Here is a 60,948-nt window from a genome sequence, read left to right as displayed (position 1 = left end):
CGGGCTGTGTGAGCCACACACACAGAGACGTGCCACCCATCTGGCGCCCCGCGTGAGCCCCCGGCGCGTGAGAGGTGAACGCTGCAGTGCCTCCCGGTCTGGGTTCGCAGTGGCGGGGGCCTGGGGGGGGGCGCGCTCCGTGCGAGTGCTTGGAGCCAGTGGGGGTCCCGGTCGGAGTCTCCGAGCCGAGTCGTAAGCACGACTCCCTTCGTTCGCTCTCTGCTCTTGCTACGTGATTGTGTTTTACTCTGCGTCTCCCTCTCACGCAGCCGCCATTCCCGCACGCGTTCTCCACCTCGCCCCGTCGAGTCGCACGCACGCGGTGGTCTTCCCTCCTGCGGGGTTCGCTGACAATTGGGCTCCCAGCGTGTCCGCTCACTGCGATGTCACCCCCCAGTCGGGGTGGTACCCCCACCCCCCAGTCGGGGTAGGGGTGGTACCCCCACCCCCCTGCGCGCCGAGGAGTGGCCCCTCCCCTGGCCCTGCTGCTGGGATCAGTGCGCGCTCGCTCCTCGCGTTCATCAGCTGAGTGATTCATGCGCTCCCTCCCTCCCTCCTCCATCCCTCCCGGCCGACGTCAGCGGTGCTGCAGCAACAGAGTCCCCGCCTGCTCTCCACATCCCCTCCACCGTTCATTGACCATTTCTGGATCAGAATTCTCACAGCGCCCACCACCATCGCTCACCTGGCGTCCATTCCCCCTGCAGCCGCCGCCGCCTCATCCGATGTCGCCCAGTGCCCTGTGCTCGTGAGGAAGGAGGAAGGCTGCTCTGAATTCATTCAAGGTTGGTGGCACGGGGATTGCGGTGGCGTGTGGTGGTGGTGGCGGTGGAGCGTTTGCAATGTGGAGTCGCGGTTTTTGTGAGAGAGCGCGCTGACGATGGGAAGGGTGCAACACCCGGCAGAATTCGTCCATCACAGCGAGGCCGCACACCTACACCGCTCTGGGTGGTGGTGGAGGCGGCGTGGGGCGAGCATCTGAGCGCCGTGCCTCATTGTTATTCTAATGACGCCGCCGTGGTCTGGATGCCAGCACACGTGAGAGAGAGACTCGGGGGGGGGGGGGGCGTTTTGTGGCGTCCACGACGGTAAATAGCAAACACTACCAAAAAAAAACCGAGTGTGCGAGAATCCCAAGACGTCGGATCCGGCAGCAGAAGCAGCGATGGTCGAGTGAGCGACACGTCGAGAGAGGGGAGAGATGCGCGGAGTCGGTCTGGATGCGGCGGCGCGTCACGGCGTGCAGACCGCGTGGGAATGGCCTCGGGCGATCTGACTGTGCCATAGACACACACACAGACACACACATACAGACACACACACACACATGCACACACACAGACACACACATACAGACACACACACACACACAGACACACACAAACAGACACACACACATACAGACACACACACACGTACACACACACGTACGCAGATAAAGACAAAGATCCCCCGTATAGCCTTAACAGACTGTAGGGGCAAGTGCTGTAAGCGAGGCCGGCACGGCACACGAGGTGGGTGGCCAACACCACGCCCGGCCGCCTTTGTGTCCCCAGTGGCGATGTTTAAACATCGCACCGGATACTCATTTGAGACTGAGTCGACCTAGGGGAGGCCCAGGACCGGTTCAGATATTCGTCGCCGGTGTTGGCCGTGAGCGGGAATTGAACCCGGGTCGTAGCGCAGCGCGCTAACCACTGCACCACCGCTCCCCACTGCTGAATGGATGAAGCCCCCCCCCCCCCAGCTCCGAGGCGTGCCGAAGGCACGGGCTTGTTTGAGGGTGTCCTCCCCTCTTGTTTGAGGGGGTCCTCTCCTCTTGTTTGAGGGTGTCCTCTACTCTCCTCTTGTTTGAGGGTGTGCTCTACTCTCCTCTTGTTTGAGGGTGTCCTCTACTCTCTTCTTGTTTGAGGGTGTACTCTACTCTCCTCTTGTTAGAGGGTGAACTCTCCTCTTGTTTGAGGGTGAACTCTCCTCTTGTTTGAGGGTGAACTCTCCTCTTATTTGAGGGTGTCCTCTACTCTCCTCTTGTTTGAGGGTGTCCTCTACTCTCCTCTTGTTTGAGGGTGAACTCTCCTCTTGTTTGAGGGCGTGCTCTACTCTTGATTGGAAGCTTTCGTGACTGCAGGAATCCATACTCTTTGGTTATTTCGGTAAAGTCACGTAGGTAGAAAAAATAATAGATCTCAACGTTTCGTTCGCAACACAAGCGACCATCTTCAGGTGAAAGAGAAAGCTACTAAAACAAGGTCTGATGTAGGCTTGAGATGAGTGCAGCCTCAGGGTAAGAGGGCGAGGATAGAGATGGCAATGGGGAGACAACCTTCCGAGGATCCAACCAAAACCATCACTTTACCATACATAGCAGGGGTTACCAAAAATATTTCCAAAATCTTAAACAAACACAGATCCAGGTTCGTTTTAACAAAGTACACAAAATCCGTGATTTGATCCCACCTGTAAAGGATGTGATTCTTGACATGCAATACCCTGGTGTCTACAAACTTAGTTGTGGTTGCGGCAGCAGTTACATTCGGGAAACCAAACGACATGTCTCGGACCGCATTCGTGTGCACAAGGCAGATCTGAAACACGGTAGGACCAATACCTCTGTCGTTGCTGATCATTGTTTTAACGCTGTGGGCTCACAAGAAATCGATTTTTCCAAGACGGAGGTACTCTGCAAACCTACCGGCTTCCTTCAGAGATATGTTCATGAAGCCATCCAGATATATAAACAGAGACACAACTTCAACCGTGAAGATGGGTACAAACTGAGCAATCATTGGAGGGACGTAATAACCAGGTAAAGTCTTAAATGACTGTGATGTTGCCATCCTACCTGCCTGTGTCAGCTGTTATTTCCGACTCTTTGTGTGTGTCTCTCTCGGTGCCTCTTGGATTGCACTCTCATGCTCACATTTCCTTTGGATTGCACTCATGCTCACATGCCCTTTGAATTGCACTCTCATACTAGGGAAGTTACCGATGCGGTGGCATACTAATCCTAATAAAACACAAGATCCAGGTCCGATTCAACACAGTACATAAAATCCGTGATCTGGTCCCGTCTGTAAAAGATGTGGTTCCAGACATACAGTACCCTGGCGTCTACAAACTAAGTTGCCTTTGTGGTAGCAGTTACATTGGAGAAACCAAACGACATGTCTCGGACCGCATCCGTGAACATAAAGCAGACTTGAAACACGGTAGGACAAACACCTCAGCCGTGGTAGATCACTGTTACAATTCAGTGGGCTCACATGATATTGACTTCTCCAAGACAGAGGTTCTCTGCAAGCCATCTGGCTACCATGAGAGATTCGTTCATGAGGCGATCCACATGTACAAACACAGAGACAATTTCAACCGAGAAGATGGATTCTGGCTCAGCAATCATTGGAAGGACGTAATAAACCATTTCGGATCTTAACTGATTGTGTTCACGTTTACGGTGACTTTCAGACCGCGTTCCACTCACTGGCATTGACTATATATCTTGTATTCTCCGCAGGGAATGGATTCTTTGCTCCGCTGCAAGTCTCCACTACTCTCCCATTGACATATTTCATTGCTTCCTCTTAGTATCTTTCACGCGACGGTTAATGGTACAATGTATAGCGGATTGTATAATAATAAATAGTATAAAATTGTAATGTTTAACACAATGTACAAAGTAATATATAGTATCGTAATTGTATAGTGAATATACAGCAGTGTGATATACATTAGGGTGAGTAGAATAATACATAGTGTAATAATACAATGTATAAGGTATAGGGTGGTGTATAGTAATACAGTATATAATTTAATGTTGGGTTTGTCTATGGCAGTACGATGTAGACTCGTGTGATGTAAGAGAAGTTTAGCTGGAAGCATATAATATTTTTTGCGACATAGAATTGTAATGTATTACTTACTGTTAGTAGCTGAGCTTATTGGAGAGTATATTTAGTATACTGATGATACTATGTAGTTTATACTTTATATAAACTACATAGTAGAAAGCTTTAAATCGAAAAATATGTAGTTTATGCTTTAGTTGTTTACGTGGTGGTTAAGTTACTGCAGCTACATTCTATTAACATTCCTTCCCTTTATTAATGTTACCCCTATCCCCTCCCTTTGTTGCTGCTAATCCTACATAATGCACGGGCATAATGACATTAAACCCCCCGCCAAACCTCTTACGCATTTCACAAGTAGTACTAATCCCATATCTGCATTTCCCATAAATATGCTAAATTCCTCTTGATATGCAAATTATTTTGTCAAGGCACCCTTCCCCCCTCCATCCCAGCTTAAATAGTTGCTCCAAGCCTGGAGTGTGTCATTCAGACTCTGTCTACTCGACAGACCTGCTCTCCACCTGATGACGGCTGCTTGCGTTGTGGCCGAAACGTCGTGAGAATTATTTTATTATGTTTTATTTTTATTATTTTATTATTTCCCTTCTACGTGACTTTACCGAAAGAACCAAGAAGATGAATCCCTGCAGTCACAAAAGCTTTAAATCGAAACATTGGAGGGATGTTATTAACCAGGTAAAGTCTTAACTGACTGTGATGTTTCCATCCTACCTGCCTATATCAGCTGTTATTTCCGACTCTTTGTGTGTGTCTCTCTCTCTGTGCCTCTTGGATTGCACTCTCATGCTCACATGTCCTTTGGATTGCACTCTCATACTAGGCAAGTCACCGATGCGGTGGCATACTAAGCTCGTGCATTTACATGCTAATCTCTCACAATACAATAGCCACTTCTAGCCCTCGGCAAGGTAAGGTAAAAGTTAAACGGTAAAAAAAACCAGACTACCTTTACCCTACCTTTTACCTTACCACAATACAATCGCTCTACCCTACATTTTACCCTTTAGCAGGTAAGGTAAAAGGTAACAAGTATAACCCGTAAAAACAAAGTTTTTTCACTATAAATCCTTTATATGCGTGGCGGCTAGAGTCCTCTCGTCCTCTGGCTTGAGATGGCTGCCACCTATGGGTCAGATGATTGCATGGCAGCATTAAGCAATTGGTAATTAAATATAATATTTTTGTCCTAAAAAGTGTAAAATTTTGGCTTTTTTTTCACGAACATTAATTGTCACGCACAACGAAGTCTGTGTGGAAAATGTCAGCTCGATTGGATCACGGGAAGTGGGTTAAAAAACGACCGAAAGATTTGCACGGTCCTAAGCAAGCAAGCAAGTGAACTTAATAATAAGGATTTAAATAGTAAATAGCAACGAGCCTACCTTTACCCTACCTTTTACCCTTACCCCATACACAATTACCCGAATACAGGGTAATTACTAGGGAACTACACATGAAAAAGGTTTATAACGGTAAATGCTAGGTAGAGCGCTTTATTCATATAGAATACTCTCTAATCGGGCATTGAGGCTGTTGACAACACTGCCCTCCATAACCGCCCTCCATAACCGCCTCGTCCCAGTCGTCTTGGTCGATGGCGATCTCATCAACAACCTGATCAAGTTTGTCATCGTCCTCGGATGAACGACAGGCAATAAGATCCTTCGCCGCTCCAGCCCAGTTAGACGGAACCTTCAGGCAGCTGACGCCGATGTCCCGACCTCGCTGCCTGGGGCGAGCACGTTGTGCTTCTTGAGGTGCGCTTTCCACCCCGACGCGTTCGTGTGGGTGGAAAACCACTTGCGGCAGTGCACGCACTGCTGCTTCCCTTGCTGTACATGGGGATCACCCTCCATCCAATGGTGCGTGTGCTCCCACGGGAACGCATGCCGCTGCCTCTTTCGATTGCTGTTCGCAGCAACTCCAAAAATGTCGTTGCTGGCATCCTCGACCTCGTCCTCTATTACCTCTACCTCAAGAACGTGGTCCGTCTCCATCTGGTCCGACATCAATGATCACAATTTAAAATGGAGGCCACGGACTGCACCACGGAGCTTTTAGCGGTAAACAAGGTACTGTATTTACCGGGTAATTATTCGCGCTAACTTTACCCTACCGGGTAATTCTTCTGAGCTACCTTTACCCTACCCTTTACCTTACCCCTTGGCATGTTGAAACCTTTACCCTTTTATCCGGTAAAAAAGGTAATTTACCTTACCTTGCCGAGGCCTAGCGCCCACTTCCACAGCCTCAGGCAGACCATCTCTAGCCCTGCCCTCTTACCGTGAGGCTGCACTAGGCCTCGGCAAGGTAAGGTAATTTACCCTTATTACCTGGTAAAAGGGTAAAGGTAAAGGGTAAAGGTGTCGACATGCCAAGGGGTAAGGTGAAGGGTAGAGTAAAGGTAGCTCGGAATAATTACCCGGTAGGGTAAAGGAAGCGTGAAGTATTACCCGGTAAATACAGTACCTAGTTTACCACTAAAAGCTCTGTGGCGCAGTCCGTGGCCTCCATTTAATAAGTAATATTAAAAAAAACTTTTTTTTAAACATGCTTTTATTAAATGTACTATTAATGGCAGAACTCCACGACTCCAGGAAGTGGCCCCGAAGCTTGCCATAACGTAAGGGACCGTGGTGATTTACAGACGTCAGTTGAGCGTGGACAATAAGACTCAAGCCGAAACATAACATATAAACAATAATGTTTTTTTTATGATAGAATAAAGTATTGTCATCAATTTGACATAAGTATACCAAATTTGCAGTCGATACCACATTAGAAAGTGGGTAAAAATTGAGTTACAAGATTTGAGGATACAACAACGACGACAACAACGACAACAACAAGAATGACAACATCGACAACAACAATCGTGTAAAATTGGAATCATCGAGAGTATTCTATATGAATAAAGCGCTTTACCTAGCATTTACCGTTATAAACCTTGTTCATGTGTAGTTCCCTTGTAATTACCCTGTAATCGGGTAAATTGTATGAGGCAAGGTAAAAGGTAGGGTAAAGGTAGGCTCGTTGCTTTTTACCTTTTACATTACCTGCTGAAGGGTTGAAGGTAGGGTAGAGCGATTGTATTGTGGTAAGGTAAAAGGTAGGGTAAAGGTAGGCGCGTTGTTTTTACCTTTTAACTTTTACCTTACCTTGCCGAGGCCTAGGCTGCACCCATCGCAAGCCGACATCAGACCTTGTTTCAGTCGCTTTCTCTCTCTCACCTGAAGACGGTCGCTTGTGTTGCGATCGAAACGTCGTGATCTGTTATTGTTTCTACGTATGTGACTTTACCGAAAGAACCAAAGAGTATACTCTACTCTTGTTTGAGGGTGTACTCTACTCTTCGGTACGGGTCTGTGGCGCCCGCTCCACAACCGGCTCAGATCTCTCTCACTCACTCTTTCCCTCCAACTGATGTTAGCCGTGGCCTAGAATCGAACTCGGCTCAGCCCAGGTTCGCGTAGAGCGGTGCGCTGACCACTTTGCGACACCGCTCCATACGCGAGCGTTTGGAGCGATGACACCACACGTCACCCTCTGGATGCCCAACTCTGTCGTGAAAGTCACATTCGGATTTGCACAAAGAATCGTTCCTTCACAAAACAGAGAAAGTGGAATTAATTTCGCAGTCACAACCTCCTTCCTTCCTCCCTCATTCCCCTCCTCCATCTCCCGTGGCTCTGCTCATTTTGCAAAAAAAAACAACGGCCCTTCCTCTGAGTGTGAGTGCCGTTCTGGAAGCGCGTCTTTATACTGGAGGAATCCGATGAGCTACAAAGCGTTTTATTCACACAGTTGACTCTGCTGTAAATTCATCATCGGGGGGGTTGGAGGAGTAGGCTGCGTGTGATGCACATTCCCCCGCATCGGCGCGGCTCCATTTATCACTGCACATCTTCCCAGGGTCGCTCGCAGACGACACAGAGAGAGCGAGATAGAGAGAGGGGTGAGCAGGCGGAACGTGGCTTCGAGCCACTGCCATCGCGAGATGCGTGGGTGGGAGGCTTGGGGGTATACTGGACGTGGGGTGCCGGGTCCCGAGTTACGGTGTCTGCAGCGTCACCAACGGGCTGGGTTGAAGTTAAGCCCTGGGCGTAACGTGGAGCAAGGAGATTGGTATAGCAGCATCGTCGTCGTTGTCCCGAACAGATGCAGGATTCGTGTTCCGATGGTACGTTTTGTGCATTGCCCCTGATATTTAATAGGTGGGTTACCCAATGTAAATTGGTTAATCGATCAACTCTAAAGATTATAGGTTCCGTTACTCGAATAATGAGAGATTCTCACCTGTTTCCATGTGTGCCGCTGGACGGGAGGTGGCGGGCGGGGCTTGGTGATGCCATCGTCGTCATCAGGCGCGTCACACTGGGCGTGGCCTGTAAGGGAGGGGGTCCCGCCTTCGGGAGGCAGCATATCGTTGTGCCCGCTGTTGTTAAAGAGGCCGCGAGTAACCCACCATGAACAATTCGTCGATGATAACGTCCGGTCGATTCGTTAATGAAGTGGTGGTGCTGCGGGCTCGCTGAACTTGCATCTGCAAAAGTTATTCTCTCCGCAGTAGAACCGGGTCACTGTACACCACAGTTGATTGACAGGTTGCATGTGGCGGGGAGGGGGGTACTCACGCCTCTTTCCAATACGTCTGGTCAGCTTGGAAGAGTAGGCCAAGTACCCTCCAGGAAGGGGGCTCTCTCCAATGGCCTGCGCTCCAGTGGGAGGCCCTTCCCCCAGCAGTGGCGTTGAGCACGCAAATTGCAGGGCTGCGCCTCTATCTTTGTAACCCATTGACGGTCGCCGTCCTAGCCCCCCGGGGTTCCGGACGGAGGAATCCGCACCCTCGACAACCCCATCACCACCATCATCACCACCACCACCCCCATCATCACCACCACCACCCCCATCATCACCACCACCACCCCTATCATCACCACCCCTATCACCACCACCATCATCACCACCACCATCACCACCATCATCACCATCACCACCACCATCATCACCATCACCACCACCATCATCATCACCACCATCATCACCACCACCATCATCACCACCATCATTATCATCATCACCACCACCACCATCATCATCACCACCACCATCATCATCACCACCATCATCATCATCACCACCATCATCATCATCATCACCACCACCATCATCATCATCATCACCACCATCATCATCATCACCACCACCACCATCATCATCACCACCATCACCACCACCACCACCACCCCCATCATCACCACCATCATCATCACCACCATCATCATCACCACCATCATCATCACCACCATCATCATCACCACCATCATCATCACCACCGCCATCATCATCACCACCACCACCACCATCATCATCACCACCGCCATCATCATCACCACCACCATCATCATCACCACCGCCATCATCATCACCACCACCACCACCATCATCATCACCTCCATCATCATCATCACCACCCCCATCATCACCTCCATCATCATCATCATCACCACCCCCATCATCACCACCACCCCCATCATCACCACCACCACCCCCATCATCACCATCACCACCACCACCATCATCATCACCACCACCACCATCATCATCATCATCACCACCATCATCATCATCACCACCACCACCATCATCATCATCACCACCACCACCATCACCAACACCACCCCCATTATCACCACCATCATCATCACCACCACCACCCCCATTATCACCACCATCATCATCACCACCACCACCCCCATCATCACCACCACCATCATCATCACCAACACCACCCCCATTATCACCACCATCATCATCACCACCACCACCCCCATCATCACCACCACCATCATCATCACCATCACCACCACCATCACCACCACCACCATCATCATCATCACCATCATCATCACCACCACCATCATCATCATCATCACCACCACCACCATCATCATCATCACCACCACCATCATCATCACCATCATCACCACCACCATCATCATCACCATCATCACCACCACCATCACCATCATTACCATCATCACCACCACCATCACCATCATCACCATCATCACCACCACCATCACCATCATCACCATCATCACCACCACCATCACCATCATCACCACCACCATCATCACCACCACCATCATCACCAACAACAACAACCGCCATTTGCCACTAAGTGGCGGTGACGTCACCACGACGCTTGTGCCATGCCATATGCACCTTGAGGCCACGTGAAGTGTCGAACGCCTGCTGGCAGGAGGTCACGGGGCAGACCCAGGTGCCACGGGTCGACTGACTGAGATGACCGAGATGACTGGCTGATGCACCACCTGTGCCCCCTACTGTGCCAACTTGCTGTGCTTTAGCCACCCGGCGCTCCGCTGTTGTTGTGAGCGTCGCTCCTCCGCCCTCCGTTGTTGCTGGAGGGCGACTGCCTCCAACTGCCCAGTAGCGTCCTTCACGAGCCTCCTCCACAGAGGCCGATCTTGACACCGCTGGTACCAGTCATCGGCAAGTCCACTCAGCTCCACGTCCTCCTGTACCACATCACTCCATCTCTTCTCTAGCCCGTGCCGCGCCCGTTTAGCCCCCTCGATCCGGCCGAACAAAAGCTGTTTAAGCATGCAGTGGCTGGGCATGTGGGCTACATGACCCAGCCAACGCAGCCTTGCCTGCCGGAGGAGCTCACCGATGGGACTTTGCCCAGATCTTTCAAGGATTTGTGAGCTCCTCACACAATCCAGCCTGGTTAAACCCAGGATGGATCGTAGGCAGGCCAGCCTAAATGTTTCCAAACGGCGAAGATGCTCCATTAGGGGGGTCCACCTTTCGCAAGCGTAGAGAAGGGAGGGAATGACTGTGGCCAAGAAGACCTGAAGCTTCGTGCGGAGCGACAGACCAGGTAGCTTCCACACAGCGTTACGCAACCGATGAAAAGATATTGTCGCTCGACTGATTCGGAGTGAGACCTCTGCTGTTAAACTGGAGCCGGTCATAAGCACACTGCCCAGGTATGGAAAACTCTCCACTCTCTCCACTACTGCCCCATCACCGATTGAGAGTTGTGGGGGTGGAGTGCCCGATGGTACAAAATACCCAGGCAGGTGCTTAGTTTTGGTGGGGCTGATGGTAAGGCCCCACCTCTTAGTGGCACGCTCCAGTCTCAGCAGCAGCGTCTCCAACTCTTCCTCTGAATGCGCAGCTATTACCAAATCATCGGCATACATAACGTGGTTGACCAATAGGGAGCCATCCCTTGATCGCACCCGGGCATCGATCATCACCACCACCACCATCACCACCATCATCACCACCACCACCATCATCACCACCACCACCATCATCACCATCACCACCACCACCATCACCACCACCACCATCATCACCACCACCACCATCATCACCACCCCGTGCTGTGCTGGCTGCTGCGGGGGGGTCCTCTCTGGCTTGAGCAGCCACGGGCAGCCACGGGCAGCCACGACTATTCCAACCCTCCAGCCCGGTCTGCGTCTCAAGGATGGATGTTGATGGGTCGTTGTCTTCACGTGCCGTGTATCATTATGACAGCAACAACGATGATACAGAAATGTGTTCCGCCTCTGACATTGTTCACCTCAAATGCATCCGGTCTCATCGGATCTCGTGGAAGCTAAGCGGGGCTGAAGCCTGGCTAGTGCTTGAATGGGCGACCACCACCACCACGGTGCGGCCGTCGGCAGAGGGCGGCGGTGCAATCCGACCCGTGGTTGTGCTGTACTCCTGTGTGCTCCCAACGTTTCTGCTTCCCCCTCTCCATCTTTACCCACTCACGCTGACCAAAGTGGTGAAGTATGGTCACATAACCCACGTGACGGCTAGTGAAGGGGGGGGTGGTGAGACTCACCGCAGTGGATTGACAAAGACGGTGCACAAGTACACAAGCGTACAACATCAACGGTACAATATACAGAGTGCTTCAAATTTTTTTTAACACTTACATGGAAAAAGAACGGAAAATACGCCGTAACGTGATAACAAATGTATGTTAACAGCTTCAAAAAGTCAGAGTCTCCACTTGTTCGCCATCGTTGTCAACGCGTGCCTGTAATCTTCTCCAGGTGGTCTCCAGAGCCCGGAGGCAGCACATCTCTTGTGGTATTGTTGCGAATTCTCACAAGTGTTTAAAAAACAATTCAAGCACCCTGTATTACAATGAATCCGAGTCGAAGTACAATTGACGAGGGCGCCGTCTATTGCGCAACACCCGGGACTCGCCATGGGACGCGATCGGCTCGAGGGCTGATGGAACACAGCCGAAAATTACCAGTGCGGCCCGCACGGATCCCCACGATATTATCCTGATGAAGATGAATGCATTGACGACGATGATGATGATGACAATGAAGTTCCTTGTCACGTTAACACCGTCCGCTGTTTTTGTTGTTTAACAAGGCCGTCGGTGTGACATTTGTAAATTCATTACAGCATGGCAAGGTTCCACGTACATTTCGTCTGCATGCGTTGTGTTTGTGCGACGGTGCACATCCGAGCACCGCTTCACAAAACAACATCACGGCAGGGGCGGTTCTGTGGTTAGGGCGGCCGCGGTGGTGAGGAGATGTTAACTACCTCGCCTGGTATGCAGGAGGGTCGTGGGTTCAATCCCAACCCTGACGCCTGCTGTATTTAGAGTTGTATATCTCCCTGTGGTCGCGTGGATTTTTCTTTGGATCCTCCGGGTTTTCTCTCCACATTTAGAATCAACATCACGCGTTTAGAGTTATTTGACTGCTATAAATTCCCGCGTGATGATAAGCCACTTCATTGAGATATCATTTGTGGGCCAGCCAGATTGCTTCTGAAAAAGAGCTGCTTATATATATAGCTCAGTGGGCCCTTATCTATTAAAATAAAAAAAAATTGATGGGAAATTTTAATTCCACCTTGAGACGCATGTGAATGGAGGCGGTGACAACGACGGCACAAGCTCCACGCGAATTTGGGCGGTGAAGGCGACAGCGCCCATCGTGAGCGTAGCACCCGAGGGTCGGCCAACGACATCGATCTCAGAGACAATTTTGTGTGGAATTCCGAACACTCGAACTGCCGCGTAAGCACGTGGCGTCCTCAGTATGGACGCACTGTATACGTGGGTGGGCATGGGTAGGGAACACGCCGCTCTCAATAGCTGTTCTGTGTGATGCGTTGACACAAGTGCATTTGTAACGGATTCAATGCCTGTATGACATTTAGACAGACATCTTTAACCCCTTCATATTTATATAGCCTTAATTACCACATGTGATGGTAGGTGTATAGTATCATATTTTTTGTGCGTTTCCACTCGGCCTACAGCAATGTGGAAGAGAGTTCGAAATTTTCCACATATCGCCCGAGTCATTGACCTCGGGTAACAATGATAATTGTTTGGCGTTTGATACGGTACCATATTCGCTGGGCATCTCAAACATTTCAAAAGGGCACCCCCAGCGGCAGCTGACCCTGCGGGCACAGGGCGACTCGTCTCCTGCTCAGCAAGCGGGACAAAAGCGCCAGTAAAGGGGGACGATGATTGCTTCTCCTTCTCTCTCGCTGTGTAATCCCACTGAAGACGTTTTTATACAACACTTAACAAAGGCAACACTTTTTTGTTCTCACTAAGAGAACGCCTGAAAGCTTGACGCATGGAAAAGAGAACAAAAAATTGAATTGATTGAATGCCAGATTTTTAAAAAACCCGACTGTGTGTCGTCTAGGAAAGGGAGCACCCCTCCTACTAACACGTTACCCTTGGGAACGCATGCACGGAGCTCGTGCTGACACGGCTTGTTGTCGAGGGTTGCGGTTCGGTCCCGCCAGGCAGCCCCGGTAAACGCTGCGGGGTGAGTTCGTCTCTAACGCACTCCCGCGCCACCTGCTTCACAGTGTCCGTTAAATATTTGTATTATTCTTTGTTTACCTCCAGCTAAGGCCCCACTGAGCTATGTAGCTCGTTTTTTTCAGAAGCGACCTGGCCATCACAAATGACAGCCCAACAAAAGTGTGTTGTTATCATGTGCACATTTACAGCAGCAGCCAAATGCTCTGAACGCGTGATGTTGATTCTAAATGTGGAGGGAAAATCCAGAGTACCCGGAGAAAATCCACGCGACCACGGGGAAAGAGCCAATGCAATGACCTCTTGACGCATTCAAAATGAGTCGTCAGCCATTATACGCGTCAGCGTCACCGTCAACATTTGCCAAATTACAACAAAAAAACCGACTCCCTTAGGATCGTGGACGACTATTTTAGGATTATGCACAAGCATCTGTTTTTTCCCTAATTTATCAAATTTTGACCGTGGCGTATGGAGGACGTGCAAATCGCTCAACTGGGATTACTACACTGAGAGGGACAATCATTGCCTTCGTACAGAGCAGACCAGACCAGGTGCTGAGTCACCTCGTGCAGCACAGGGACAGCTGCCACTAGTGGGGGGGGGGTGCCCTTCAGATTTTTGAGAAGCGATGTTTAGGGATTGATGCAACACCTTGCCATAAAAAAGCGGCAATAAAAAAGAGATCAAGTGAAAGCCGGATGTTTCCCCCGAGGGATCCCCCTCCTAGACTAGGTCAGTGTCTGGAGCATGCTTACACCACTTCTTGCATATGGCGTTGTATATAGATAGCGTCGTGGCCGAGTAGCAACCCTTATTTATGCTTAGGTAAGAGTTTTGGGAATGGTTCCTAGGGGACCGTTATTTAACCCAGCACAAAGGGGTATTGGAAGAGCCATGGCTGTTGGGCTGAGGCTGTGGGGATGTGGGTAGGGGAGGGTAGCACAAATTATCAGCTCGCTCCTCCATCTGGCCGGATATGAATAGCAAAGTTACACGTCTACGCGCGGATTAGTTTGCCAGGAAAATTACTTCGGTTTGGTGTGCGGCGATTGCTTCAATGCCTGCATTGCACTTTTGGAGTTCACAGTGCTGCTGGCCGAGTGACTTAAAGACTCGCATAGACTCACGGAGAGACTCGTAGACTGGTACTGAGTCTGCAGTGGCCGATGGTCCGGGTCGGTGTTTCGCACGCCGGGCTTGTCGAGGTGCCAGTGGGCTACTCTGCCACGAGGCGTGCGGAATTTGATTTCACGAGGACCGTTATTTTCAAGGTTGAGATTCAATCCCAGAGGTTATTTCGTGGGATCCGGCGATCAGGTTTTGTTTCGGCCAAATCTGTCGCTATTTTCCCCGAGGCTCCGAAGCCCGAATTCACAAAGAGGCTCTCTCTGGCCTGGCTGGGCTGACCTGGCTGGGCTGGCCTGGCTGGCCTCACCTGGCTGTGCGCGATGCTGATCACATCAACGCCGTCTCTCGTGGATGCCGGGAAATGAAGCAGGACTGGCCGGCAGGTGGCACCAGTGCGGGAGAGGGAGGAGGAGGGAGGGGAGTGGGTATATTGAAGAGATGTCTTCTGGTATTGACTGTGGTGGTGGAAGGAGGCTGCAGATCAGCCACAGGGCAGGGGAAGAGCCGTGTGGTCGGAGAGAGAGAGCGAGCATTGATTATCACGCACGTGAAATGCGTGATAATCAGTGGTGCCACGCCGAGCAATGCATTCTCCGTCCGCGTTCATTCTAAACAAAAAAAAACCAGCGAGGTGCAAAAATATACGCCGCAGTTCTTTTTGTGGGATACACGCTTTTCTCATTCTATTATATATTTATAGAGCGCCTTGGCTCACGGCACTTTACATATTTTTAAAAGCGTTGCAACAAAAAAAATTAGAGCGATTTTAAATGGGAAGGGACATTTGTTCGGGCAAGATGGGGGTCCATGGAGGGATGTCTGAGATCAGGGTCTCGACTGCCTCTCCTCTGCCCGGAGAGGATCCCAGCCGCTTATTCTTCACTGCCACGTGGCTGCGGTTCGTCAATGACATGGTGTGATCACGGGTCGTTGTGCCTGGGCAGCTGTCCGTGTGAAGAGCTCGCGACGCGAATGATGGCAGTGGACGTTTGCAGGGCTCTCATTTGGCGGCACCACTGATGATTCCCAAGTAGAGTGAGGCTAGCATTAACCACCAGCAGTGGTTGTTCACTACGTCTGTATCAACTACAGTACTCCCAGTGATGAAAAATAAAAATAGGTTTTACCCTTTGTGGCAATAAAACAGGTAATAAAATAATAAAAATGAAACATAATCTATATATATAAAATCGCAAATCTGTCTGTCTGTCTGTCTGTGTGTGTGTCTGTCTGTCTGTGTGTCGCCGGACCATACGCAGTTTCATTGGACGAAATGTGAGGGATTTGCGAGACACGATTGGTCCGTTTGGTTTTCCACGGCGGTTGCCCCTGGCAACGGGTAGCGACACATTCGCTGCGGGGTGGACGCCATTTTTAATTCCCGTTAAAAATATGCGCACGCATTAACACGCGACTCTGAGGTAAATTCATCAAAGTTTCACGTCCTCTTCACTCCCCCCCCCCACCCCAATGTGTGCAATTACTATTATAAGGTCGGTAGATAATAAAATAATAGCGATTAGACAGTATTATTGTAGCGCGGGGGGGGGGGGGGGGTAACGGCCCCAGTACCCAGCCTCAGCCGGGCAATCTAGGCGAGGCCGGAGGCTCTGCACGGTACTAGGCCTCGACACCCCACCACACTATAGGCCGTACATATTACTGCACAGCGGCCGAGGAGATCGTGGCTGGGGGGGGGGGGGGGGGCAGGGGTAGCAGCCCATCTGTGTATATATGTAAGGTTATTAAAAAATATATTTTTCACCCGGGCAACGCCGGGTACTTCTGCTAGTAAAATAATAAAATTCCGCACGCCTCGTGGCAAAATAAAAAAAAAAACATAATAAAATAATTCTCACGACGTTTCGGCCACAATGCAAGCAGCCGTCCTCAGGTGAAAACCAGGTCTGTCGCCTCAGGTGAAAACCAGGTCTGTCGCCTCGACAGACCTGGTTTTCACCTGAGGACGGCTGCTTGCGTTGTGGTCTGTCGCCTCGACAGACCTGGTTTTCACCTGAGGACGGCTGCTTGCGTTGTGGCCGAAACGTCGTGAGAATTATTTTATTATGTTTTATTTTTATTATTTTATTACTTCCCTTCTACGTGACTTTACCGAAAGAACCAAGAAGATGAATCCCTGCAGTCACGAAAGCTTTAAATCGAAAAATAAAACAGGTGTTAGGATGTTCAAACACCAAATGTATACCTTTTGTGTGGCATCAAGTCTGCATTAACCACACGCAGTACTGGTGATAAAGCATGCAAACAAACACGCTCTGATAATAAATGGCATTGTCTTTTAAACTGATTGGCCTACACCAGAGACAGCCTTCTTTATGACCTTGTCTCACAACCAGTGTGAGTAACCAATGAGGGGGCGAGCAGAAGGGGTGCGAGCGGGTTGACAGTCAAGGATGACGTAACGTCACGGGTTACGCAAGGGGATTTGGAGAGCAACTTCGGGAACATGGGCGGAGCCGAGCTGGGGGGAGGAGCCGCCCAAAGGGTTCTTAAGGGGGGCCCGTGACGGAGGCGTGGTCGTCGTAGGGAGCCAGGGTAAGGATCGGCGGGAAGAGGGTTTCTCTCTTTGTCGCGGAGCGGTGTTGGCTGAACCCCCGCTCCGGGCAGACAAGTGGGAGAGCCAAGGGGATAGCCGAGGGCAGGGTCCGTAGGTATTGCAGTCCCTCCAGAAAAACGCGGAGTTTTTTGGTGATTGTTGCGGGCAAAAATCGTTGATTATGCGGCACGTTTTCTTAAAAAATGCGATGGAATATGCGGGATATTTATGCAATTTTATGCGATTAAATTGCGGGAACTTGCAAAAATTGCGGGAACTTGCAAAAATTGCGGGAACTTGCAAAAACTGCGGTTTGATGAAAAACAGAAAAAAAAGTGATTCCCCCAACACCCTATTCACTAGGCTACTACTTTAATGTAAAGAGTCATTTCTTATTACTTCCTATGATAAGCAAGCATACTACATCACAGAAAGTGCTGGGAATATTTAAGTTCTCATCTTGTTTTATTTCAGACCTTAACAAACAGATGGCTCAAACTTACAAAACATTGAGTCGAACAAGTTCTGTAGCTTTACAAAATGAATATGCTACAACTTCTGTAAAAATGAATAAATAAAATATAAAAAAATAAAATGTGTGCTTCCTGTTTTACAGAGGTAGCTATGCAAAATAATTTGCCCCCACTGTCATGTAACACACTGGGGTACTGCTTTGCGCGGTCTTTTGCACTTATGTTTGTTGGCAAATGAGAAAGATTTGCGGGCTTCATCATGGTTTCATTGGCATCGCGGGGTTTGCAGCTTTTCAATGATGTCGCGTAATGAGTGACGTCACTTCATAACGTTCCCATGGCAACAGGGGAAATGGCTGCGCTTGTGTGAAGTAAACGCAACATTTTTCAACTTTCTGCTAAGATATGTGACTTTTTGCAACGAAAATGCGGGGATTATGAAATCATGCAAGCCCGCATATTTTGCGCGCGGAAATCTGCAATTTATGCGGCGAAAGTGCGGCGTATTTGAAAAAACGCGCCCCCCGCATAAATATGCGGACTTTGGCTGATTTTGCGTGAAATCTTGCGATCGCATAATCGCGTTTTTCTGGAGGGACTGGTATTGAGTAAAGAGTCGGCTGGAAGAGGGTCTCCCTCTCCTCATCGCGGAGCAGTGTTGGCCGAATCCCCGCTCTGGGCAGATGAGTGAGAGAGCCCACCGGGTAGCCGAGGGTAGGACCCAAATAGTATTCAGTGCACTGGTGTGAGCGTAAGATGTCGAGTGTAACAGTGTTTTATTAAACGGCAACAGTCCTTGTAGAATTCCTCATCTCTGCGTGGTTATACTGCACTCCACAAGTATCAGAGCACTTATAGCTAGGGTCGAGCAGTTATATCTTTGGGACCTCTTTGCCAGTATCATGACACTGTACTGGCAAAAAAGGTCCAATAGATAACGACTCCCAGTGTGTATGGGTTCCAGTAGATCCGCACGCATTCCCCTTATTCAGAGAATGTCAACAGTTCATCGACACGTTTCGAGAAAATAAACAAATACGTTAGGGAGAATCATCCATATGCATGGGTGGTGTTCGTATAACGCCCTCCGAGGCGCGACTGGTGGTATCGGGTGTCGGCATGAATGGGCCCTGGTGCTAGGGATACAAATGAAGCCTCCCGTCCAATCCCGGGCCTCTTCGAAGCCCGACGGCCATGGGCCCCGGTTGCGATTGCACCGCCTGCACACTTGATGGCCGCGCCACCTCGGTGCAAGAAGAGGACGATGATGGCACTCGGGCTTGCGCGATGTTGCTGAGACATGGTGGCTTCGTTGCCCTCATTTCCTCCGCGTATGTCTGCAGTAGAGAGAGATTCATCGCTGAGAGACTGCGCACCATGCAGTGGGATTAGAGAACCACACGTACGTGTGGTGAACTTCATTCGTTGAACTTTCTGGCGAGCCGCAGACAAACACAATGAGTTCCACAGACTATGGAAATGACAACATCTTTAGCCAAGCAAGAGACCAAACAGTACGATGTAAGCATGACTCTTCTTGGTTCTTTCGGTAAAGTCACGTAGAAGGGAAATAATAAAAATAAAACATAATAAAATTAAATTCTCACGACGTTTCGGCCACAACGCAAGCAGCCGTCCTCAGATCTGTCGGAAAGACAGCGTCCGAATGAACGCTGTCCGAAGCGTCGTGAGAATTTTATTTTATTATGTTTTATTTTATTATTTTATTATTTCCCTTCTACGTAACTTTACCGAAAGAACCAAGAAGATGAATCCCTGCAGTCACGAAAGCTTTAAATCGAAATGTAAGCATGACTGTTCAACTTCTTTCGTGCCGCACGGGGGCGGGGGGGGGACAACAAACTAAACACAACAACAAGAAGCAATTATATAAAGAAACTAGTGATGTTAGCGTGCCGAGGAGGAGGTGCTGCTGAAACATGACGCGCACGGACGGACAAACACACCACCGGGGTGGTGACCGCGTGCGTGCTCTCTTGTGACGTCGACTGAATATAGAGGAGGAGCAGGTGGTGGGGGCTCACCTTGGTGGTGGCGTGGATATCGGGGGGAGGTGGAGGGATGTAATAACATTCGGGGCAGGCTGTTGCCGCTTGCAATCGCTCGCGTTACAGGGCAGTGACAAATGCTCGATTTGTGGAGTACAGATTTGGCGCAGCCGATTTCTAAATTATAATTTATATGACCGCAAATCTCACTTCCAGCGAACGCGGTGTACGGTGTCCAGTGGGGCTAGTGACGACGTTATTATCAGATTGAGGGGTGCGGCATTGGTCGGGTGGGGCCCCAATATTTAATTTGTGGAAGCCAAACCTTCCCGCTCTGGTTAAATTAAAATTAAACGTGGAACGTTAAATGAAAGCATTTTCATAAAACAAAATTTAAACCACGTTTTAAATAATTTTTTTTTTTTTACACTGTTGTTGAAAACATCACCATGGTGGTTGTCAAGGGGGACCCCGCTCATTACTCTGCTACTGACGGTGCCCCTCTGTGTCTTGCTCTTCGCCCTCCGCGTGTATTTGCCACTGAACAACAACGTGCGCCTCATGCCAAATATTCCACGTGGAAGTGTGCGCTCACCGCGCTCACTGCGCGCACCATGCTCACCACAACCATCGACCCGCCGCTTTCTCTGCCCTGGGGTTGACGACGACGTGCAACGGCACGCGGCAGCCGCGGTGTCACTGGCAAGACACCGCTGGGCAGGCCAGCGAGTGGCAGGCCAGCGAGCAGCAAGCCAGCTAGGGGGAAGCCAGCTAGGGGGAAGCCAGCTAGGGGGAAGCCAGCCCGTTCATTCCTTGCCACGGCTCGGTAGTCCTCGTGCGGTGCTGTGAGTCGAAGTTTAAATCCACTGCTAATTTCTTCAGATTCATCACGATACAGTTACTACTGTGCCTTCGATCAGCAGCTACATACGGTGTGAAAGAAGTTAAACATACTACTAGGTACATTTTATTACTGTAAATAAATACTGTTGGTGTGAAAAAATTATATTTTACCCTTTTTGCCAATAAAACAGGTGTTAAGATGCTCTTTGGTTCTTTCAGTAAAGTCACGTAGATAGAAAACGAATAGATCACGACATTTCGATCGCAACACAAGCAACCGTCATCAGGTGAGACAAACACAGCAGGAGAACTGCTGAACAAGTCATTGAAAATGTATAAAATTCCGTTCCCAATGTTTTGTTGGTATTTGTTTAAAACATTTCTGCATTCTGCAAGTTGCTTTCGGAAAATTCGAATTGTTAGGGAATTTTAAATCGTTCCACATTGCCATACGTGTCCCCATCCCTGGATTGAACACAGGCACGGCGTACATAGTAGCGCCATCTCATCAGCCGCCTCAACACCCACGACAGTAACCCCGTGGACGGGCGTTAAAGCTACCTGCATTACACAATTCCAAAACAGCTACACTCCCAGTAGAACCTTTGAAAAGGAAACGGTGGTGAACGCAGTGCTGCCGCGATGTAATTCCCATGTGCATGAATACAGACGGATGGGGGGAAGAGAGGAATTTTAAGCTGTGTCGCCACCGTTATCGGCACTGCAGTTCACTACTGCAATGAAGTTCAACTCAGCATGGCACATACCAATTCCTGCCACGTGAACACAGACGCCTGTTTTCTGCACCATCTAGGTCAAACCCTGGCAGGTGGCAACTCTAATTACATGGCATGTGTCCGATTATGGGTGTTTCTTGTGGAGGCTCGTGAAGGACGCTACTGATCAGTTGGAGGCAGTCGCCCTCCAACAACAACAGAGGGCAGAGGAGCGCTAGGCGGCTGAAATTCAGCAAGTTGGCACAGTAGGAGGCACAGCTGGTTCATCTGCCAGTCATTTCAGTCAACCCATGGCACCTGGGTCTGTCCGATGACCTCCTGTCAGCGAGACACTTCACGTAGCCTCAAATGTGCACCTGGCCCGGTACAGGCGCCGTGGTGACATCACCGTCGCTTAGCAGCGCATGTCGAATATTGGTATTAGGTGTTTCTTGTGGCCCGATAAGAAATACTTTTCTTTCGATGAGTATCGAGAGTATGAATGACTTGAGTGTGGCACGTTGAATAATTATCAATGGAAAATGTTCCTCAATGGAGGGGATTTTGTTCACCAAAGGGTAAACTTGTTTGTTTCCTTTCACAGCACAAGCTCTGTGTTTGTGGGGAGTGGCAGTGAAGCAATTAGCGCACTGCGCTATGACACCAGCGACCCGAGTTTGATTCCGACTCGTAGCCAACATCGGTGACAAATATCTGAACCGGTCGTGGCTCTCCCTGAGCTTGATTCAGCCTCGAATGAGTACCTGACGTGGTGTGTAAACATCGCCACTGGGGAGAAAAAGGCGGCCGGGCGTAGTGTTGGCCACCCACCCCCTCGTGCGCCGTGCCGACCTTCATAGGTTCTCACTAACGGCACTTGCTCCTACAGTCTGTTAAGGCCATACCGGGGATCTCTGTCTTCTCTTTGTGTGTTTGTGCATCGCATAGGCTGCTGGGCATGGAAACAACCCTCCGTCCTGCAATAGAAGTGATTTCGTCTTGACATGCATCAGCTGTGGGCATTATACAGCTGTCACAAGAGGACCTGCCATACTGTCTGATTAGGTATGCACCGTCATGTGTTTTGAAACCATATGAATGTGGAAAACTATGCTTGTGAATGTGACGCAGCGGAGTATAGGAATTTTCCTTACGGAAAGTGGAATAGGATTTGCGAATGCCTTTGGTGGGCAGCATAGAGGCACACCTCGGAGTTACACAATCAAAAGCCAAAAACACCGAGCTTTCACTTTTGCGATATTGCTAGGCTGAAAGTTTCCCATCCGTGTACCCGATTAGTGTGGCTGAGGTGCAATAACAACAATAATCTATATTTTATAAAATGCCTTTCATATTAAAACTATTTAAAACTAAACTATAAACTATTTTTATTTTACCAGGTAAGGCCCACTGAGCTATACAGCGACCTGGCCACAAATGATAGCTCAACAAAGTGGCTTATCACGTGGAAATATAGAGCAGCCATATACTATAAACGCATGTTGTTGATTCTAAATGTGGAGAGAAACACCGGGGAACCCAGAGAAAAATCCACACGACCACGGCAGGCGTTAGGGTCGAGATCGAACCCACGACCTCCTGTATACCAAACGAGGTAGTTAATATCTCACCACTGTCAATGCTTCGAGAAATTGAAGTCTCAGCACTGACAGATAAATGCCACTGATAGATACATGTTGTTTATGCCGTTTGGAAGTGGTAGGCCTCGTGTGGCACGAGGTGAACCAATCAGATACAGAATATTTATGCTGGAGATATCCGATGAGCTATAAAGCTATTTTTTACAGATGTCCAGTAGGTGTGGGTCAGAACGTTATGAGAACAAACAATACAAACATACGATAGGAGTGCAAAGTATAGGGAAGGTAACCAAATCTCAATAATTGTATTTTACCAGGTAAAGCCCACTGAGCTATGAGCCTCTTTTTGAGAAGCGACCTGGCCACACGCCACGGCAATGGCAGACCGCACGAGTCTGGACTGGGCACGCAGATCAGCCTTCCGTATTTGTCGAGCTAGGCTGTGACGGGTAAACAACCATGACGATGTTCAGCAAAAGCATGCCCACGTTTTTATTTTTCTATGAATCTACAGGAACAAGACAGAGAAGAGGCACTTCCTTCCTTAAGTAACAATGAAATCCAAAGTGAACAGGTAAGAACAATTCACACTTCCCAATCGTCAAACATTGCTCTGCGACAATAGAACTCTGAATTTAGCAACCTTGAGATCACAATCTATCCGCTCTGCGGCATTTTGCTGCGAGGGAGGCGCACGGAGCGGGCAGCCCGAGCCGCTGTTGCTGCCGCTGCTACCGACACCGCTCGCCACGACGGAGGCGGTCGGTGCCCTCAGCGCCCGGGGGTGTCTCGCTCGTCCTGCACGGATTCTCAAGCGGCTCTGTGCCCTACCCTTGCACAGTCTCGTTCCCCTGTTTCTCCCGTGACATGGACAGTAGTTGTCCTGAAGAACGCTGCATTAGGGAAAAAATCGTGTTGTAATAAATAATGCATAATGATAATATAGGGTAAAGCACAGTCCGCGATAACATGCGAGATGCATACGCAGGCTGAACAAGGACTGAGGCGCATCTAGAAGCATCCAGCAGCATCCCACTGCCTTGTGTGATGCTACGCCGAGGCAGCCGTACGACCGCTTAATCCCACTCGTGCAACATCGTTCCATTCGCTCGATCGCATTATATCCAATTCGCTTTCGCGTTATACAAATAAAATGTGTTCCCCAATACATTAATCGCGTTATATAGGAGAACAGGCAGTGCTTGGTTCAGGGTTGCCGGCCAGCTAATTGACGCAGTGGCGTCCTGCTCCAGCTGTAGCCGTGCTGTGTCCTCTCACGGTTGCTCCGCCTGCCATGAGGGTTCCCAGTAGGAGCGCTTCCCCCTGAGGTCGGCCGCCTCATAATCAGAGCCCGAACCGCTGATTGGTTACGCTTTGGGAAGCCGCTTTAAGCTGCTATGCTACTATTACTATGTTTATTTTACTAGCTAAGACACACTGAGCTATGAAGCTCTTTTTCAGAAGTGACCTGGCCACAAATGATAGCTCAACGAAGTGGCTTGTCACCGTGTGGAAATGTATAGCAGCAGACAAATGCTCCCTAACGCATGTTTAATAAATGTGGGGGGGGAAACCGGAGAACCCAGAGAAAAATCCACACGACCACGTGGAGAACATGCAAACTCAAAATATACAGCGGACGTCAGGGTCAGGATCAAACCGTCGACCTCCTGTATACCAGGCGAGGTAGTTAACATCTGCTGGTCACAACACTCTTTTTGCATCTTCCCTGGCAACTGCCTCCAATCGTCTCCTTTTCCCAAAGCTCTTCTAACCTTGTTCCATTCAAGAAGCGCGTTGCACTCTCTATCCACCACAACTATGGGAGTGCTCTTTGTTGTAGGATTTTTGTCGTTTTTGGGCTTTTGGGGATCTGGGCTCAGCAATTGTTTCGTGCAGTTTTCGGTTAATATAGCAGTAGATCTACCCCGCAATCACTGAGCCCCTCGGTCGGTGCCCACGCTGGTTGACCTCCAATCTGCATGCATGCCCCACCCGTCCGCAAGCCTCCTCATTTCGACTTCATCCGCAAATCAAGAAGCCCATCCTACGGATGAGCCGATGACACGTCGCCAGCCACGGATCACTCCACAGCTGGTTGAAGGCTTCGTTGGCCCCCGCAATGCGACTGTCCGCCTGGCACGCGAGACGTCGAGTCGATCGGGTAGCTCCATCTCCGCGGGGGGCATCCCTTTGAGCACGCCCCCTCCTGGGGCTGCCACTCGGTTCTCTGTCTCATCCCCCACCGTCCATCGTCTCTTCTCGCGAGGATTCCTACGCAAAGGGACTCCAATTGATGCAATTTTTTTCTCATTATTTATGTACTTGGCCTTTGCCCTTTCTAGGACGGAAGCTGTAATATTTACGAACAAATTGAGCAGAGTATAATTGTATCTTTTGTAAATTTAATGGAAGTGAATCTTGCACAAATGTATGTCATCAAACACTTCACTGTGTTTCACTGTAGCACTGTATTAATGGCAGTGAATTTGCCACAAAACGAAGTCATAAAACACCTCACTTCATGTCACTAGCACTGTATATAACTGTCCTTCAATTTGTTCAAATTGACTGCTCTGATACTTTATTCTCTTCTGCTTTCGGTCTCTGAGGTTTAAATTAATTGGAAATCGATAGAATATCTGGAAATCACCGAGAAATGTCTATTTAACCATAGTATAGAAGCATAAATTAGACTTACCTTTTATCTCAAGTGCTGAAGAAATAAATAAAGACACGAAATCCACTTTGTTGCTGCGTAAAATTATTTATTAGATTCACTTTCAATATAGAAACATGAAACTTAAAGCGAATTTGCGAAAATTAGTTTTGTCTTTCCGCGGCATGTGGAGTGACGTCACACGCGTTACACACAAACAGACATTCTTGGCTCATTATAGTAGTAATTCATCTTTTAGTTCTTTTAGTTTTTGATTTGCTAAGTGAGGGTTTTGTTTTTGTATCATCTGCCTAAAGAACCGGCTAATTGATGTGCAGCGCTATAGGATGCAATTGCTGTATAAAATTGTATTATTATTTAAACTGCGTGCATTTCACCCTCATGTGAACTCCGGTCATTCTCGCAGCGGCTTTTGGCTAACCATCGAACAGCCACCCCATTGCTTGCTTTCGTATGCACTTTTGCAGCCGTCTGGAACGCTCTTCCTTCTGCTATGAGGAAGCCACTGGAGCTATGCTCCAGCTATGCTGCAGTGGCTTCTTTCCCCCGCACCTCAGATTAGCATGGTTGGCTAGGTATAGTGTGTGTCACATGCTTACTGTTTGGTCTCCTGAGTTTTTGCCTGGCTAAAGATGTTATAATTTCCGTGGTCTGTGGGGCTCATTGTGTGTTTGTCCACGGCTCGCCAGAAAGTTCAATGAATCAAATTCACCACATATACGCGTGTTCTCTGATCCGTGTGCTCCTGTTTTTGTCTGTCAATGCAGTTCCAAGTGTGCACCTCTCCATGCTCCTCTCACTTTTATTTAATTTCTCTGTCGGTGTCCGTGTCACTGATGTCGCACAGCAGGCGAGGCACACCAATTACACCCCACCCCTGGCTCGCCCCCCGCCTCACCCAATGCTCCCCGAGTGACCCCCCCCCCCGCAATCCCACACCATCTGGGTGCCGTTGAACCATTTCTTTGTGACGCGTACAAAAAGATACGAAAAAAATGTTTACGGAGTCGACGGGACGGCCATGCATGCACGTCCCCGAGGCGCAGCGCGCCCCATTGCTCGCCGCGTGACCGCTCGTCCCCGTGTGGCCACGTCGCAGGTAGTACGTCATGAGCCTGCACCAGCGGGGGGAGCACCGCGCACGCCCTGGGATGTGACGCAGCGGCAGAGGCCGCCCCCCTGACGGTGCCCGGCGCTCGTCCGCTGCGGCGTCGCCCCTGGGAGCGGGCGACCGCGCAGCCTCTCGGTCGGCATGAAGAGCCTGGCCAACACGCGCGGCATCATGCAGCTGGGCCCGGCTGCGGCCACCAACACCTTCCTGCACCACGACTGCCGCGTGCACCACGACCATGTGCACCAGCAGCCTTCGCACTGCTGCCAGGAGGGCATGCATGGGCCCTGCCTCGTGGGCCCCTTGGACCTGTGCCAAGGAGGAGACCCGCACCGCTCCGGCTACGCCCCCAGGAACTCCATCCACTCAGAATGCCAGCTCGTGCCGACGACATCCCTCCCCGAGCCCCTTTCCAGCAGCACGTTCCCTCGCATGCACTGCCCGCCCTCCTACTACGAGGGCCCCGAGGAGTGCGTGCCCTTCGGGCCCCCGCCCGGGCGTGTGAACCGCATCCCTCCGGGGCTCATCGATCAGTTTGAGCGGCAGCTTCCCCTGCACCGCGACGGCTTCCTCACGCTGCAGTACCAGCGCACCATGACGGAGCATCGCAGCGACAGCCCCGGCAAAATCCGTCACCTGGTCCATTCCGTCCAGAAGCTCTTCACCAAGTCGCACTCCTTGGAGGGAGCCGCCGCCAAGAGCAAGCTGCACGGCGCCGGCTCCATAGTGAAGCACCACCACCACCAGAACGACCAGGCACACCACGGCAGGCACCATGGCAAACGGAGCAAGAGCCGCGACCGCGGTAAGCCGCGCACCCCGCAGGCCGGCTGGTGGAGCTCCGACGACAACCTGGACAGCGAGAGCCTGTGCCACGGCCCCGTCGTGCCCGCGCGCTACGCTGAGTTCCCACCACCGCCGCCGCGCTACCAGCTCGAGTCGTCGCACTCGCTGCCCGAGCAGGCCCTCAAGGCCTCCAAGAGCAACGAGGACATCGTAAAGTGCCCGACCTGTGTGAGCCTGCAAGCCGTTCCCGAGGGCCGCTTCGTGAAGCACAGCTCCTGGTCCTCGCTCACCGTGAGCCAAGCGCGAGAAGTCTACAGCAAGGCGGCGATCAACGTGGATAAAATGAGGGAACGGCCCCCCACGTTTAAGCCCGAGGTGCCCCGCAAACCTCCAGAACTGGCGTGGCGAGTGTCGGAGCCCCCTCCTCGGCGGCTGCCCCCTCCGGAGCTCCCCTGGAAGCCGCATCCTGAGATGAGCAGGAAGGTCACCATCGACAAGTCACCCCACTACCTCCAGGTGAGCAACGCCAGCTAGCCGGTTGCCCGGGACGCCACCGCTAAGCGGGTCACGGGAGAGGTCGAGTGGGGTAAAATAAAGCGGTGTGCATGGCGTTCGCCCTATCTAGCGCCACTTGGGTTAAAACAAACACGGACGCGTCCCTCAGTGAGCCGAGGTCTGTTATCAAAACTGTGTCGTGTCCTTTAATAAAGCTAAACATAACAGCACCAGATATCGCTACGAATTAATCCCTGCCACCAGAACATCCCAACACGAACTTCACGTGGGGTGAGGAGGCTGAGGTTAAATATAAGCTCAATTAAGCCTGCCGAGAACGGAGACCGGTAGGACGGAATGGAACCAAAGCAGAGACGGAGGTCAAGGTGAGGCCATGGCAGGGCGTGTCAGTGGTGGGCTGAGTGGAGCCCCAGGCGGAGGGAGCAACGAAGCCATGCGGGGTCGGGGGAGCGGAAGCAACCTCATGCGAGCGATCGTTTGTGTGCTCACGTGAGTACAGCCCCGTGCAGAGAGATCACAGGGAGAGCACCAGGCCATGACGAGAGATCACAGGGAGAGCACCAGGCCATGACGAGAGATCACAGGGAGAGCAACAGGCCGTGAGGAGAGATCTGAGGCTGCTACACGGGGCACCGGCTGCGGGGTCGCAGCAGGCGAGCGGCCGTGCACGACGCAGGCGCTGTTCACTCCAGCACCTGATCCCAGCTGCCTGCTCGCTCACTCGCTCGCTTGGCTCACTCCAATTGGCTGAGTGGACCGCGGTCTGACGAGCCGTGTGGGATGCGACCCGATCTCGATCGGCTTGGTGTTCCAATCTATGCACAGATCTGTCTCGGTATCTATTCCTGTAACAATCTGACCTATGCACCTCTAATGTCGGCATATTTACTTAGGTTTTATCGCTTAATGAGTTTTAATATTTTGGTGGTGTTAACGGCTTTAGCCATGGTGATATATAGATCTTGCTCTTTAATATGTATTATTCCAGCTCTTGGCACGGGATGCCAGCTGATTTCTTTTCTCTCAGTTGATTGGTATTTACCCTTTGGAGAATTTAAATTTTCCTCCTCCCGAGATAATCATCCACTTGTATTTTCACATCATCCTGAACCTTTAATGATTTATACAAGAACACTTAATGGATATACAAGCAATGTCATGCCCTGTTTGGCTCGTGTCTCCCTCGTCTGTGTCTCCTCCCGTTTTTCCCTATTTCTTGTTCGGGTATCGCTTGGGTCATCTTGCTGTGCCTGCCAATGTCTCAGATGTCCGTGTCTCAGATGCCCGTGTCTCAGATGCCCATCTTTTAGATGTCCGCGTCTCAGATGCCCGTGTCTCAGATGCCCGTGTCTCAGATGTCCGTCTCTCAGATGCCCGTGTCTCAGATGTCCGTGTCTCAGATGCCCGTGTCTCAGATGTCCGTGTCTCAGATGCCCGTGTCTCAGATACCCGCGTCTCAGATGCCCATCTCTCAGATGTCCATGTCTCAGATGCCGATGTCTCAGATGTCCGTGTCTCAGATAACCGTGTCTCAGATGTCCGTGTCTCAGATGCCCTTGTCTCAGATGTCCGTCTCTCAGATGTCCGTCTCTCAGATGCCCATCTCTCCGATGCCCGTGTCTCAGATGCCCATCTCTCCGATGCCCGTGTCTCAGATGCCCATCTCTCAGATGCCCGTGTCTCAGATGTCCGTGTCTCAGATGCCCGTGTCTCAGATGTCTGTCTCTCAGATACCCGTGTCTCAGATGTCCGTGTCTCAGATGTCCGTGTCTCAGATGTCCGTGTCTCAGATGTCCGTGTCTCAGATGCCCGTGTCTCAGATGTCCGTGTCTCAGATGCCTGTGTCTCAGATGCCCATCTCTCCGATGCCCGTGTCTCAGATGCCCGTGTCTCAGATGCCCGTGTCTCAGATGCCCGTGTCTCAGATGCCCGTGTCTCAGATGTCCGTCTCTCAGATACCCGTGTCTCAGATGTCCGTGTCTCAGATACCCGTGTCTCAGATGTCCGTGTCTCAGATGCCTGTGTCTCAGATGCCCATCTCTCCAATGCCCGTGTCTCAGATGCCCGTGTCTCAGATGCCCGTGTCTCAGATGCCCGTGTCTCAGATGTCCGTGTCTTAGATGCCCGTGTCTCAGATGCCCGTGTCTCAGATGTCCGTGTCTCAGATGTCCGTGTCTCAGATGCCCGTGTCTCAGATGCCCGTGTCTCAGATGTCCGTGTCTCAGATGTCCGTGTCTCAGATGCCCGTGTCTCAGATGTCCGTGTCTCAGATGTCCGTGTCTCAGATACCCGTGTCTCAGATGTCCGTGTCTCAGATGCCCGTGTCTCAGATGTCCGTGTCTCAGATGTCCGTGTCTCAGATGTCCGTGTCTCAGATGCCCGTGTCTCAGATGTCCGTGTCTCAGATGTCCGTGTCTCAGATGCCCGTGTCTCAGATGTCCGTGTCTCAGATGCCCGTGTCTCAGATACCCGCGTCTCAGATGCCCATGTCTCAGATGCCGATGTCTCAGATGTCCGTGTCTCAGATAACCGTGTCTCAGATGTCCGTGTCTCAGATGCCCTTGTCTCAGATGTCCGTCTCTCAGATGTCCGTCTCTCAGATGCCCATCTCTCCGATGCCCGTGTCTCAGATGCCCGTGTCTCAGATGTCCGTGTCTCAGATGCCCGTGTCTCAGATGTCCGTGTCTCAGATGCCCGTGTCTCAGATGTCCGTCTCTCAGATGCCCATCTCTCCGATGCCCGTGTCTGAGATGTCCGTGTCTCAGATGCCCGTCTCTCAGATGCCCGTGTCTCAGATGTCCGTGTCTCAGATGTCCGTGTCTCAGATGCCCGTCTCTCAGATGCCCGTGTCTCAGATGTCCGTGTCTCAGATGCCCGTGTCTCAGATGTCTGTCTCTCAGATACCCGTGTCTCAGATGTCCGTGTCTCAGATGTCCGTGTCTCAGATGTCCGTGTCTCAGATGCCCGTGTCTCAGATGTCCGTGTCTCAGATGCCTGTGTCTCAGATGCCCATCTCTCCGATGCCCGTGTCTCAGATGCCCGTGTCTCAGATGCCCGTGTCTCAGATGCCCGTGTCTCAGATGTCCGTCTCTCAGATACCCGTGTCTCAGATGTCCGTGTCTCAGATACCCGTGTCTCAGATGTCCGTGTCTCAGATGCCTGTGTCTCAGATGCCCATCTCTCCAATGCCCGTGTCTCAGATGCCCGTGTCTCAGATGCCCGTGTCTCAGATGCCCGTGTCTCAGATGCCCGTGTCTCAGATGTCCGTGTCTCAGATGCCCGTGTCTCAGATGTCCGTGTCTCAGATGCCCGTGTCTCAGATGTCCGTGTCTCAGATGTCCGTGTCTCAGATACCCGTGTCTCAGATGTCCGTGTCTCAGATGTCCGTGTCTCAGATGTCCGTGTCTCCGATGTCCGTGTCTCCGATGTCCGTGTCTCCGATGCCCGTGTCTCAGATGCCCGTGTCTCAGATGTCCGTGTCTCAGATGTCCGTGTCTCAGATGCCCGTGTCTCAGATGTCCGTGTCTCAGATGTCCGTGTCTCCGATGCCCGTGTCTCAGATGTCCGTGTCTCAAATATCCGTCTCTCAGATGCCCGTGTCTCAGATGTCCGTGTCTCAGATGCCCGTGTCTCAGATGTCCATGTCTCAAATATCCGTCTCTCAGATGCCCATCTCTCCGATGCCCATGTCTCAGATGTCCGTGTCTCAGATGTCCGTCTCTCAGATACCCGTGTCTCAGATGTCCGTGTCTCAGATGCCCGTGTCTCAGATGTCCATGTCTCAGATGTCCGTGTCTCAGATGTCCGTGTCTCCGATGCCCGTGTCTCAGATGCCCATGTCTCAGATGTCCGTGTCTCAGATATCCGTGTCTCGGATGTCCGTGTCTCGGATGCCCGTGTCTCAGATGCCCGTGTCTCAGATGTCCGTGTCTCAGATGCCCGTGTCTCAGATGTCCGTGTCTCAGATGCCCGTGTCTCAGATGTCCGTGTCTCAGATGTCCGTGTCTCAGATACCCGTGTCTCAGATGTCCGTGTCTCAGATGTCCGTGTCTCCGATGTCCGTGTCTCCGATGTCCGTGTCTCCGATGCCCGTGTCTCCGATGCCCGTGTCTCAGATGTCCGTGTCTCAGATGTCCGTGTCTCAGATGCCCGTGTCTCAGATGTCCGTGTCTCAGATGTCCGTGTCTCCGATGCCCGTGTCTCAGATGTCCGTGTCTCAAATATCCGTCTCTCAGATGCCCGTGTCTCAGATGTCCGTGTCTCAGATGCCCGTGTCTCAGATGTCCATGTCTCAAATATCCGTCTCTCAGATGCCCATCTCTCCGATGCCCGTGTCTCAGATGTCCGTGTCTCAGATGTCCGTCTCTCAGATACCCGTGTCTCAGATGTCCGTGTCTCAGATGCCCGTGTCTCAGATGTCCATGTCTCAGATGTCCGTGTCTCAGATGTCCGTGTCTCCGATGCCCGTGTCTCAGATGCCCGTGTCTCAGATGTCCGTGTCTCAGATATCCATGTCTCAGATGTCCGTGTCTCGGATGCCCAGGTCTCAGATGCTTGTCAGTCTGGATCATCCCACCCATCCCACGTCTCACTCCCCTACCTCATTCATCCGGCTGATCGCACTCGCCCTACTTTTCCCTCGCCCTCTGTCTCGCTCATCTCACTCACCCCATATCTTGCACCTGCCATATTGGAAAAGGGCCTCATGTCACGCATGATAAACATGCTTGGCCGAGTGGGTCTCGTATGATTAGCTGGGGTTGCCCCCACACAATTTATAACAGTATGACACTTTTGCTAAAGACCACAATCTGCATGCGTCTGCAGTTGTTATCATGTCATGTGTCTGGGAGATTGAGGCTCCAGAATTCGACAGGGCTCTGCACAGTGCATACTTCATGTTTTCTGTCAGACCTGCAGCAGCTGTTTCTGTAATGACTTTGTACGAGGAGCCATTTGATCCGTTCCTAATGCCGTCTACTGAAGGGAAATATGAGGCGATCAATATTGCAGGTTAATACTGCATATTTGTAATTCACGGGTAAATACTTTGTAAAGGTTTTGGTGTGTTTATTTTGAATGTTGTTTTGGTTAATACATAAATATCCTGTGACGAGGGAAGGATTTCAGAGAATATTTTTAAAATACAAACGATAGAAGCCGCAAATATATGAGCTGAAATCAAGTGAATTTTTTTTTTAAAGAAAGCAAAACGTGGTCTATGGTTTTGCTGTAGAGTTTCATTTCTGATTGACTGTTCAACAGCCTGCTGGTAACTGCAGTAGGTGGCACACAACTCGCAGGCTATGGCCATCGCAGGAGGTATTCTGGACGTTTTTATGGTTGGTGGTGGTTGTGCTGGATGGGGAAATATTCTCCCGGGCCCTTGACTGAGATGGAGGTGGTCAAAACCCCGTGGTGTGTGCAGCGTCGCTCGGCTCACCATGGAGTCGGCTTCAGGCGTTGGGGGGTAGGGAGTTGGGGGGGGGGCTCTCGGGGGAGAGAGGGGCCCTCTGCCGCGCGGGTCCGTGTGAGCTCTCCGTGTGGCACTGCCGCGTGCCCAACCTGTGCCCACATCGCTCGCCACCGCGTCTGTATGTACAGGCAGGCATCGACTTACAGACACCCATACTTACGAACACCCACACTTATGAACACCTATACTTATGGATACCCGTACTAATGAACATCCTCACTTACGGATACCCATACTTACAGACACCCTCACTTATGAACACCGATACTTATAAACACCCATACTTACGAACACCCATACTTACGAAAACCCACACTTACGAACACCCATACTTACGAACACCCATACTTACGAACACCCATACATATGAACACCCATACTTATGAACACCCAAACTTACGAACACCCAAACTTACGAACACCCATACTTACGAAAACCTCCACTTATGAATACCCATACTTACGAACACCCATATTTATGAGCACCCACACTTACGAACACCCATACTAACGAACCAGCTTCCACGGAATATAACAAAAATGAACATGGACTTAAAACGTGAACTCTCACTTGCAAATTGAATCGTGGATGGAACTATTTTGTTCAGAGAAGCGATCCTCTGCAATATGTAGTGAGTCGGCCTCACGCTGGGGGTGAGTGTTTGTGTGTGCATGCACACGTGTGTGTGAAAGTGAGTGTGTGAAAGTGAGTATGCGTGTGTGTGAAAGTGAGTGTGTATGCCCGAGGGGAGCGGTAGTGTAGCGGTTAGTGCGCTGCGCTACGAACCTGGCGACCCGAGTTCGATTCCCGCTCACGGCCAACACCCAGTGACGATTATCTGAACCGGTCCTGGGCCTCCCCCAGGTCGACTCAGCCTCAAATGAGTACCTGGTGGAGTGTGTAAACATCGCCACTGGGGAGACAAAGGCGGTCGGGCGTGGTGCTGGCCACCCACCCCCTCGTGTACCGTACCAGCCTTCATAGGTGCTCGCTAACAGCACTTGCCCCAACAGTGTGCTCAGTCCATACGGGGGATCTTTGTTGCATGTGTAATTGTGGTGACTCATTTCCCCGCTTCCGACAAGCAAGCCAGCATCAGGACTCAAGGTAAGTGAAAATGCAACAATTTTTTTCCTTATATTTGTAGTGACTTGTAGCCTCACTACACAAACACACACGCGCGTGACGTCACTACGCGAGGAACCGTTACTACCACGCGGGTACACACGCATACACATGACGTCATCACGGCTGGACGCGGGAATGACATCACGGCCGGTTCGGGAGATCTGGAGGCCGTGCGTCAGGGCCGCAGGGGGTATTGTGAGGCCGTGGCACTCTTGAGTGAACCCGGCTGAACACGTGACCGGATCAAGGTGGGGGCCGGGGGCCCCTGGGGCACCTTGTGAGTCACGTGGACAGGAGTGGAGCCTTCTCGAGTGTTCTCGAAGGTGGGCGTGGCCGGGATGTGGCCCGGACACGCCGAGGCGCATATAAGCGGCCTCCGCACCGGGTTCGAGGCTGCTCGTGTCAAGAAAGAAGATGCGTCAAGAAGACGCCTCGTGAAGAAGAGTCAAGCCTCAAGTCAGCGTGACCAGCCAGTAGCCCTCCCGGCTTGGACACGCGAGTTGTATCCGAGAGTCGGTGCTAGTGAGTGATGTGTGTGTAATAGGTCGGTGGTCACCAACCTATGTTAAGTGTTGTGTTGTATTAACAATAAATAGTGTTGCCTTCCAAGAAGTTGTGAGTGCGCCTAATTCGAGCCCATTACATATTTATGTTAATTATTTAATGCTTTGTTTACTATATAGTATTTCTTTATAGTGCTACATGCAAATGTACAATATGTATTCTTAATTATGAGTGTAACAATGCTTCCCTTGTTGAACCATAACACATTTAAAAATAAGAATTCAAATTTATAATGCGCATTCCACCCTAGGATCCCAATGCGTATATAAATACCCAACACTGACCGTATGGGCATTTAAATACAGTACATTATTGTGTTCCGACTTACGAACGGCTCTCAGGAACGAATTGTGTTGGTGAGCCGAGGATTGCCTGTCTGCTGAATTTCTTTCGAACTCAACTATAACAAGCAGCAGTGTCCCCGTGTTTCGTGTTAGGAGCTGGGAACACCGATGACCGTGCGGCAGAACTAAACTTTTTTTACTTTACCAGGTAGGACCCACTGAGCTTTCTCTGAAGCGACCTGGCCACAAATGATAACTCAACGAAGTGGCTTATCATCACGTGGAAATGTATCGCAGACAAATACTCTATAGTGCATGTTTTAAATGTAGAGGGAAAAACCGGAGGACCCGGAGAAAAATCCACGTGACCACGAGGAAAGAGAGACGCAAACCCCAAATATACAGCAGCAGGCGTCAAGGTCGGGATCGAACCCATGACCTCCTGCATACCAGGCGAGGGAATTAATATCTCGAGATCGTGGTGCCCTCGCATAACCGAGTCAAAGTTCCTGACTTCAGCCAGCAGGCCTCAAGGGTCACTCAATCTCCTGCCTGGAATCACCCATGCCCAGAGCTGAAAGTGGCGCTTTTATGCATATGCATTGTAAACTTTTAATACACGGTGTAATGATATTCTACTGCATTTTATACACACACACACTATCGTGATTTAGTTTTTGACGAAGCGCGCTATGCACCGAGCATCTGAGAGAACTTTATACTCCGTCTCATCATAAACACGAGATGCCACCCCCAGTGGCAGCGGCCCCTGTGGATACGTGACTCAGCACAGTACCTGGTTTGCAAATTGCCAGTGGTCTTCTGGCAGGGGGCTACGATTGCCGTGTGTGTGTACGATCCCCATTGAGCGCATTTGCGCGTACATTTTCGAACGTTTTAAAGCGGAAAACTACAACAGACTTGCAACCGGCTTCTAAGCAGCTGTGCAGAATCATGGGGCGCCGTGCCCTGCCCGACCGTGCCAGCTTGCCGCACAAAAACAAAGATGGTGCCACTGGCCCTTGATTCCTATACCCCCCCCTATCGACAGCCCTCGGCGCCACGTAAAGCTAGTTGCGACTTACAGCCCACATGGCACAGCCGTGCTGTAATGCTGTGGCACCAGGATAACGCCTGGAATGGGAGATGACACTACCACTACTCGACACAAATAGAGATCAACACAGCGAGACCGCTGCCAGGGGCTCGGTGCAAATCCAATTACCAATTTTTACCTATTTTATCTAATCAGGTAAGGCCCACTGAGCTGTGTAGTTCTTTTTCAGAAGCGACCTGACCACAAATGATAGCTCAACGAAGTGGCTTTTGTGGAAATTGATGGCAGCCAGATACTCTTAAACGCACATTGAATCTAAATGTGAAGGGAAAATCCGGAGCACACTGATAAAAATCCACTCGACCATGGTAGGAGAGTAAGCACACTCCAGATATTCAAGCGTCAGGGTCAGGATCGAACCCACTACCTTCATGCATACCAGGCGAGGGAGATAACATCTCGCCACCGCAGCACCCCAATCAATTTCTATCAGACGAACACATGCCGATTGCTGGACTGTCTGGGTCAAACCTAGACAGGTGGCACCCCAGCCCTCCCCCCACCACCTTGCCCCCCCCCCCCTCTGTGTCCACACGGCCGGAAAAAAAAAACAATCTTAATGTAGAAGTGTCCGCTTGTGTCACAGGTGCCCAAGGAGGAATGGAACGTCGGGAAGGAGGACGAGATCCCTTGCAGACGCATGCGGAGCGGCAGCTACATCAAGGCGATGGGCGACGAGGACAGCGGCGGGGAGTCGGACAGCCCCAAGGTGTCCCCCAAAGGGGCCTCGCGGCGGGAGAGCTACCTCAAGGCCACCGGGCAGCGCACCATGAGCGAGCACGCCGCCGACAGGTAAACCGGGTTCTCCGCACTCCCAGTCGGCAAGTGGCTCATGCTGTCGCTCGCTGTGACTCACCGTGTTTCATGTCTTGCATTGCGACTCGCTGTGTCTCGCGGGTGTCTGACGCGTCTCGTGTTGTGACCGAGCGTTGTGACCCATGCTGTGACCGAGCACTCTGGCCCACGCTGTGACCCACGCTGTGACCCACGCTGTGACCCACGCTGTGACCCATGCTGTGACCATGCGCTGTGACCCACGCTGTGACCCATGCTGTGACCGAGCACTGTGACCATACGCTGTGACCCACGCTGTGACCCACGCTGTGACCATGCACTGTGCGTGCGTGTGCTGATCGCAGGTACCGGTCACGTAACGAGAGCTACCTGCGAGCAGTGAGCACCGTGAGTCAGGCCAGCTGCGTCAGCCAGGTCGGCAAACCCGCACGATCGATCGCTCTACGCTCGCCCGCTGCCAAAACCACATCGCCCAGAGTCGGCCTTTTACACCTCAACCGAACCCACTCACGGAGCTTCCCTTTGACATGAACACAGGCGCAGGAGCACGCGACACCCCGTATGCACGTGGCGAACATGACGAATATGCCGAGAGACCCTGCGATGAGCAGAGGTGCTTCCAGGCCCAACCGGCATTCGCTGTAGAGGACTGATTGGCACCCGGTCCACGGTGGCTCCGCAAGGGAGCGCGGCGGCGAGCATGGCAGAGCCCCAGTCAACTGCGAGGACGAGCAGGGCCCGAGAGAGCCTGCCAAGGGAGGGGCTCCGAGCTAGTGATGAGGGCTGCCACCTCGCTCGGGGCTTTGCACTACGGCAGGTCGTGGGAAGGAGACTCTGCCGCAGCACCAGGAGAGTGGGAGAACTGCAAGCAAACGCATTGTCCAGAGTTATTATATATTATTAGCAATGCAGAAAAACTGGGACTTTTAATATCCCAAAGAAATGTGCAGAATTTGCAGGACAGCAGGTGCCTAAAAAAAGGATACTGGGAAAACCCGAACAGATGGCAAACCAACATCCGAATCTAGGGCTATGGGATCTCTTTATAACATGATTACCACTTCCTATTTTGGGTCTGGGGTGGAGCGGTGGTGCAGTGGCTAGTGCATTGTGCGATGAACCTGGCCACGTGAGTTCGAATCCTGTTTAGGTCACGGCTCTTATTATATGCAGCACGGTGGCGAGATGTTAACTACCTCGCTTGGTATACAGGAGGTCGTGGGTACGATCCCCAACCTGACGCCTGTATATTTGGATTTTGCGTGTCTCTGATCCAGTGGTTGTGTGGATTTGTCTCTGGGCCCTCAGGTTTTCCCTCCACATTTATAAACATGCGTTTAGACTATTTGGCTGCTATACATTTCCACGTGATAGGCCACTTCGTTGAGCTATCATTTGTAGTGAGGTCGCTTCTGAAAAAAAGCTGTATAGCTCAGTGAGCCTTACCTGGTAAAATAAAAAAAGATATAAGTTTAACTGACCGGCTTGGTGAGGTATGGTCAAACAGCCCCCATGGAGAGGCTTACTTCCAGCAGTATATTGAGAAAGGGCTGTGGATTATTAGTAATTATGATGTTCGTTTTACTTTGGATCCCCACAACTCGTTTTGATTAACCGGTAACTTCCATCTGTGGCTGTTTTGTGTGTCTGCCTGTGTGCGCGTGCGTGTTTCAGTTTGAGACGGTGTGTGAATCCGTGTTCAGTGAAATGGAGTCTCAGGCGATGGAGGCCCTGGACCTGCCTGGCTGCTTCCGCTCGCGCTCACACAGCTACCTGCGAGCCATCCAAGAGGGATACGCCGACGGCAGCGACGGCGTCTCCATTCGCTCCGGGTCACCGCCGCCGCCCATGACCGCCATCTCGACCATCAGAGCCAGCGCCGGCGCATGCTATCAGCCGGCGCGGACCTCTCAACAGATCTGTCACACCGCCGGTAACAAGCCGCTCGTTTGCCTGCCATGCAACGTGGCCCACAACGGCATTGGCAAAAGTAGTGCTCAAGAACCGCAATTATATACCCTCCCACCTCTCAATTATACTCTATCACGTTTCTGGCCTCTGTGTGTGTTTTGAGGAAGGGCCTTTGCCCAAAACATTGTCTATGACACACTCTGCCTTTTTAGTGCAGCGTTTTTTTCCGAGTCTATTCGCCTGCGAGGGCGTTCGCAGTTGTGCTGATGCTGTCGCTCTACATTGTCGTCCTTCGCGCCCCCACCTCTTATTAGCACGGTTGACTATGTACGGTACGAAAGAAGTTCAACGTACACACGCGTACATACGCAAAGTAACATCAACCCCCAACCCGGATTAAAGAACTTGGCAAAACTCTCCTAAAAAAACATAACTGAGACTCAGTGAGGCTTTCCTGGGTAAGCAAGCGTAGTCGGAATAATAATGACCAATGTGTTTTACCTTCCAGTGACGACTATAACAACATTTAAGAAGCCACCACCAATCCCCCCACGTTCGGCCAAGCCGATGATCTCCGTCACGACGCAAAGCAGCACCGAGTCGGTCCAGGACGCTTACTTGGAGCCTGCCGGCGCCGGCAAGCGGCGCAACGGCGCAGCTGCCACGGCCTTGCAGCCGGTGCCCCCGCCAGAGGGCTGGCACCCGCGCCGACAGGGCGGGCCCCGGCGCCGGGCGGCCCTCGCCGCTGCAACGCACCGTGCTGCCGCGGGCTAACCAGGCCTCGCCGGGCGGGCCCGCCGGGGCGACGCCGTGCTCCGAGTGGGGCCAGCAGAACTACAGCAACTCCTCAGACAGCCTGGACAGCGCCAAGGCCCTGAGCGTCGCCATGGAGGCGGCGGCCGCTCAAAAGCACGGCCCCGGCGAGCACTGGGAGAAGGAGCAGCCGGAAGTTACCCTGGTGGTGGCCGAGCCGCTGCCTGCTCGCTGTCTCTCCATCGGAATACAGGTACGCACGCACCACCAATATAGGTATGCGCGCGCGCACAATAATAATATAGGTACGCACGCATGCAAACACCGCCAATACGGGTACACGCCTCATGCACACCGCCGACTGTACGTTGCAGTGTTTGTGGTGGTGCTTCAGTTTTTGCAAAGGCATTTTCTTGCTATGCTAGAGGAGCATGTTAACCCTTTCCCATTCCGAGAAGTCTGCAAGTTGCAGGGTGGTGTCCTGTTCACCGCCGAATCTCGGAACGCGCAAGCGGTGAGCGTTCATTTTATTTAGAGGGGCATAGCGCCGTTTTCAAAGACGTCGTTACTAACCGCAGTGAACCGTAGCGACACCACCCCCGCACTCTACAATAGCTGGCACCAATCTGTGCCACGCGCCCACACGCATGGCCTTGTGGGAGCCTCGGTACGTCTTCCGACCTGAAGACGTTCCAATAATGTTATTTTATTTCATAATGACGTACATGTACATCAACGGAACGGGAAAGGGTTAAGTTTCCTTCGTGGGCATGGTTGTTGGCGTGGTGAGCAGCGCAGCGTATGGATTGGGATGCAGGCATGAGCATGGAGTTTCCATCTCTCCCACTGACCAAACCCAGACATATTTGCTAATTGGCCTCGGTCTATTAATAAAACTGCGCATTATGCAATTAAATTAAACACAACACAGGTAGCAGATCCGGTAATAATCAATGCCTGCCACCCGATCGCCGACGAACACGTTGGCCACTTTGCTGGACGATCTGAGTGAAACTCAGAGGTTGCGGCCCTCAGTAAGTACGTGGAAGATTTTTACCGAGCACAAATGACCCGCGCCCCCTGTCAGCACCCATGGCTCAGTCGCTGGACAGTGGCGGTCTACGGTTTGGTGTAGAGGAGCTCCCTCGCCACCGGCTTTGCATAACATACAGTCAAACAATTCTCCTTTTTCTTCTTCCAATGACGCTTCTGCCACTGTCGCCCTCCTGTGTGAAGCCGGGTTGCCAAGTGTAAATAAGTAAAACGATTGCGCCTGGGGCACAGTCGTGTGCAAGCTCCCAGCCGATCGTCTGTTTTAACTTGTGCCACCTTGTGTTCTTATTGGAACACATCGGTCATCTTACTGGTGCGGTGTAACTCCTCTCAGCCACGGGCGATGTGGGGGGGCGGGGGGCGCAAACATCATGGGGAACTTAGTGCTGTCCGCAAATTTACTCCACTTAGCCATGAAACATTTGCTTTGGTTCAACGGAGACGCAAGGAGGCAGAGACACGGGGAGACACAGGGAGGCACGCTCCTTCGGGAGAGGGTGTTTAAACTCTCGAGAGCGTGAAGTTCCGCACGAGTGCATTGCTTGTCAGGTTAGAAACTTCCGTTATTTAGATTATTCTAAATAGCTCAATGGGCCTTACCTGGTAAAATAAAAAGAGTTTAGTTCTGCCGCACGTTGTTTGTGCACGGTTATTGTATTTTTTAAAAGTTATTTGTTTATCTTTCCTATACTTTGCACTCCTATCGTGGTTTTTGTAGTTTCTTGTTGTAACGTTCTGACCAGCCCCGGCTGGATATCTGTGAAAAAACAGCTTCATAGCTCGAAGGATTCCTCCAATATAACTACATATTCTCATTCTGACATTTGTAATGAATGCTGCTGCTGCACGTACAGTGTCCAGTGAGGGATGTGTGTTCCTCTGGGCAGGTGGACGGCCCGGAGCAAGTACCAGAAGCAGAGAAGGAGACTAAGATCTTGAGTCGCTTTCAATCAATTGGCATTCAGGTGGAGGAGGAGCGACGGTAAGTGTCAGGTGATGGGGGGAACCAGTCTGGGGACGACTAGGGGCGCTATCTCGCTGGACAAGGCGTTGCGCTCCGCGGTGTTTAAAAATGTCCATCGGCGGTTGCTCTTATTCATGACCAGCTTTCACAAGTCTTACCCCTTCTACGTAGGGCCCCTGCTACTAAATTGCCAAGTTAACCCCTGTTCCCTAAGGTCAACCCCTGCCTCCTGGGCCATCCCCTGCCCCTGATGGTCAACTTCTGCCCCCTGGGGTCGACCCCTGCCCCCTAGAGTAACACTTCTGCCCCCTAGGGTCAACCCCTGCCCCCTGGGGTCAACCCCTACCCCCTGGGGTCAACCCCTGCCCTCTGGGGCCAACCCCAGCCTTCTATGGTCAACCGCTGCCCCCTGGGGTCCACCCCTGCACTCTGGGGTCAACCCCTGTCCCCTGCGGTCAATCCCTACCCCTTGGGGTCAACCCCTACCCCCTGTGGTTAACCCCTACCCCCTTGAGCCAAACCCCTGCCTCTCTGTAACCTCAAACTCACTGGCCACGGTTGGAAAAGACATCGAATAAATTACTAAAACAATTACAAATGAACGGCAACCGCGTCTCGAAGAATCACAAATGAACAACTTTGCAGAACCATCGCCAGAAGCTGAACACGACTTGTCTGTGCGCATGGGGCAGCTTGGGCCGCCTGGGCCGCTCCAACAGCGTGTCGGCGAGTGTGCAGGCCGACCTGGAGCCGGAGGGCTACTACGCGGTGGACGAGGGCGGCGGCGGCATCGCGCGCGACAAGGACGGCTCCTGCCGCGGGGGGCCGCTGCGGCGGCGCTCCTCGGAGACGGACGCGTTCATGCGCTACGCTCGGCGCGCCGAGATGCGCCGCCAGGAGAACGTGCAGAGCGACGACTCCCCACCCGAGTTCGATCCCTGGCGCCTGCCGGGGTGCCCCGGCGGCCGGCCGGGGGGAGCACCGCCCCCGCCGCCCCCTGAGGTGCGCATGTCGAGCGTGGGGGACTCGCGCAGCGCCGCCGCCGCCGCCAGCCGGGAGCCGCTTATGCTGCTGCTGGCGGCGCCGCGGGCCAGCGCAGGGCGCCGCGACGGCACCTGGTTCCTCAAGCTGCTGCAGGCCGAGCGTGAGCGCATGGAGAGCTGGTGCCAGCAGATGGAGAACGACGCCGAGGAGAACGACCTGCCCGAGGACAGTGAGTTACTCCGTTCCCTGGTCCTCCCGGAGCCGCAGGTTGCTTTTGCGCAGATTTCTATTTGGTTGCCATTTTTTTCTGATTTTTGTTCTCGCTTTCATTTTCGTGCTTACCATTCTTGTTTTTGTTTTTGTCATTGTTGTTGTGACCCAGGTCACGCCTGCAAGTGAGACTGCATCCCCCCGTCTCTAGAGTCATTGCCTCGTTACACAGAATCAAGTTAAACTTGTAACATCCCGACACAGTTCCAGGACGACTAAACACCCTTGTCTTCACGCTCGCGAATGGATACCCTGCACGTTTATTGTGTTTGTGTGTGGCTGTGTGAATGACCTCCCTTGTGGCTTGATCGAATCCCAGCATGTGCCTAGTTTTTACTGCCTCCTCGCAGTTTACAAGTCTGAGACAGAAGCTTGTGTCAGGCTGCCACACGATGAACCCCGACTCTTCTGACGACTCGTAGCAGCAAGGGTGGGCCCTTGAGGCTTTATCGCCTGGGCTATGTGAGGCTGGCTCATTTAATTACCGTTTTCATCTGGCAGCCTTCAACGAGTCCACGATGGGATGATGGTTATATTTATTGTCACGATACTCTTATCTAGTGTCCTATGAATCACAAATTCCACGCAATCCGCGCATCTTCCTCTTGTCCGTGTAGTCGGGTAGGTGGATGGGGAAGCCTCTCGTTACTGATGGATAGTGAATTCCGTGGGTCACACTGAATGACGATGATGACATGGCTCGATTATTGCGGCAAGGCTCGATATTTGCCAACTCACTCCTCTACAGGACGTCTGGCAAAAGAAAACGTTAGCAAGCTGCAGGGTGTCCAAATTTATTTGGCACGTGTCGTGACGGGTACTGCAAGACCCGACTGTGTCCGTCCAGTTGCTCCCAGAGCTACATTGGCTTCCGGGTTGCCGAACGAACACGTTGCAAGGTCGCACTCACTACACACAACAAAGTGCTTGCAACAAATGAGCCACAATTCCTTGCTGATCTCGTCAAGGAGCATAAACTATCACGTGAACTCCGGTCATCCTCATAGTAGCTATTAGTTGGTCATCGAACAAAGACGGTCACCGCATCGCACGCTTTCAGATGCGCATCTGCGGCCGTCTGGAACGCTCTTCCTTCCGATATTAGGAAGTTGCTTGAGCTATGAACTTTTAAATAATCTCGATTGAAAACTTATTTCTTCCGTACTGCTTTTTGTGTTTAGTTTGTCGACCTTCCCCTACACCTCCAATGAGCACGGTTGGCTACGTTTAACATACATTGTGGTATCCATCTAGTGCATACCAACCTTTCTACGGTTAACACGAGTGATCATCCCAGTTTCTGCATCGACCTGCGTCGACCTAGAGGGCTGTACCGTGCACATGACAAGGGTGTTGGTTGGGTGTGCTGTGTGTGTTGTGTGTGCTGTGGTGCGTGCTTTCCTGCAGTCTTGGGGAAGATCCGCAGTGCAGTGGGAAGTGCGCGACTGCTCATGTGCCAAAAATTTCAGCAATTCCAGGGACTGTGCCATGAGAACCTGGTGAGTGCCAGGTCTCGACTGGAGGCGTGGAAACGCCACGGCTAACGTGCCACGTGCCGCAGCGCATGTGTCATGTTAAAAACACATTGTACAGTGTACGAGGCATGCGATTTTTATTTTACCAGGTAAGGCCCAATGAGTTCTCTAGCTATATTACAGAAGCGACCTGGCCACAAATGATAGCTCAACAAGTGGCTTATCGCGTGGAAATTTAAGCAGTCGAATGCTCTAAACGCGTGATGTTGATTTTAAATGTGGAGGGAAAACTCGGAGGACCCTGAGAAAAATCCACGTGATCACGGGGAGAGAGACACGCAAACTCCAAATATACAGTAGCAGGCGTCAGGGTCTGGATCGAACTCACGACCTCCTGTATACCAGGCGATGTAGTTAACGTCTCGCCACCGTGGCGCTACAGGGCTGGATTGAGCTCCCCCACTCCAGCCTACCCCCCTCCAAAAAAATATCCCCCCTCTAGCCTTACACACAGACTATTAGGGCAAGTGCTGTTAGCGAGTGGCACCTACGAAGGCAAGAATGGCACACGAGGGGGTGGGTAGCCAGCACCACGCCCGGCCGCCTTTGTCTCCCCAGTGGTCATGTTTATACACCACACCAAGTACTCATTCGAGGCTGAGTCAATCTAGGAGAGGCCTATACTGGTTCAGATAATCGTCACTGGTGTTGGCCGTGAGCGCGAATCAAACTCGGGTCACCGGGTTCGTAGCGCAGCGTGTTACGCAGCGCGTTAACCGCTACACTACCGCTCTCCACACACACATACAGCCACACCAGGATGCATACTCGGTTCCAAACGATAAACAGTATTTTCTTAATGTGTGTTTATATGTATTATTTTCTTGTGGGGTCCTTCAAGTTTTGGGCCTTGGACAAATGTCCCGTTTGCCCCCTAAAAGGATTGGGCGAGGGTGCGCAGGATTAACATGTGTCTCTACATCAATTGAACTTTTAAACATCTCACCGAACACCTGCCCACGTAACGGACACTTCTGAACATCAAAGGAACTGCTCTATATTGAACGCGTTCTCCAGATGACATCCAATGGATTCCTACCCATTCTCCCCATAATTGATAAAACTTCTGAATCTGCTCTCGTTTACCATTGCTACATAGGAATGACAAAATAAACAGCTTGTTGTACGCCTATTCCCAAAGGGTGAGTCGGAGGATTTTGAAGTGGGAATTAATTCCTGTAGGTGTCCAAGCAGGGAATGAGTAACATCACACTTTGACATTTTTTGCGATTTTCGGATTGAGCGCGAGCATTTTTGCCGAATCCAAGCTAACGCTGCAGTAAACATTCTATTTAATGTGCAATGCACTCTGCAGTAAGCAGCGTACACATTCTATGGGACCTTTTTTCCAGTGTCGAAATGATGAAAAATATTTAAGAATAGGCTTTACCCCTTCTGGCATTAAAACCACCAGACAGCCTGGTGTAGGCCAATCAGTTTCAAAGTGAATGCATCTATTATCAGAGCATGTATTATCAGGGCATGTATTATCAGAGCATGTATTATCAGGGCATGTATTATTAGGGCATGCATTATCAGAGCATGTATTATCAGAGCATGTATTATCAGGGCATGTATTATCAGAGGATGTATTATCAGAGCATGTATTATCAGAGCATGTATTATCAGAGCATGTATTATCAGGGCATGTATTATCAGAGCATGTATGATCAGAGCATGTATTATCAGAGCATGTATTATCAGAGAATGTATTATCAGGGCATGTATTATCAGGGCATGTATGATCAGAGCATGTATGATCAGAGCATGTATTATCAGGGCATGTATTATCAGGGTACGTATTATCAGGGCATGTATTATCAGAGCATGTATTATCAGGGCATGTATTATCAGGGCATGTATTATCAGAGCATGTATTATCAGAGCATGTATTATCAGAGCATGTATGATCATAGCATGTATTATCAGAGCATGTATTATCAGAGCATGTATTATCAGGGCATGTATTATCAGGGCATGTATTATCAGGGTACGTATTATCAGGGCATGTATTATCAGAGCATGTATTATCAGGGCATGTATTATCAGAGCATGTATTATCAGAGCATGTATTATCAGAGCATGTATGATCATAGCATGTATTATCAGAGCATGTATTATCAGGGCATGTATTATCAGGGCATGTATTATCAGGGCATGTATTATCAGAGCATGTATTATCAGAGCATGTATTATCAGAGCATGTATTATCAGAGCATGTATTATCAGAGCATGTATTATCAGAGCATGTATTATCAGGGCATGTATTATCAGATAATGTTTTATCAGGGCATGTATTATCAGAGCATGTATGATCAGAGCATGTATTATCAGGGCATGTATTATCAGAGCATCTATTATCAGGGCATGTATTATCAGAGCATGCTTTTCCACAAGTACATATGGTTAATGCAGACTTGATGCCTTGCAAAAGGGATATATTTGGTGTTTGAACATCTTGACACAAATTTAGTTTTATGAAAAATAAGAATAGGTTTTACCCTTTCTGGCAATAAAACAGGAGGTTTTAAGTTGTTCAAACACCAACTTAGACACCTTTGGCAAGAAATCAAGGCTGCATGAACCTTATATACTTGCGTTGAACATGCTTTGATAATTATACATGGCATTGTCTTTGCAACTGATTGGCCTACACCAGAAAGGGTAAAGCATGTTCTTATATTTTTCATTAGCGTACACAGTTATAGTGCAATCTCACGCAACAGAGTATTATTACTCTCGACTCGTGGCCCTGTCGCACGGAGGACCGTGATAGACCGCTGCTGCTGCACTCACCTTCTGCAGTCAGCGGCTGCTGCCTAACTCAATGCGATTGTCCTGCGGCGTCGCTTTGTCCGCTTTGCCGGTGTTTGGTGCGTGGGCTGCAACCGGTGCACCCGACGGCACCAGCATTGGATGCAGCGACAGCGACCGTTCGATTACGATCACAACGTGGAGTTTGGAACCACTCCATCTCAAGCCGCTCTACAAAAAGCGTGGGAGCATCGCGGCTAGACCAGCGGGAATGTTAATTTATTTCACATTTTGAGGTAAAGAAAACTGAGTAGACAGAGAGGAGGTCCTTGAGACTGCACTAGAACAGGGCAGGGAGCCAGCAGCATGGATGGCAGGGGGAGGAAGTTCCTTTGTGGTAGTGCCGGAAGAGATTGATCAGAGATAGGAGATGCATTCAGAAGAAACATACAGTAGATGTGATGAGAAGATATACGAGTGAGAGTTAGGACACAGTGACGAGCCGCTCGCCCACGCTGAGTGAGGGGCAGCTTAGCAACATCACCGCGGCAAAGTATCCGTCGCAATAATTTAACAGATTTTTTTTTTTTACAGAACCCTACGGCAGACCCACACCCCACGTCGCAAGACCTGGCCGGCTTCTGGGACATGCTGCAGCTGGCCATTGAGGACGTTGGCATGAAGTTCGGGGAGCTACAGCAGCTGAAGGTCAACCAGTGGAAGGAAGCCGACGCGGAGGAAGTCCAGGTAGCCTCGCAGAACCACGTCTGTACGTCATGGCTCACCTGCTCAGACGCTGTCATTCCCTGCCAGCGTTTCACGTGTTGCCTTTTAAGTGGATGATGATCAATGAAACTCGCTTCTTCTTATGCCAGGAAGATAGAATAATGAAGATGCCATCCTTAAAAATGGCAATAAGCACACACACACACACACGTGTAGAAAGGTGAACACATCTTTACAAAGTCTGTAGACATTTGTTTCAACGTTAACGCACATGACAGTGAACGCTTCTTTTCTATCCGCGAGGGCTACGTTCTCGAAAACGCTCACGGATGCAGAATTCACGAGTGCAGGAACCCTCGTTTGCAATAGGGAAAAAATGTGGTTACATCCCTGGTACGAGTGAACACAGGTGGGGAAATGGTAAATGCTTAATAACAATGACTACAATACATAAATAGTAATAAAAACAGATATATATATTTTTTGTAACGGATGAGGATGATTTGACGGCGATGGAGAGGTGGTGGTGAGGAATTCAGGAGGACGCAGGCGATTGGTAAACAACTCCGCAGTTATCACTTCAGCACTGTGGGGGAGCGCGCAACCCGCAAACACTTTCCCTGAATGCATTCGCGTTCTTTGTAACGCAGTCGACTCATCAATACCAACGTGGATAGACGAGTTGACTTTGAGTCCCCTCGTCCAAAAGTTTAAATGCACAATGGCGAATTCGGAGAGGGATGACTGCGAGACTGAGGGCTTCGCGGACAGCCGAAGCGGCGTTCAGTAGGAAAATATACAGTAGTAACATGTACAGTAGGAACATGGACAGTAGCAACATGTACAGTAGTCACATGTACAGTAAGGGGCATTCTGCGTGAACCTCCCCGGTGTGGGTGGTCTGCAGGCACTAAGTGCAACTCGCGGATGCTGGAGTCCGGCGGGGTCGCGAATCGGGAACTTGTCAACATTTTGTAACTCGCGAATATGAAAAACTTTGCGAATCCAGAATGTGGCACGTGGCGAGGGCGTTTTTTTCTGCATCTATTTATTTATCTAGCTCAACGACGTCGAGATGCAAGGTTCGCCTGAAGTTGCACTTTGTCAACGCATCACAAGGACTGTCGAAAATAAATGTACGCGAGAGCGCAGGGTCACCTGTCAGCCCGTAACGTGGGGAGGGGAGGCGCTCTCCTCGCACTTTGTTGATGAACTATTCAATGGGAGAGCGGCCCCGAGCTTCGTGACCGAGTTTGTGTTGAAGTCGGGGAATCGTCCCGCTTCGAGAACCGGCAAAAACGTTAATCAAAAGGGGCAACACGGCTCTTGGCGCTGACCATCAAACAAAGGCGGTGGTCACTGCATCGCGTGGCGCTTTCAGATGCGCTTCTGCGGCCGTCTGGAATGCTTTTCCCTCCGATGTTAGGGGTCCACTGGGAGCTATGCACTTGTAAATCATCTACACTGAAACCGCCTCTCTTCAGAACTGCTTTTTGTGTTTAGTTTGTTGACCCCCACCCCCGCACCTCCCGATTAGCGTGGTTGGCTATGTACAGTGTGAAAGAAGTTCAACACACACACGCGCACACACGGATGTACATCATACTATTTTCTCACCCCAATTTCTTGCCTGGACTAACGATGTTGCTGTTGCCCGTGTTCTGCGGTGGCGGTGGCGGCAGTGTCATCATCGTGTTTTTTTTGCTGCTGTCCTACAGGAGGAGCAGCAGCTGCCGCCCCCCATGTCGCGCAAGCCGAGCCGCGGGCGCTCCACCCTCTACCGCCAGAAGTCGGCCGAGGCGGCGGACCGGCAGCGCGTGGAGGCGCGCAAGCGGCTCCTGGCGGCCAAGAGGGCCGCATCGATGCGACAGAACTCGGCCACGGAGAGCGCCGACAGTATCGAGATCTACATCCCTGAAGCACAGACTCGCCTCTGACTCGCGCGACGGAGCTCTCCCACTCCTCCTCTCCTTCCTCGAGTTGGGGTGGTGCTGCCGTTTTTGTAATTGTATAGAGGGGTGCGCCGTCGCGTCGTGTGTACACAGCCTCCTCCTTTAACACCGCCGCCGCGCGCGCACGCAGTGTGTACGGTACGTGGAACAACAACAAAAAACACTCCCCGTTACGTGACTGTGATATCTGGTGGTGGGGGGTGCGTATGTCAGCCTAAAGCTATAAGGGCTACAGCCTCGGCCATTGAGTGTGCATTTTAAAAAGAGGGGCTGTCGATGAACGATGCTGCTCCGCGGCCGCCCGTAGTGTCAAGCGTCGGCGGTCCAGGAAAGTGACCCCCAGAGATATCTGGCGAGCGGCATTGGGGCTGGCGGCTGCTCGCTCGCATCACCGGGCAATTCCCGAGTCGTGCATTCTCGTTACTTTTGGCGAATGGCAGTTATTGCCACGGCCACCACGGGAGAAGGTGGGGGGGGGGGGGTGGTCCCATCTCGTGTCACCTCCACGCGGCTTACCAGCGGCGTGACTCTCGCGTCCCGCTCAACGTGGGCGACGCGTCCTCGAGGTCTCATTTCACGTTTTGCTTCTTTTTTGTGTTGTTGTGCATCGTTGTTGTCACTTAAAAAAAATGCCACAATTCGTGCTTAACCCCGTTCTGGTGAAGGACGAGCAAAGGGTTATCAATTGGAATCCTCACTTAACCCCTTCCCTATTATCAGGTATATACAGATGCCATCACCGCGAGGCCCAATCGGGGCTGTGGTTATAGCTTTGTTAACGTCCCCCTCACATTGCATCCACGCGTTTATATCGCAAACCCCCGATAAACCACACGAGACACACTTCTTTCAATCGCACATTAAAATTGCATTTACAAATATATTTCTGTAACCGTCTATGTTCCTTATATATAGAACGCCTATACACAAAGTCTACCAATCACTTGCTTGCTTAATTTGTTGGGTAACAATGGTGTATAGTAATTAATATATATAAAAAGTGTTTTAATAGTATTCCGATGGATAACTAATTATAATACGATGGTAAAGTAGTTTTTACTTTAATATCAGTTTGATAGATCAAATATGGGCACTTAAATAAAAACATTTTCAGAGAAAGTACTGAATATGGTATTCGTGGACTGTCTGGTGTCGTCACGATGTGCCTGAATTGTGTGTAGGTTGCCAGTCATTGGCACGTCTCAAATTGATTCCCAAATCGCTGTCAAGGTCGTTTCACCGACAGCCGCCACTGCTGGCCGATTGCGTGCTCGGTGGCCTGGTGCATGGTTTGTAATCGGCGAGTGTTTGAACGGTTTTCCAATATTTATCCCTTAAAATAATGAAGGTTAACACATTCTATTTTATTATAACCGAACTTTCATCGTCAAAGATGTATCCCTGCACATGTATTCAGTAGCAACTAAAGACCGTATTCCTTACCTGTCTACTCTAAGTCAATGGCATCTCATTAATGCGGGTTTCTGAAACGACAACAAAAAAATCACCGTCGCAGAGGAAAATCGCGAACATCCACGGGGGCGCGAGCTTCCACGCTCGATCCGTCCTGCGCATCAAGCAGCCCCTACGCACGGATGTCGCTAGTGCAGTCAGACCAGCAGATTTACTATTTTACTGAACGGTGAATAAAACAACGAAACCCGTGGCTGGAGGAGCGCCGCGTGTGCTCGCATGTGTGGGTGGGGTGGGTGCGGTGGGTGGGCGAGGTGGGGTGGATGCGGTGTGGTGGGGTGGATGCGGTGTGGTGGGTGCGGTGGGGTGGGTGAGGTCGGGTGAGGTGGGTGAGGTGGGGTGGGTAAGGTGGGGTGGGGTGGGTGAGGTGTGGTAGTTGAAGTGGGGTAGGTGAAGTGGGGTGGGGTGGTTGAAGTGGGGTGAAGGTGGGTGAGGTGGGGTGGGGTAGGTGAGGTGGGTGAGGTGGGGTGGGTAAGGTGGTTGAGGTGAGGTGGGGTGGGTGAGGTGAGGTGGGTGAGGTGAGTTGGGGTTGGTGAGGTGGGGTGAGGTGAGGAGGGGTGGGTGATGTGGGGTGGGTGAGGTGAAGTGGGGTGGGTGAGGGTCCCGCAAAACAACTCCCTACCTCCTTGTGGTGCTGGACGGCAACGTTGTGGTGGGCAGTGCCGTGGGAGGAGGGACAATTCTGATTGGCCTGTCCCTTCATGGCGTTTGTGACCACCACAGCGGCCAAATGGGGGCCCTGGACGGGTGCGAGCGGTTGGTAACCCCTCCACCTTCAATTAACTACCACTAAACTATGAGGTAAAACATTTATTAAGCTTGTGCCGGTGGCCCCGGGGAGACGGGCGTCGATGACGTCTCCTTGCCAAACCCTATTTGGCGGAGCCAAGAGAACCCTCAGGGCTCCTCCAGAAACAACAAAGCCACGATGGATGGCCATGTGGAATGTTCGAACGCTCACTGCGGAGGAGAGGCTGTCACTCTTCTGTCGGCAGCTGGACCAGTACTGCCTGGATCTCTGTGGTATTCAGGAGGTCCGGTGGACCGGCTCTGGCTCCTGCCACCATGAGGGGTCGACAGTCCTCTACTCGGGGCAGGAGACTGCCAAACAACAGGGAGTGGCTCTTCTTCTGAACAAAATAATTAAGGGAGCGTGGAAGCATGGCAGTGAGGTGTGGGAAGCTGTAAACCCCAGGCTACTTTGGGCTCACCTTCCCATCAACCAGAGGCGAGGAGTGGTGGTCGTGGTTTCATATTCCCTCACCAAAGACGAACATCCGTGGAGGGATGCAGGCAAGGCCGATCAGTCGTATGCCTTCTATGACCTGTCACAGCTGCCGGTTAAAAGTGGCCCCTCGGGATAGTCATCTTGTTGGGTGACTTCAATGCCCAAGTTGGTCATGATGCTAGCACCTGGTCTGGAGTGATTGGAAGGCATGGGCCAGGCACTTTGCAAGCCCACTGGCTACCAACAAAGATTCGTTCATGAAGCCATCCATATATATATGGACACAGACACAATTACAACCGAGAAGATGGATACAAACTGAGCAATCACCAGTTTAAGTTATAACTCGCTGTGATGATTCCATCCTACCTTCCGATGTTAGTAGTTATTTTCGACTCTGCCTCAGCAGCTTTCCTGCTCTTTTTTTCTCCTGATAACGATTGCTTGTGTTGCGATCCAAACGTCGTAGTTTTTTGTTATTTTATTTGAACCTATCTACGTGACTTTACCGAAAGAACCAAGAACATGTTATGTATGCCAATGATCTGGTAATTGCTGCTAACTCAGAGGAGTGAGCAGCAGTTGGAGGCGCTGCTGCTGAACCTGGAGGTGGGGACTTACCATCAGCCCCACCAAAACTAAGCACCTGCCTGGGTATTTTGTACCATCAGACACTCCACCCCCACAACTCCCAATTGGTGATAGGGCAGTTGTGGAGAGAGTGGCGAGTTTCCCATACCTGGGCAGTGTGCACATGACCGGATCAGGTTTGACAGCAGAGGTCACCGAATCAGTCGAGCGACATTATATTTTCATCTGTTGCGTAACGCTGTGTGGAAGCTACCTGGTCTGTTGCTCCGCACGAAGCTTCAGGTCTTCTCGGCCACAGTAATTACCTCCCTTCTCTATGCTTGCGAAACGTTGACCCCCCTAATGGAACATCTTCGCCGGTTAGAAACATTTAGGCTGGCCTGCCTACGATCCATTCTGGGTTTAACTAGGTTGGATTAAATCCCATCGGTGAGCTCCTCCGGCAGGCAAGGCTGCATTGGCTGGGTCATGTAGCCTGCATGCCCAGCCACCGCATGCCTAAACAGCTTTTGTTCGGCCGGATAGAGGAGGCTAAACTGGCGCGGCACGGGCTAGAGAAGAGATGGAGTGATATGGTACAGGAGGGAGGATGTGGAGCTGAGTGGACTTGCCGATGACTGGTACCAGCGGTGTCAAGATTGGCCACTGTGGAGGAGGCTCGTGAAGGATGCTACTGGGCAGTTGGAGGCAGTCGCCCTCCAACAACAACGGAGGGCGGAGGAGCGACGCTCACAACAACGAGCGGCGCGCCGGGTGGATAAAGCACAGTAAGGGGCACAGGTGGTGCATCAGCCAGTCATCTCAGTCAGTCGACCCGTGGCACCTGCTGGGTCTGCCCCGTAATCTCCTGCCAGCGGGCGTTCAACACTTCACGTGGCCGCAACGTGCACATAGCCTGGCACAAGCGTCGTGGTGACGTCACCGCCACTGAGTGGCGAATGACGGTTGTTGTGGGGTGGGTGAGGTGGGCGCGTTCTGCCAGCGCGGTCGGTGAGCATCCGGCGTCGGTAATGGAGGGAGCCACGCGGTCCCGCCGAGCCCTGCGCCATCCCCTCGCTCCTCTGGAGAGTGGCCAACGTGGAGACGACTCCTCTGCCCTACCGTCATTATGCCACACTGATCAGACGTTCAACCACAACCACGACGAGCTACGGTTGTACCCATTTACACTGCATGTACAATGTACGTATTGTTGAGATTCTCTCGCACCGCACATAGCCAACCGTGCTCATCGGAGGTGCGGGGGACAACCAAACGAAACAGGAAAAAAATAAGTTCTAAAGAAACGAGTTTTCAATCTATAGATTTAACAAGCGCACGGACCAGAGGCGGGATGATATAAGACAGTTGACTGACGCGACGGGAGGTCGAACCGGTGACCTCTAGTTCACAACTCCCCGTAGCGTTAAGAAGTGCGGTCCCAAAGTAAGGGCCACGAGCATGAGCACTGCGATTCGCCCCGCGTCGCGTTCCTGCGAGGTCCGTGACCACGCGGGGTTTGGGACGCTTCACTGCTGCGCTTCACTGCTCCTTGGCCGCTCCTCGACTGATCTTTGCCTGCACTTTGTCTGCTCGTTGGCTGCTCATTGGCTGCTCGTCGCTCCACGGAGCGCGTGGGGTGGTGCAGACCTTGACTGGGGGCTTTGATTGTCACACGGCAGCAGCAGGAGGAGGAGGCCACGTCCCATTCTCTAACTTCCCAAGGTAATTTGCGCCGTGCACACCACCCACCATACAGTGCGCGCGTTGTCTCGGTGGAGTGCATTTGGCGTATTTTGAGGAAGTCGCCCTGTGGCTCAATGGGTGTCCCGTAAGTTCACGCTTGGTTTGGGCCGAGTTGATGATCCGGCCTAATCTGTGTCAAGACCCTCAACCACCCCGAGGTAACCAAAACAAATACATTGCCGCACCAATTGTGAATGTTTCAGCTCCCCGGCAAAGTCAAAGGGCCAATTCCCACGACTAAATCTTACGGTCTTCTTGGTTCTTTCGGTAAAGTCACGTAGAAGGGAAGTAATAAAATAATAAAAATAAAACATAATAACACATTAAATCGAAATTTAAATCTTACGGGGCTGGGTTACGACGTTTCGTTTGGGACTGCATCAGAACTCGTCAGGACGAGAGTTGTCACGAAGTCAGAATAACAACGCAGGAAGTGAGAGAGGCGTGCTGCTTAGTTTGCTCGCTCGGGTCCTCACTGCGCCAAGATCTCGGGTGGTCAGTGGCCAGCCTTGTGGAGATTGGCACCGCTGCTGGAATACGGAGGCGGTGCGGCCCACGGTCACGATCGTGCCCAGCACGCGCCGCGTGATTGGACGTGGTGATTTGCGTTTTACTGCCGTTCACACCTCTGGGGGGGTTGGGGGGGGCAGCTTAATGGGGCACCCCCCACCCACTCGCGCCGATTAGAATCGTCGCTTTGTGCCTGCGTGGCCGAGCGCGGCATCTGCGCACGCCCAGGGTGGGACGTGCCCCCACCCCCCTTGCCGCACATCCGAGGAGCGCGCGCCGGTAACGACTGTCCCATTCCCTGGCACGCGTCGCAAGACCCGACACGTCTGCCCGGTGCTCGCCGAGCTCCATTGTGCTTCCGGTTGCCGAACGATTTGCATTATAGGGTCGGGCTCATTATACACAACAGAGCGCTTGCCACAAATGAACTACAATCCCTTGCTGATTTCGTCAAGGAGCTTAAACCATCACGCGAACTACGGTGAACCTCGCAGCAACAGATGTTGGCTGACCATCGAACAAAGACGCCGGTCACCACGTCGCACGCTTTCAGATGCGCTTCTGAAGCCGTCTGGAACGCTCTTCCGATATTCGGAAGCCACTGGAGCTATGCACTTTTAAATCACCTCGATTGAAAACACATTTCTTGAGAACTGCTTTTTGTGTTTTAGTTTGTTGTCCTTTCCTCGCACCTCCGATTAGCACGGTTGGCTACGTACAGTGCGAAAGAGGTTCAACATGCACACAGTACATGCATACTGGCAGCAGTCACTGGACGGCACTTCTGGCATTTACCACCAGCACCAGGGAGCGTGCCGCCTCCTTCGCCGTGCACACTGCGCCCAGCACACTGCCACCGCAGGACCGTGACAGATGGCAACGCATTGACGAGGTCTTCATCCGGCAGTGGATTGAGCATGGCTGATGCTGCTGATGATGACGTTCAACAATATTATGCCAAGTCAGAAACAGAGGAAGTGGATTTTATTCTTTTTTGTTTGTTTGTTCCCGAGTCATTCTAGAAGGGGGGCTGCATTATGGCTAATTGAGACCAGATGGCTCAATGAGCCACTCTGTCTCCAGGAAAGTAACCCATTCTGACGCCTACCTAAAACCTGATTCCAACCACCATCCATCCCAGCAGAATTCCCTCATCAAAACGCTACACCATAGAGCTCAATGTATCTCCGACCATGAACACCTGACCAGTGAACTCAAACACGTACACCAGGCTCTCAAGGCGAATGGATATTCTGACTACACAAGCCACAAAGCCATCACCCCAACCGTGAGAAAGGAGCCATCTGAAGATCCAATAAAAACCATCATCTTACCTTACATAGCAGGGATAACCAACAATATTTCCAAAATCTTGAACAAACACAAGATCTTAGGTCCGATTCAACACAGTGCATAACATTCTTAACTTGATCCCATCTGTGAAGGACAAGATTCCTGACATGCAATATCCCGGCGTCTACAAACTAAGCTGTATCTGCGGCAGCAGTTACGTTGGGGAAACCAAACGACATGGTTTGGACCGTGTTCGTGAACATAAGGCAGATCTTAAACACGGCAGGACCAATCCTTCTGCCGTGGCTGATCATTATTTTAGTGTGGCTGGCTCACATGAAATTGATTTCTCTAAGACGATGGTACTTTGTTAGCCGACAGGCTATTAACAAAGATTCGTTCACGAAGCCATCCATATATACGGACACAGACACAATTTAAATTGAGACGACGGTTTTAAACTCGGCAATCATTGGTAAGATGTCATCAACCACTTTGGGTCATGACTTGATTTATGTTTTATTGTCCACCTCCACCGTCAGCAGTGTGTGTGGAGTGAGGTGCAATCTTTTGATTGGTGTAGACCTACTGACGGGGTCGGAGCCTTCTACATTAACATTAGCTGCCCTGCCCATCTCTAAACCTTTATCAACAGATTGTCCTCAGAGGCTAACCTCCCTGTTCCTGATGACGCCCGACTGTGTCGCGATCGAAACATCGTGATGTTTTTTAAACATTTAATTCACTTTAGTTTCATATTTATTTTTATTATTTTACTGTTATTCTTTTTTCTATCTACGTGACTTTAACGAATGAACCATTTAATATGAATTCCTGCAGTCACTAAAGTTTTAAGTCAAAATTTAAGTTAAACCAATGTTTTATAATCCCACCTTCTTGTCAGAGTGACCGAATGAGGAATGCGCGGTTCCCACAGTGCAGCGGGGAGCGTGTCGATGCCGGGAAGTGCTGTTGACAAAAGTCTCCCATTGCAATCTCTCTGCTGGAGAAAGATTCCAAAGGATTTTTTTTTTATCTCGGACGTAAATATCCACATGCCACGATCTTAAACACTTTGTTTGGATGGACCCGTGGTATTTTTGAACTTACCTGCGTCTGGAATATTTGGCTGCTGCTATAAATATCTACGTGATAAGCCACTTCGCTGAGCTATCATTTGTGATAGCCAGGTCACTTCGAAAAAATATCTACATAGCTCAGTGAGCCTTACCTGGTAAAATAACAAAACATAGTTTATGAAAAAATAAGAATGTTGAAAACATCGGTCCCATGTTCAGAACATAGTTTCGTTTATAGTTTAGTTATAAAGCACGGTCCTTGCCCCGCTCAATTCGCAATACATCTATGTACGTTGGACTTCTTTCGCACCGTACGTAGCCAACCGTGCTAATTGGAGGTCCTAAATAGTACGGTTTCCACATCTGGCCACATTGTTAGATTTGGGAAGAAGATGATGTAGAACGACTGCTACAACAGAGGCGGGTGGCCTTGTGTAAAGGGAATGTTCACATTGACCAGAGGGCTCCGTCCTGTGAGTATACAGCAACGTGTTAACAGGATACAGAGGAACTGAGTGCCACTTACAGTCATCATGCTGATGTTCATTACTGACCATCTGTACCTTTAACACTGGCCAAGGTCGGCTAAATCACTGGGTCATTTGGGTGGTTATGAAAGCCGTTACAACAGAGCTTGATTGGCATTTGACGCACTCTAGCAATGGGGGGAACAACCGTTGGGACGACCATTCCCAGCCATGGGATTGTGAGCTGCCAAGAGAGATGGGCAACTCCAAACATTAATTTGAGCTAGAAAGACGTCACTTGGAAGCATTGATTATTTATCTATTTATTTGGTTCGTTCTCAGGAACCGCGTAAATTACTTTAGAAGGGGAAGGTTAGTGTCAGGAGGCAGGGGTAACATCTGTGTCATGTAAGGAAGCGGGGAATCATAGAGGGCAGCTTGAGAAGGCACGTCGTGGCTTTCAATGGAGGTGCATGAGTGTGGATTACGGCTAAGGATTGTGTGGCAGCAACTAGAAAGTGGGAAGAGGTGTAATAAAGGACTCTTTCTCAGTGTCGATCTCCGTTGTCCTTTATTTGGGTTCGTAGAATCTCGTTCACACGGCGTCCTCGCTCAGGCCCGCGTCTCCCCCGACGATCACTCCACAGCCACTCTGCTGCTCCGTTCTGCAGCCTCACTGCTGCTCCGCCCTGCAGCCACACCGCTGCTCCGCTCTGCAGCTTCACTGCTGCTCCGCTCTGCAGCTAGCCTTCCACAGCCCGCTAGCCCTCTGCGTCCTGACACCGATGGCTGACGGTGCCGACGTCTCCCACCGCGTGGCGACCGCGCCACTCTCCCCATACTGCCCAGCGTGGCCTCCTCCCGTTTCACTTCGTCTCAACTCCCCGTTCCCCTTCCGGTTCTCTCCCTAAATCCTCTCCCCCACGTGACCCTAACTCCTCCCTCTCCACACGTGACCCAGACTCCGCCCCCCCTCAATCCTTGCTCGCATTACAGAGGTTTGAAGGCATTACGGAATAGATGTAATCAGGAAGGGGAGGTTGGAACGTGTTCGGCACGTGTGCAGTATGGAGGAGGAACGTGAGTTTTATCAAGACAGGCACTGGAATGAAACATCAGGGAGTAAGGTAGGGTAAGATGTAAGGACAATCTTTCGGGATAAGTTATTGGCTGTGTGAAACTTGCAAGATGTAATGAGGTCAAATAGGTGACCTCCAGATTGCAAGTCTTGTATGGCAGCATCCCTATGTACTTTGTATACGTACAAATATTCATTTTAATTTACCAGATAAGGCTCACTGAGCTGCATAGCTTATTTTCAGAAGCGACCTGGCCACAAATAATAGCTCAAAAACGTGGCTTATCACGTGGACATTTATAGCAGTAGCCAAATGCTCCAAACGCGTGTTGATTCTAAATGTGGAGGGGGGAAACCGGAGGACAATGCGACCATGGGGAGAGACACGCAAACTCCAAATAAACAGCAGAATTCAGGGTCGGGATCTAATCCACGACCTCCTGTACACCAGGCAAGGTAGTTAACAGCTCCTAGCCATCGTGGCGCCCCTGTATGTATGTAATGTGCACGCTGTATATTTCAGTCACCGTCATTAATGTATCGTGGTGCAGGCCAGATCCGGGGGGGGGGGGGGGGGGGGTTGCTCAGCTGTCGGTCCCTGTGTGGGCGAGGACCTCATCTCTCACTACTCTATAGACCACCAAAGAGCGAATGTGTAGAGGTGTAATTGTGAAGGTGTATGGGCACGGATGGGAAACAAACACAAGGGGCGTGGTTATGGCCGTACACAGAGAAGGTGCTCACACCGACGTCCGCACCTGCATCCCCCACGGCCCCCCCCGGGGGCCGATTGCTATAAAAGGTGGTGAGCCGGAGGGCTCTGGGTCGAGTGTTAGCTTTAACCAGCGAAGAGTGAAGACCAGCTAGAGTAGGCCCCGGAACTCCCCTGGCTCGCTGTCCTTGTCAGGACCGACCAGGGAAAGCTGGTGGCGTGGCCCCGAGAGCCCAGACTGACGTTCTTATAAGAGCTGGTCTGGAGACTCAGGGTGCCGGGATCCCAGCTTGACCAGGGCTGGGATAGATAGCCTCCCCTAGCTCCGTAGTGGAGGACCTGGGCGTAGGCTAGCCGGGTTAGACATT

The 60,948-nt window shown here is 51.1% G+C and overlaps 1 protein-coding gene across 1 annotated transcript; it reads left to right on the top strand.

Annotated features, from left to right (window-relative positions):
• The first annotated feature begins 510 nt into the window (after nucleotides 1–510).
• On the top strand, nucleotides 511–52,094 carry LOC144730654 (disks large-associated protein 2-like). The gene is given in 14 exon segments (XM_078611314.1): nucleotides 511–785; nucleotides 22,412–22,528; nucleotides 23,579–23,638; nucleotides 26,844–28,157; nucleotides 37,314–37,519; nucleotides 37,867–37,936; nucleotides 39,197–39,455; nucleotides 39,942–40,114; nucleotides 40,116–40,439; nucleotides 42,127–42,221; nucleotides 42,896–43,416; nucleotides 44,865–44,956; nucleotides 48,341–48,493; nucleotides 50,191–52,094. Coding segments are annotated over 11 exon segments (3,273 nt in total). The 5' UTR covers nucleotides 511–785; nucleotides 22,412–22,528; nucleotides 23,579–23,638; nucleotides 26,844–26,996; the 3' UTR covers nucleotides 50,410–52,094.
• Nucleotides 52,095–60,948: the final 8,854 nt, after the last annotated feature.

Source organism: Lampetra planeri, chromosome 2 (assembly GCF_965212315.1).
Source record: "Lampetra planeri chromosome 2, kcLamPlan1.2.h2, whole genome shotgun sequence".
In the NCBI taxonomy this organism is placed as follows: domain Eukaryota; kingdom Metazoa; phylum Chordata; class Hyperoartia; order Petromyzontiformes; family Petromyzontidae; genus Lampetra; species Lampetra planeri.
The sequence above is the reverse complement of the archived record's forward strand: the minus strand, read 5'-3'. Positions and strand labels throughout refer to the sequence as shown.